The sequence below is a fragment of the Equus przewalskii genome, chromosome 6 (assembly GCF_037783145.1).
Source record: "Equus przewalskii isolate Varuska chromosome 6, EquPr2, whole genome shotgun sequence".
NCBI lineage: Eukaryota > Metazoa > Chordata > Mammalia > Perissodactyla > Equidae > Equus > Equus przewalskii.
The window spans coordinates 76,663,738-76,735,826 of NC_091836.1; the positions used below are offsets into that span (position 1 = coordinate 76,663,738).

The window sequence follows — 72,089 nt, forward strand, 5'->3', positions numbered from 1 at the left end:
GGTGACAACAGATAATTAACATATTACTGCTTATAAAAGTTGCATAGCATTTCACCTTGCGATGTTCCAAGATTTAACTGTTCCCATATTGATGGACATTAAGATTATTTCCAATTTTCTGGCTCTATCACAATACAGAAGTAAACAATTCTCTTAAATATATCATTGAACACTCACTTGTAATACTATTTCTAAAAGATAAATTTCCAGAAGTAAAATTGCCAGGTGTGTACATTTCAGTTTACTAAAAAACACTATAAAACTTCCCTTGAAAATATTTTTTTAAATGTTGTAAATATTTCCGCCACTAGAAAACTTAAAAGCAGGACACCTACATTCAAAATTAGTACGTATAATAAATCTATAGAGAAAAAAAGAGAATTATATAAAGAATAAATTAAGGTGACAAGTAAACCTATTAATAGAGAAAAGGATACTAAAACAGTTTTAAAATACAGAGGCATACTGTTTAGAAGAGATGCACCCCAAACTACTGAATTCTGAAAGATTAAAAATGAAAAGATAAGCTAAGCTATAACAGAAAAAATGTAGACAAAAAATAAACTACGTTTTACAATATTAATATTAGAAAAGGTCAAATCAAAGGCAGAAGTATTACACTAGACTAGCAGAGTAATTTTATGAGAAATGAAATAACAGCCCCTTGTGTACCACCAACCAGAACTGATTAAGCCTCTTATAGATGCTTCAAGATTTTGTATCATTAACAATTGAGCTTGGAAAATTTGAAACATTCACAAGAGTAAAGAGGAAGGGATAACGAGGTCCCATATAACCACTCAATAATATCCACATTTTGCCAATCTTGTTTCAATTCTCTACCTCTCCCGTTATTGTTTTTATTATTATTGGCTGTAGTATTTTAAAGCACATCTCAAGCACAAGGTCATTTCACATATAATTATTTCAGGAATATTTCAATATATGTCTTTCATTAACTGATAGAGACTTTAAAAAAACCTAATTGCCTAACAAAATTAATAATACTTATTTAAAATTATCTAAAACTCACTTCAAATTTAATTTTTCTGATTGATTTAAAAATATTTTTTACAACTGAATTGTCTGGATCAGGATCCAAAAAAGGCCCATAACTTATATTTGGTTAGTGTATGTTTCTTAAATCTCTCTTGATCTGTAACAGTCTCCCCCTCTTTTTTTTTTTAATTTATCATGCCACTGATTTGCTAAAGAAATCTGGACAATTATCCTGTAGAACATTGCTTCTTAAACTTCAATGAGCATCAAAATCACCTGGAATACTTGTTAAAACACAGTTTCCTGGACGCCAAACCCAGAGATTCTGATTCACTGGGCCCACAGTAGGACTCAAGATTCATGAATAAGAAGCCCCCATGTAATGCTGATGCTACTGGTCCACGCTTTGAATAGCACTTTTGTAGAACATCTCATATCAATGATTTGACTAATTGTTTCCTTGTGGTGTTTAACTTCTTCTTTATTCCCTTCTTGTTACTTGGTTCTTTTATTCCAGAGGACTGTGAAGACTAAGATTCATTTTTTTCTGACAAGAATACCGCTATCTACTTCCTGTTACAAACTTTAGGGTTGCTAAACTAAGCAGGGGGTTCAAGTGCTGTCAGCCCAGTCTTTCCATTCTAATGTTTCCCATAAACCTTTCACTAAAAGTTTTAGCAGTAAATGATGATCATTTCTCAGATCTGTTACTTCATCAGGCACTGCAAATTGGTTTTCTAATTCTACTATTCCTTGTGCGCACACAAGATATAATTCTTCCATAATAAAGAACTTCCCACCACAAATTTTCTGGTTATCCTGAAATGTAGTTCAAACAAAAAGGCAGGATGAATGCTCGATTATCTCCGAAACTGCCCCCTTTTAAAAATCAATTTTCAGAGTAATGACATAGGGCAAAGCATCTACCAACTATGACCAGTGAGATTTGTATTGTTTGACTTGTCAGTATTTTTCTGAAATGATTGATTTTTACATATTTTATGTCTTTCAATCAAATTTCAGTCATTTTTCTTTTAGATGTTCAAAATTCCCTTATCTTAGACTAGTGGGAGTCCTTTCAGGTTGGCTCTAGGTTCTTGTGACATGACCCTCTTTAGTTTTGAGAACATCCTACTTTCTGGAATAACAAATGTCCTAGGTTCATTCTTGTTGCATTTCTTGTACTGACCAGGATTCACCATTTCCCCAAAGAGTTTGATAATTTTCCACTTTTTTTCCTTTTGTATATAAATGAATGCCCCCAACAATATTATACAAACTTGATATCCCTTTTGTATTCCCATCCATAAACATAGTTATCTCTCCAACTATTAAAGTTTTCTTTAAGGTCCTTTTCAAGAAAGGTCTCTTAAAATCATTTTCTATGTATTTGGAATTTTGATTCCTTCTTATAATTTTGTCAGGTTTTGCTATGTATAATTTGAAACACATTCTTAGCTGCATATTACTTCACGATTAATGCATCTAACCTTTTTTGTGGCATTACTTCAGGTAGGCCTTTTGTAAACAGCACAGAACAAGACGTGGTTTTTTGTCTAATCTATATGTCTCAGTTTCTTAACAGGTAAGTGATATCCATGTTATTCATGTTCATTTATTGTGATTACTGATATATTTGAACTTATTTCTAAAATCTTACTTTTTATTTTTTAAATTCTTCCTTCATCCTTTCCTGTCTTATTTTAGATTGACACAGTTTTATATTTTAATTCCCTCCCATCTCCACTTTTTCCACTATGATTTTGATTTCACACATATAATTCCTATTCTTCTAATAGTTAACCTAAACACATTTTAAACATATACATTTACCTATTTTTCTAACAAATCAATTAAGAAGAGAAATAAATCCGGGAAAGGCCGCACGAGATATGATAAGGAAAAGTGGTCAAGTACCTTGGTAAAGTGTATTGTTATCATAAAACAAAACAAAAACAAACAAACAGAAAAACCTAGGAACAAAAAAAAAAGGAACAAGAGACATATTTATACCTATCTTGAACTATAATTCTTGAGAATATAAACATGAGGGGGAGACTGAGAAAAGGGACATGAGAGTGTGCTAAAATAGCTGTCTTTTTAGAGAAATAACCCAGATATTAATAAGTTTAGGAAGTCAACAGGGGTAAATAAAAGCCAACATGAGTTTCAAATTAAGGGCAACTACCATAAGAAGCAGACTAGAATCCATAAAAAACAAAACAATAAAAACAGAAGATAACCTGTTCCAAAAGAAAACAAAAACTGAAGGAAAAAAAGGACACAATAAGATGATAAAAATAATATAACAGGAATTATAATAAATGTAAATGGCTTAATCTCACAGATTAAAAGACACAGACTCTTAGATTAAAAAAATAAGATTCAACATGTGCTTTAGAAGAGATATACTAAAAAGAAAAATACATAGAAATAAAAGGATGGAAAAAGATATACCACACAAATATGAACCAAAAGAAAGCTGTAACAGCAAACTTAACCAGCTGAGATGAAATGTATGGCAAAAAGATCATAAAGGACAAAAAAGTATGATTTTTATATATTAGTAAGTGAATACTAAGACAAAAACATATCCATTTAATTAAATCTCACCCACAAATAAAATCTCAAAATGTATCAAGTAACAACTATCACAAGTGCAAGGAGAAATATATATACACATTCAATTGTAAATATAGATATTAATAAACCCCTCTCAGAAAATGACAGATCAAGCAAACCAAAAATCCCAACAATATAAAGACTAAACACTACAATAAATAATCTTGAGTTCTTTTATCTGTGTGGAAGTCTACACCCCAAAACACACAAAAACACATTTTTCATGAACACAAAATACTGTTACAAGATAGACCATGTATTAATCCATAAAAGAAAGATCAATAAATTCCAAAGGATCAATATAATACAGAATACATTCTCTAACTATTACTATTATTAAACTATTGATATGAAAGCACTTGCCAATGCATGTAGACAAAATTATCTGTAGAGGGTATGACTATATCTGGGAAACCCAAGCAAATCAACTGAAAATTATTAGCAATTATAAGGGAATTCAATGTCCCAGAAATTCCAATACTAGGTTTTTACCCTAGAGAAACTTACACATATATACCAAGTAAAATAACACTTCGATTACAATTGCTTTAACAGCAAAAATCTGGAAACAATCCAAAAGGCCCAAGAACCATAGGATGATAAATCAGTAGTTTTTCATACTGTGAAATAGGACACAGCAGTGAAAACGGACTAGAGCTATATGAATCAACATGGGTGCACAGTAAAAATCTAACAATATGCTAAAGAAACCACTCATAGAAGAACATATATAGCAATTCTATTTATATAATGTTCAAAAATAGGCAAAACTAAAGAATTTTGTTCAGAGATGCAGACATAGGTAGTTAAAACTACAAAAAGACCTAGAGGAATAATAAACACAACATTCAAGATAGAAGTTACCTCTCTAAGAGAGGGATGGATGAAATTGTGGGGTCATCAAGGGACTTTTAAAAATGTTTGCTGAGACTAACCCAAAGGTATATTAAAACTTTAGTAAGGCCCCTGTAATTATAGCACCATGAGGCTGACATGGGAATAGAGAATAACAATGGGGAAAAGACTAGAAATTCGGAAATGGACACAAATATAGCAGTGAATTATAAACATGATAAAGGTGACATCAAATGTGTGGGGAAAAGATGATTTATTTAGTTGATGCTGGGACAACTGACTAGCCATTTGGCAAAAAATTTTTAAGCTAGATTCCCTGCCTCAATTCTTATGTCTTAGTGACTAGAAAGAGTTACATCAGATATGCATTATATTTTAAATAATAACTAACATAATAGCAACCAATTATTAGTGAGTTCTATCCGTCAAGCACTGTGCTAAGTTTTTTACATGTATGATCTTATTTAACCTTCTTAACAACCCTATATAGCAGGTTCTATTTCCCCACTTCAGAGGAGATGAGAATCTGGTTAAGTAATTCAATCTAGTTCACATAACTAAGAAGTGGTAGAGGCATGAAACAAGCTTAGGCAGCGGGTCCAGAGCCTGCATTTTAACCAATATGCTATACTAATAAAAATACTGAAAGATTAATATTTTCAACATCTAAAACTTATAAGTAACTTTTACTTCTTTTTTTCCAAAATGGAAATCCTTATAATGTTATTCAGTGGAATATTCCCAATATATGAGCTATCGTCCTTTCTTTTCCTTATCTTCATTTAGTGAAAAAGAAAAGCTAACTTCCCTTTAATTGCCCATTAAATGCACCACATGTAAAGGAACAAAATTAAGTATACCTTGATACCAGTATAAGAACTGAGAAATGGGTCCATGAAACAAGACAGCTCCAAAAGTGATCAAAAGTGATCTGTGTGTACATTTGTATATGTGTGTACGTGTGTGTGTATGTGTGTAAAGAATTTAGTAATTTGGTGTATGGAAAGGTAGCACCACAACCAATGGAGAAAGTAAATGTTACTAGAAAAATAAAATAAGTGGGAAGAAAAAAGAATGTTTAAGTTCTCCTATCATTTCTTGCACCAAAATAAATACCAAATATGTTTCAGAGTGAAACTTTTAAAATTCTTGAAATGATGAAAAATAATTGAGGAAAATGAAAGTAACTATGTATTAGATTTAGAGATGAAGAAGAGCTTTCAAAGCACAAAACTATATAAATAAAAAGAAACAAGATTTTATGTTATGCAAATTTAAAACTTATGTAAACAAAGAAGTCCTTAAAAGTAAAAGGCAAATGATAAGTAGGAGAAATACAGCATCTAACAAATGGTTTATATCTTTTACATGCAAAGAGTACCATTTATCAAATTAAAAAAAATTCAGGTGCCGGCCCCATGGCCAAGTGGTTAAAGTTCCATGTGCTCCACTTTGGTGGCGTGGGGTTTGCAGGTTCGGATCCCAGGTGCAGACCCACTCCACTCATTAGCCATGCTGTGGAGGCATCCCACATACAAAGTGGAGGAAAACTGGCATGGATGTTAGCTCAGGGCTAATCTTTCTCAAGCAAAAAAAAAAAAAGAGAGAGAGAGGAGGATTGGCAATGGATGTTAGCTCAGGGCAAATCATCCTCAGACACACACACAAAATCAGTAGGGAAAAAGATAATGTATGTCAAGAGGCATAAATTATGTATGTCAAAGGAGGAATGCAAATGACCAATAAATATATGTAAAAAGTGGTCAACCTTACTAAGAACTAGATTAAAGGGATGCAACTTAAGGCAAAACTTTAAAGATAATACTCAATGCTGGTAAAGATTAGCAAGACAGGACCTTTTATCAGATGCTTGTAGAAGTTAGTTCATGTCATATTTCTAAAAAAGTTTTTTAAAAACCTAAATCACGTTTATATTCTTTGACTCTGTTATCCTATTTACAAAAGTATATCTTGAGGAAGTAAAGAGAGATACACTTAATAAATTATCCATAAGAATATTTATTAGAAGTTTATAATGGCAAAATATTGGGAATTACCTAGTTTTTCCCAATAAAAGAAAATTTAAATAAAGCAATATATATCTATAATGGAACATATATATCTGTGTACCTGGAATACAGCATATATGCCTGGAATGGAATGGTATATAACAGGAATGGAACACTATATAGTCATTAAAACTCATGCTACCAAGAAATACTTGGAAAAATGTTCATTATATGTTAAATGAAAAAATTATACATATAAAAGCCATTCATATATTCAACAAATATTCATTGAGTGCTTACTACATCCCAGGGAAGTTCTATATACTGGGAAGATTCCCTGCCCTCATGGAGCCTGTTTTGTCATGATTCAAATTTTTTTATATATACTATTCTCGCTACATACATGGATCTTAGATAAATCTATGTAGGTATATTTCTACATATGTGTATATATACATATGCATACGTATTAGTGTTTATATGGATTAGTGGGTATGTATGTATATTAAGTATTAGATAAAAAACTATAGGTAAATATATCCAAACGTTAATAATGGCTGCCTCTGTTGATGTGCAGGGGATTGAATGGTGTACAAGAAAAAGTAACCAAGTAAAGATGAACAGCCCTACACAATGTGGCCTCACCTTATACACTCATACTTATGCTCTATTGCAACTAGCCCAGTTTCCTTATTTGTCCCCTCAAATTCTGCCTGAGACGAAATGATGGTCTTCCTGTCTGGAATATCTTCCTATTCATAATGATCATTCAAACCTGAGTTCTTGTTCCTGTCTTTTAAATGCCCCTCATTCTGGCACTGTTCAACATGAGATAACTTGAGAAATTATTATTAACCTCATGGTTTATTCCCCCAACATTAAGAAAAGACATTCTTATATTTCTTTATCTCAGAGCTTCAAGAACAGTATGAATTATATAGTAGACTTGAATGACTGGCTGAATGAATGAGTAAACGCTGGGAAAAGACACTGGGAGGGAAGCAGGGTCATGCTGTAGAGGAGGCTTGGAAGCTTCTCCAGCAGGTTAGGAACATTTTTTATTCAATCTGGTCCATCTATCCGCATTGCCACTTCCACTACTCCCACTACTCCCACTACCCACGGAGAATTGAGGGGCATTTTATAAATGAGAAAAGACAATCCTACTCACCTGGGATCAGACTATGAGGAAAATAGTGAACATTCCTTCCTGCTTTGTGCTCCTCTTTTGGAGAAGGGTGGAGTGTTGAGGAGGTTGAGCTGAGTGAGAAGAAAGGAGGAATGAAAGGCTGGGCATCCCTTGAAATTCCCAACTCACTACAATCCTCACATACTAACTGGGTGGGACCTCCAAATCTCCTAGAAAGAGGTCAGAAAGAACGCAAGAACATTTCTGTTCCCTTTCAAGGACCAGATAGGGGAGTTATGAGGATTGGCACCCAGGAGCTTACTTTTCACTCTAGAAACTTCAAAGGTACAATTCTATATTGAGCATGAAAACAGAATTTGATCTCACAGTTTAGGCCCAGGAATGCAAGTGTTCTCTATGTAATTTAATGTTCTGAGCCTCAAGGCTTTCTTAGCTTATTAACAAGAACAATAATAATAAAAATAACAGCAGGACATTTAAATAGTTTCTTTCTGAAGTATTTTTCCTATTTTGTTCAATCAGTTAAGTAGAAAGATAATTCCATTGCCTTCCCTTACTTGTCACAAAAGAAATAATGGATTTACTATCAGGGTACCTAGAGTCTTAAAGGATCCTCGATCTAGGACTCCCAGGACCTGATCATCGTCTCAACTCTGTCACCAATCACTTGTAGAACTTTGAAAAAGATCAAACTTCTAGAGCTCCCAGGGCCGCACTTTCCTCACCTGTAAAATGGGGGCATGAGCCTTTGTCACCCTGGTCCTGCCTTGCTGATCACAGGTCCCTGGGGAAAATGATAAACAGTTAAGAACCCTCTTTCTCTAGAAAGAAAAGTGATTCACGGTGTCCCAAGAGCAGGACAGCTTTGGGCTCCTCCAACGCGCCACGGGCCGCCTGAGTGTCCGAATTTAGACAGACGAACGGCTCTCAGGAGCAGGATCTGCGCGTCTCAGGGCCACGGATCTGCGCGGCCTCGGCTTCTGCAGCCAAGACGCGCGCGGCCTCCTTGGTTCCGCGTCCAGACCCCCGACCCGAGCTCCGCCCCGGCACCTCCCACTCCGAGCACCCGGCCCCAGGGCCCAAGCTGCCTCTGCCCTGCTCTTTCTCCTCATTCAGCACTAACGCGGGGAGGGGAGGGCGGCCGTGAAGGACCCACCTAACTGATGTCTCCGGGACTTCTACGCCAGAGCTGCTTCTCGGCCCCTAACCCTCCCTTTGCTGCCACTCTTTCTTCGGCCACAGCTCGCCCGCCCTCGTCCGCTACGGGCTCGGTGCTCCCGAGAGTCCGTGGCACTTACAGAGCCTCTGAAGGAGGACAGAGACCGACCCAAACACTCCGTCTACACAAACAATAGCCTCAGCCCGTATAGGCGAAACGGAAGCCCCAGGCCTCGGAGTAGACACTCGTGCGTTTCCTTGGAGACGGGAGGGGCGGGGCGGGAAAGGAGAGCGCCGGAGAACGTGGCTCCTGATTGGCCAAAACGATGGGGGCGCAGCCCGGCGCTCAGCCGCCAGCGTTCCCGGGCGGAGGGTTGTGCGTTCCCGAACTCTGAGCCTAGGATGCGTCCGAACCACCCCCAGTACAAACGAAATAGGACTATTCTAGGTGCTTTTAGGGCCCCTGGGAAAGGGGCAGGGCTGGTGGTTTAGAGAAATGAGCCGCCGGCCTCGGAGAATTCGGGGACCCTCACGCCCCGCGAGCGCGGGAACCCCTCAACGGGAACCTGGGGAAACCCTTGCTGTCAGGTCGCCAATGCCGGCGAGGGGTGGCTGCGCCCGCTCTCCCGCGCCCTTGACGGAATGGGCACCCGGCTAGCTCTGGCTCTAGCATTGTCCCTAAACTCCAGGTTGGAGTCACGCAGCCGCGAAGAGGACCTTTCAAATTCCAGTTTATGGTTGCCAGGGACCCGCTTCGCTCCTGCCGACGCGCTGGTAGGCTCGGGCTTTCCTCCCTCCTCTCTTCCTGCCCAGTCCTGGGCTCCTCTGGAGACTCAGGCAGAGACGGGAAAGGCAAGACGGGACCAAGGTGGAGCCGGGGAAAGCAGCCCCCTCTCTGTGTCCTGGGAAGAGCAAAAAGAGATCCAAGCACCTGCTCCTACTATCTAGTTGAGTGTGTTATATTAGGAAAATATTTTCAATTCCTCAAGCACTCTCCCTCAACTTGGGCTGGTTCAGTAGTAGTCAACAATTTATTAGGCAAGGAACCTTCCTTAGGGTAGTCTTTAAAAGCAAGGCACTCCTTGGATTCTAATCTGACTATCCCACTTATCGGTGATGTGAACTTGGCGGAATGATTTAATCATTTTGTGTCAGTTTCCCCACCTTTAAAATAAGCATAATAACTATTTTACAGGCTTGTTATTAGAAGTAACTGAGTTAGTTTAGTCAAAATGCTTAAACCAGTTCTTGGCACATAGGAAGTACTCTATAAATATTAATTATGCATTTACAGTTTAATGTTTAGCAGGAGTGAGTGGTCCAGGGCCTACACCTGCGGCTCCCACCACGAAATAAGAATCTGAATTTCTTACGACTCTCAAGACGACATTTTGGAAGTCAGTGTGCGTGGACCCCTCCCTGGCTTAAACATTCAGAGACGATATGGCATAGCATTTAAGAGCTTGAGCTTTGCTGTCTCACAGAATTGACTTAAAAATCTGTCGTTACCCATTAGGTGATGTCAGGAAAGTTATTTAATCTCTCACCCTCAGTTTTCTCATCTGTAAGATGAAGATTTTAATATGGTTAAACTGTTATAGTTGATAGTCAAAATCCTGAATGCACAGACATTGACCAGTAAGAACGAGCACTGGGGGTGGGCTGCTCTCCCACACTGCTTCCAATAGAATAATATTCCGATAGCACATTAGTCCTGATTGTTAAGGAATAAGTGGGATAATCCATATAATTTGCTTTCAGCATTCTTGGGACACAAAAACATCAAATGTTAGCAGTTGATGCCATTATTTAACTTATAATCTCATTTTTAAAGTGTGCTTTGAGACTAAATTATTGTGTATCAGAGGATGTCAGAGGTCTAACTCAGTCTCCTGCATTTCAAGCTTTTTTTAAACTTATTTTGAGAGGGAAGTGGAACCTATGGTTTTGTTTCAAACTGATTGTTTGCTAATTAATTAATTAAGAACAATAATTCTTAAGGCCTTTCACCACAGACACACTGATAATAACATAGTTCTCCATGTCAAGGTTGGGGAATACTGGGAAAAATCAGGGTTTTTTCATTTTAAGGAAAGTGACTGGGTCTCCTATTTCATAAGGTCATTCACAGAAAAGGGCAGTAGCTCTTAGTAGTTAAAGTTAGACGTGGATCCTAGGGGAGACTCTCAGAAAGGGCTGTTTAATGAGCTCTTCTATTCCCTGCTCTAGCTGTCTGCTTCTCCTAAACCAGAGAACTGGGGCTTGTGGAGAGAAACCTTGAGCTTAGATCACTGGTTCAGAGACATGATGTTGGACCTCTCTAGAGCCATCCTCTTCCTTATGTGCTGGATAAGACTGTGGAGAACAGCATCAGAGCCTAGGTATGAGCACTTGAAAGTGGTGTTTCTTGACACGAGCCTGGACCTCAGGTTGGTGGACCCCTTAGGAGACCTGTATAAATTTACTGGGGCTCTTTGACTCCCAAGATGCCAAGAAGAAGCTGAACACGTACACTGACTGTCCCCTATGCTGAGTCTGAGAGATTATAAGGAGAGTAGTGAGCAAGAGGCTTTTATCCAGGTGCCTCAGTGGGAAAATGGCAGGCTTCATGCTTCTATTCAACAGCCAGCAGTGGTAAAGACCTCCTTGCCTCTTGGTCTTCTCCTATGTGTGGGACTGCTAACTTAAAATACTCTATTAACCAGATCTAAACCTCAATGAACTGACAAAAAAAAAAAATCCCCAAAACAAAAACTCAAGGGGATCCAGTTGCCAGACAGAGAATGATGAATAGAGACAAACTGAATGTGCATCTTGGGAAATATAACTGCTAGAACAGCAGATGACAATATGAATAACAAAAAAAGAGCATCAAGTACAGCATTAACACTTTCTGGAATTTAAAAAAGTATATATAATACTTTTAAAAATTAAATTAAAATTTAATAAAAGATATCTATATCTATCCCTATCTCTTTCTAATGAAGCAATTTAGCAATTGAATTGGAGATGGTCACTTTTGAGACCCAAGAAGTTGCCTAGATGATTTAAAGAAATACCCCAAAGCACAGAGGAAAAAAGATAGAGATGGAAATCATGAAGAAAAATAAGATAATACGCTTAAAGGATACATCTATGAGATCTAATATGCAGACAAAAAGTTCCAGAAGAAGAAAAAGGAGTAGACAGAAGGGCAGGAATAAATGAATAACAAAATCATAGAAAATTTCTCTGGGCCGAAAACTTTTTAAAAGGCCTGAATCTACAGAGCTAAAGAACTCACAACATTTCAGTGTGGATTAATGAGTAAAGACTCGCACTAGACATATACAGATATAATTTCTACAGGCTAAGGATAAAGAGAAAACTTTATAAGCTTTCAGGAAGAAAGGGCAAGTTATCTACAAAGAAAAATGACATTATTCTTATCATTTGTAATGTTGGAAGCTATAAAATGGTTAAATAGCAGCTATAGACTGGTAAAATAAAGGGGCTGCCATCCATGAGCCAAAATGTAGTCACCTGTCCTGACGAAATAAACATTTGAGGATTTGCAAGAATGCAGAGTCTGTATCACTCAGGTCTTTCCCATCTGAAGACATAATTTAAGAAAGGGCTCTAAACAAATAGCAAATACACTAAGAGGAAAGATAGAAAAAATATGGAAAAAGAAATAAAGCTATGATTTAAAATGAATACTAAACCTAAAGTAATATATAAAGAATGCAATAAATTATCAGTGCATGTGCTAAAAGTGAATGGACTGAATTTTCTCATTTAAAGGAAAAATATGGAAAAGAAATAAAGCTATGATTTAAAATGAATAATAAACCTAAAGTAATATATAAATAATGCAATAAATTATCAGTGCATGTGGTAAAAGTGAATGGACTGAATTTTCTCATTTAAAGGCAGAGACTGTCAGACTGGGTCAAGTAACAAAATCCGCCCATATGCTTTTTAAAAGAAACACCTGTGAGCTTGGTCAAAAAGCTACCAGCAAACAAAAAAGCAGAAATTTCAATCCTGCAGAAAGCTAACCGAAAGTTAAGAATCAAATAAAGAGAGAGACTTTATATATTGATAAAAAATGTCCAGAGAAAATTAACAAAAACTAAATATGAGCTTTGTCATCCTTATCCCCAGCTGATGAATATGCTTTTACTTGCCCTTATTAACTTCACACCTTATTAATTTCATGAAGAAGAATGGTGTCTCTCCTTCCAGCTGCAGGGGCATGAGGAGACATCTCAAAACCTTTTCTGAGATGCCTTTTTGTTAGTAGTTGTTAATTAAGAAGACTTTCATTTTCCATTTTATTGTTTAGAATTTTGAGAAAAAGGAGGCCTGAAAAATTAAATTTTAGCAAAAGTAATAGAAAAAAGACAAAACAGAATTTTTAAAATAATAACGCAGTAAGGGACAAGCAATGTCCTTCCTCAGAAGGACTTCTTTCCGTGGAAGAGCTAAATCAAAGGAGAAAGAAACAAGATTGCACTAAAATGTATGATATTATAAAACTTGTGTTTATGTAAAATTAAATATGATAGGTATATGTAAATTAAATGAAAATGAAAAAGTGGTCTAATTTATTTTTATTATGGTACACTTTGGGACCCTCAGCTTTTAAAACGTTGTTCCTTTAATAGTCTCCTCAGTTTTTTATTTTTCATGGAATAAATATGTTCTATTTCATGGTTTTAGAACCCAAACCTGTAACACTGATACTTCTCTTAAGATGTATGTACTTGTGAATATAATAGTCAGCACATTTCTTGAATGGCTATTACATAACCAATTAATATAGTAGACTGGAGCCAAACCAAGAGAGTTTACCTTGTTTTCTCTCACCTCTGTACTATGGGTTATACTTTTTAGTTTTTATGTGAATCTTTATAATCTAGGGCTCTAGTTTCTGACTGTGATTGAGGCTGTTGGATCCATCTGGCTAACTAGCATGACTGAGCCCTTCACATCAGTTGCCTACAGTGTAATTTGCTTAATACCAGCAAATACTGGCTCATGCTTTGCCAATAAGGTTTAAAGCTCTCCATGAAGATTCAGCTGGAGAAATGGTACTTTAAACAAGGTTATGGACAACTCTAGAATCTCCTAAATGTTGCTACTATGTCAATAGGAATGGGTCTTTAGAATGGGTAATCCTGAGAAAAAGGAAGCCATCGTAAAAGGACACACATTTGCCCATTTGATCCAGAGGCCTCTCATCTGAGAGACAATTCTAATTCCTGAAGCTGCTGGACCTATTAGGGTCTAAGCCAACTTTGAGATCCCTGTTTTCAGGGGCCAAGGCCATATATCCACACAAAGCAGTTCTAGTCATGTGGGATTTGGATGAAATTGCACTATCACATATCAACACAGAGTCATGGTGACCATGAGGCTTGATTTGACTCAACTCTTCCTCAAATATATCAAGCAGGCTCTTGTCTGAGGCCTCTGCGCTTGTTATTTCCTTCTCCTAGAATGCTCCGTCTCCCAGATATCTGCATAGCTCACACTCTCACTTTTTGCAAATGTCACCTTAGCAGTGTCTTCCCTTTCTACCCAGAGAGAAATAGGACCCACCCCCTAACCCTTACCTCCAGCACAAAGTCTGTTACCCCACTCTGTTTTTCTCCACGGCAATGATCACCATCTGATACACTACAGTTCAATGTCTGTGCCCCTTCAATACAATGAAAGCGCCAGAGAGGGAGGCGGGAGCAAGACTTCGGATGTTTTGTTCGCTGCTGGAGAGGGCCCGAAAAACTGGCAGGCACGAAGTAGGTGCTCAATAATTACATGGATTATTGGATGGAGGAATAAAGGGCTGCTGCTAATTGGGAGTCAGCCAGTATGCGAAAGGTCATCTGGAGCCAGGTTCCAACTCCCAGACCCCCGCTTCCCCCAGGTTGAGTTCTCAGGAAAGGAAGGAGGCTGTGTCCCCGAGGTGCGCCGCACGCAGAGGATCTTATATTGCACCAGGTTATCTTCTCCTAGGAGCAGCGCTCGGTAGAGCGGGTCTAAGGCTCAGGCACCCAGCGCCAGCGTGGGAGCAGCGCCCCTTGCCCTGCCAGCCAATGGGAAGAGAGACTCGCTGGGCCGGGCCGAGAGGGTCCAACCGCACCCGGCGGCCCACGCAGCTCTCTTCGCGCGCGTTTGCTGGGCTCGCAGCGGAGGAGGAAGATTAGTCGTGAAAGGAAAAAGGGTGAGTTCCCCTTTCACATCAAACAGCAGGTACCTGTTGAGCTGTTCCTTTCACCTTTTCCTTTCCCTCTTCGTTTCCTCGCTTTCGGCGCTGGGATTTAACCTTCGCAACCGACGTCCGCTGTGACTCAAGGTACGGAATGATCCTCCTCTTCTCTGGGGGTGTTTTGCCCCCGCTAAAATAGGATTAGATACCCTGAGAGACTTTCCAGCGCCCACATTCTTAGTGGAAGACAAAAAAGGGGATGCAGACCCCGGGCCGAGGCCCAAGAGGAGGAGCTGCCAGGACTCCCAGGGAGAAGAACTTGGTCCGCTAGCGGGCGCGGGCGAAGATCCGCGGGAGCGGTCACTCCCGGTGCGAGGCGAGTCCGCGGTCTCTTGGGGAGGCGGGGAGCCCAGGCTGCGGTGCGCACGTGGGTAAGTAGTCCACTTTCGGTGGAGACCTAGTGTGGCTTTTAGCTCGAGTGCAGTGCCTGCTTCCTAACTCGCTTGAGGTCAAGTGGTATGATTATCCCCACTTTCACCAATCCTAGGGAATTCCAGCACGCCTCTCTCCTCCCTGCCCGAGAGCAGGTGTTCGTCCTTCAGTCCGAGAATATTCCCTTCCTGTGCTCCATTTATTTAAGGAATGTGTTTTGATTAAAGAAAGTTGTCACAAATTGTCGTAAACCCAAAACACGACGAAGGTCAATATTTTGGTATATTTTCTTTGTCTTTTTTATGTAGAGGTTTTGTTTTAATTCTTTAGTACCAATCCTCATATTCTTACTCTACTTTTAACCCTGCACGTGTTGCATATTGCTGCGTGAAGAGGTCATTTTAAAGACTGTGCCATATTTTTATGCGTTTATTTCATTAACCATAATTGAGTTTTAGTTTGGCAATTATTTACTACTTGAAATAAACACCTGTGTGCACAAAACTTTCTTTTCTGTGCTTGGGATTCTTTCCATTGAGTAATTTCCCAGAGAGAGGTTACTGGTTGAAAAGTCATGCATGGTTTTCAAGTTCTTCATAGTTGTGGACATGCAGCTTTCCAAGAGTGTAGCAATTAACATTTATACTAACAATAGCTACTCCATTATGTGCTCATCGTCATGTGATATTGTTTTTTAAAGCTTATTTTTGCCATTTTGATAATTGTGAAGTGATATCACCTGGTTTGTGTTAGTTTATCTATATGCTTAAGTTTGAACATTTTCTGAAATACTTGTTAGCCGTTTACCTTTTTTTCCCTCTATGGATAGATTATTAGCAATAATTTGCTTTTAGTGCTTTTCTAATTTGTATTATGTCTTTCTGGTGATATGAACCTTTTAAAAACTATATTTTAGTGTGAACTATAATTCATATAGAAGAGTGCATTAAACATAACTGTGCAGCTTAGTGAATGATAACCAAGTGATCGTCCATGTAAACCATCACCAGGTCAAGGAATAGAACATTACCAGTGCCCAAGAGCCCCAGGGGCACCTCCCTGATCATAAATCCTCCCTGCCTGCAGAGGTAACACGAACTCACTTTTATGGTAGTTACTTCCTTACCCCTACCCCATTTTTTATACATGCATCCATAAACAATATATGGTTTATTTTTTTATTTTTGATCTTTTTATGAATGGAATTATACGATACATAATCTTTTGAGGTTTGGCTTCTTTCACTGATTATGTTTGTGAGATTCACCCTAGTAGCGTATAGTTGCAGATCATGTATTTTCATTACTGTATAGGATTTCATTGTATGAATTTACCACAATTTATTTGTTGGTTCTACTGTAGGTGGACTCTTGGATCTTTTCCAGTGCTTAGGAATTACAAGATTGCTGCTGTGGCTATTCTTGTGTGTCTCTTGGTATACCTGCACACACATCCCTGTTGGGTTGATTCTGAAGAATATGATTGTTAGGCCGTAGGGTATGCATATCTCCAATTAAAAAATAACTATTTTATTTTAGAATAGTTTTAGATTTACAGAAAAAGAATTGTCTTATACCCCTTACCCAATTTCCTCTATTTTTAACGTCTTGAGTTACCTTAGTATACTTGTCACGACTAAGGCAATTAAGACTGTTAATTAAGTGACACTTAGCTTAGGTTTCAGTAGTTTTTTCCTAGTTCTTTTCTATTCTTGGACCCTTTTCAGAATACCGTATTACACTTAGTCATCTTGACTCCTTAGTCTCCTCTGGTCTGTGAAAGTTTCTCAGTCTTTCTTTGTTTTTGATGACTTTGACAGTTTTGAGAAGTACTGGTCAGGTATTTTGTAGCCTATCATTTTGGGTTTGTCTGATGTTTTCCTCTTGGTTAAACTGGAATTATGGGTGTTGGGGAGGAATATCACGGTGGTCATATGCCACTCTCATCACATGATATCAAAGGTACATCCTATCAACAATGACATGACTGATGATGATAACCTTGAACACCAGGCTGAGGCAGTGTTTGTCAGGTTCTCCACTTAACAGATCACTAAGCCCCAATCACTAACAAATGGGTGGGGGTGGGTTGGGGCTAAGACCCACCTCCTGGAGAAGGGAATATCTACGTAAAGTATTTGGAGTTATTCTACGATAAAGATTTGTCTCTTTCCCCTCATTTATTAATTTATTCATTCATTTATCTATATCAGTATAGACTCATGGATATTTGCTTTATACTTTGGGTTGTAATCCAATACTGCATTATTTATTTTGGCCATTTGGGAGCTCTTTCAGGTTGGCTTTTGTGTCTTTTTGAGGTACTCTTTCCTTTTCTTTTCCTTACTTTCTAGCACTACAAGAAGCTTAGGCTCATCTTGTATATTCCCAGCCCTAGTCCTAGAATCAGCCACTTCACCATAGAGCCCTGACTCCTCTTATGGGAGAATGGTATTAGAAACCAAATGTGGATCTGGGTGCGTATCTCCAATTTTAGTAGTTAAGGCCGACAGTTCTAAAGTGATTTTACTAATTTACACTTCAACTATTTATTTGTCAAGTTTCCTATAAACATTTTTGCTGTTTTTGGTTTCGTTTTGTGTTTGAATTCTTATGGAGAAGAGGTTTTAATTTCAACATAGTTAACAATATATCTCCTAATATTCATCCTGATTTTTGGTCATTTCCCTTAATGTGCCCAAACTGGTAAGTCCCTCCTCTCCTAAAGTGTGATAAATAGTCTCTGCTGTTTCTCCCCTCTGGTTTGAAGTATTAACGATTTACTGATTTACTGTATCTGAGATTTATTCTGTGAGAATACTAATTACTTTTTGTCTGAATGGTTTACAAGTTGTCCTAATACTCTGCACTGAGTGCTTCCCTTCCCAATTACAGTATTTCTTCTATTATATATTTGAATCTCATGGGAATGTCTTTCTCTGAGTTATGTAGTCTGTTTCTTTGATTTCTTCGTTATGGTCATATCATAGAGAAGGACTGATGAGTTGTACACTCAGCAGTAGAGGGTATGGCTTTGGAAGTGGTTTCAACTGCAGGCAATTTGCTGCCCTGGGACATTTGACAAAGTCTGGAGACATTTTGTTTGTCACAACTGTGGGAGATGGAGGAGGGTTCCAATGGCATCTAGTGGGTAGAGGCCAGGAAAGCTACTAAACATCATACACTGCCCATACAATGTGCCCCAAATAAAGAATTATCTGGCAAATAACTGCTATAGGAGGTTCCATTAGACCCATCAAGAAAGGAAATCAGGCAGGAGTATCGGAAAAGGGTGGGAATATCTTGTTTCCTAGATACAATGTCACTTCCCCAAGACTTTCTCATCTCTACCCTCTATAGAAAAGAATCCCTCCTTCCTTTGTGTTCTCCTAGAACTGCCATAGCTCAGAAGATTGCCATTATATATTTAGAGGTCTTCCTCTTCCCATAGCCCAGTGTTCAGCACAGGATCAGGTATCGTGGAACGTGGCCACACAGGTTTCATTTAACTGTGACTCGAAAAATGGAGTGAAATTGAAAGGCAGTGGTACCTAGTAGGAAGAGAATCAGCTTTGTAGTCTGATAGGCTACTTATCAACTGTGTAACCCCGGCAAGTTTCTTAATTTCCAAGTCCTCATATCTATAAAATGTGGATAAGACTAAACTTTCAGGAGTATTTTTAAGACTAGAGAAAATTTTCATAAAGAACTTATACACCGTAGATCCTCAACAAATATGGCTATTATTAACATGTGCTGAATGAAAAATTTATTTTGAACACGTGTGCTCTAATTATTATAGGTGGCAAAAGTTCACATAAATAAATTTGAAAATTGAAATGAATCTTCTCCAACCACAGGTTCCCATTTTAGTTTAGAACATTTTGGAATTTATGAATGCCTTCACGTAAGAGGAGCAACAACAGACGTCTGTTTTTTCCTTCCCAAAAATGTGAACAAAGGAAGACCACAAAACAAAGAACAGTTTCTTCAAAGAACAGCATAAAACTTTTGGGAAGGATACCAGAGTCTTTCTGTCAGAACTATAGCCCTCATGTAGTAGAGACCCAATATGATTGAGAACCATATAGGTCTTGGCTCAAAGGGACACCCAGAAAGGCAAGAGGAAAATGAAGAAAGTATAGGATTATGAGAGCCAAGAAGAGAGAGAATATCAAGAATTAAGTTATTGTTACAATAGCAATTATACATATGGCACTCTGTAAGTTAGGTGCATGCATTAGCTTCTGATCTTCGCAGAGGTAGATACTGTTATTTTCCTGCTTACTGATAGAAAATTGAATCCAAAAATACCTATTGGGTTTTGCAACAGGGTGGTAATTGGTATGAGTTATCTCAGCAGAAGTGTGGTGGCAAAAGTTAGATTGCAGAGGATTGAGGAGGTATAGCATGTAAAGGAGAGAAGACTCTGAAGAGGTTTGACTGTGAAGATGAAGGGGACGTGGAGTTAAGGGAACATTTGTAAAAGACTATAGTAGATTTGGGTGTGTTTAAGTGTTAAAGAGGGACTTAGAGAACAGGGAGGGGTTGAAGATAGAGAAGAGAGATCACTAATGGATTAAGTCCTTTAACAACTGGGTACTCATGTGATTCAGATCACAGGTGGAGGGATGAACAATAGAGAAGGGGAGAGAGCCCCCTTTCTTTGTTACAGGAAAGAGGAGAAAAAAGATTGGCCCCCACAGAGTGATATCTGTACATTTCTAGGTGAAAAGTTGAGGGTGTTGTGTCCTACACCTCATTTTCCCTCACCTACCATAGTCTGGATGTCCTGGGGAAATTTCACTGTTCCTTTGAAGTTTCCTCAAATTTACTCCTTTTTGCTTCTTTTTAAAAAATTACTATGGAATCTGTTTTGGTCACATTCTAATCTGTAGTCTAGAATAATTCTGCAGTGCAGTTAAAACAAAAAACCCTAAAACAGCTGATAGCTCACCAATTGCTGTAGGATAAAAAGTCCTGATTTACTATGTAATTTTGAGATAATTCACTTTCTGTTTGAGAAGTGAAATCTCCCTTTGGTACATTTTTATTTCCCCCATCTATCTTTTCCAATCCCATTGGCAGGAATGGGGGGAGGCATTATGGGAGATTAGAAGGGGGAGGGTTTAGAGAAAGATCTAGGTCGAGTTTCAGCTGTACCACTTACTAGCTCTGTCTCTTGAAGCAAATCACTGAAGAGGAAATGAGGAACTTGAAGAAACGGTTTAAGTGATTAACTGGAGTACCCATGCTGAATAATAAATTAAATAAGGCTGTTAAGATGGCTGATAAATAAGAGGAAAACACAAGGCTCAAAGACTGGGATTTGATAAAACTTGAAGAACTGTCACAAAGGGATTGAGGGCACGAAACTGCTCAATTAGCTGGAAGGTATTAGTAGAGAATGGGTTATGGGACTTTGCAGTTTAAGAGTTTGGGTAGTCGTTGCTGATGAAGTCTGGATTGAGGACATCAGAGTGAAACATGGGAGTGAAATAAGGTCATGGGAGTTAAGGTCAAAGATGTGAGAGAATGCTGTTTTGGATGGGCTTTAATTTTAAACTCATCTAGAATAATGTGTGTTGGGGAGTGGATGCGAAAGGAGCTTGTGAGTTAGGAATGCAGACTTTCAGTGACTGCATATGGATTTGTGACAGAGATGACATGACAAGAAGAGGTAAATGGAGGCATATGCCAATTGCATGTGCTTCAAGAGTAATGGTTATTGGTGAGGGTACAATAATAACATTTTATAGGCTGAGATATATGTTGAGTGTTGGTGGGAGAGAGAAGGGATGAGGAAAGTTGCCAACACTTAGTAGGAACCTGTTCTGTCCCAGGTGATCTATGAACTCTACCTCATTCAATCCTTACCACCGTCCTCGGAGGTTGGTTCTGATATCTTCACTTTGCAGAAGAGCAAACTGAGGTTCAGAAAGATGAATTGCCTTTCTTTATTTCTTACAGCTCATAAGTGGTGGGACTAGGAGTAACTCTTGGGAGGGTGGAAGAAATACACAGTGGTCTTTATTAGAGGAATGCTTTTATGATAGAAAAAGATAGAAAAGATAGATTACAGAGGACACTAGGTCAGTACTGAGCCTAATAAATTGGGCTTCAACACACGTTTGTTGAATTAATCTATATTTTTTATAGCTATTTCATTTTCTAATCTTACTTTTCCATAGGTCCCATTTATTCAACATTCTTTTGATTATTTTCCCCCACTGAAGCCTGACTATTGATCTGTGGACAAGATGACAGATTCATTGTCTTCTTCCTTCTTTCCTGATTTTGGCCTGCTATTGTATTTGGAGGAGCTAAACAAAGAGGAATTAAATAAATTCAAGTTACTCCTGAGGAATGCGACCATGGAACCCGAGCACTGCCAGATACCCTGGGCTGAAGTGAAGAAGGCCAAGCGGGAGGATCTGGCTAACTTGATGAACAGATATTATCCAGGAGAGCAGGCCTGGGATGTGGCTCTCAAAATCTTTGGCAAGATGAACCTGAAGGATCTGTGTGAGAGAGCAAAAGCAGAGATCAACTGTGAGTGATGCTAGGGACCTATCTGGGGATAGGGAGAAGAAGGTGCTTCCTGGAGCCCATTGGAATGATTCTAAGAAAGGGATTTGGGGATTAAACCATTCTGTGGGACACAAGCTCCGTGGTGGTCAAGTACATTGGGAGCTTGTTGGATCATTTGAGGAACAGTGAAGAGGTAGGAGGGTTCTGAGTACTATTACTCAGCCTCGCTCCTTAATTGGGGGTAATTCACCCATCTTGTACTAATTAGAATGATAAAAGGAATTGAGCGATACAAATTGTCCCATCTAGTGTTCCTTTGCCTAAACTACAAACAAAGTCATAGGCCAGGCTAAATTTTAAGGACTCTCCAATATCATTTAAAATCTTTGCTGAAATATGAGGAATGGACAAAAAATTATTAAGGGATATAAGCCAGCATTTTTAGTCATTCCCAGTTATGGAATATTTATTATAGGCATCTTAAGTTCCTTATTCATATACAAGGCTTTACAGCTACTAAGTGTATATCCATTATTTCCTTTCAGCCTCACCATATCCCCATTAGGTCAGTACAGACAAGGAAACTTAGGCTTAGACTAGACCCCTTGCCCAAGAGTTACAGGGTTGGGGGCATGGCCAGAGGCCTCCTACTTCAGTGTTGTTCACACCACATCACTTCTTCCTCAGCTAAGTTGGTGGATTCTGAGGCTCTGTTGGCTCTTTTCTTAAACCGAGATGGTCATAGAATTGGACCTCTGAGAATAGTTCTGGCCATCACCAAAGCTCTCCTTGTTTTTGGTAAATCTCATGATCCTGTGGGAACCTCTTGCAGGGACCACCCAGAGTATGGGGCCAGAAGATGCCAGGGCCGGAGAGGCACAAGGTGATCAGGAGGCAGTGTTGGGTGAGTAGATGGACTTTTTGTCAGATTTGGGAAGAGTTTGAGCTTTTGAAGCATGATGGAGTTTTATCTCCCAGGGGACCTTTGTTCAATTCTTGATAACTTCTTCTAATATCCTACCTATTCCCTGTCTTTCATTCAAAAAGAATCAACAACACTGGCTCTCTGGCCAAAGTCAGAATCAAGGCCATGTTAATTCAGGGCCTCAAGAGAGCAATCTTTGGAAATGCCCAGTCAAAAGTTGACAGTCTAATGAACAAAGGTATATTCATGTCTGTGTTTTATGGACTAAAGAGTCCTTGACTTGGCAGGGACTATTTGGTTTCTCACATCCATTCCCATCCTTTAGAAACGATGCTGTAATTGAGTTCTAGGGGTAGTGACCAGCTAGTTCGTATAAAATGTAATTTCCAGAACCAGGGCTTTCAGTCTTAGTTCAATACCATTTCTATTCCCTTATTTTCTTTCAAATTCAACGTACTTGAATTCCAGTTTATATAAATGGAATTACGGTAGAAAGAAAACTGGACCAGGTGAGAAACCTTTATTCCTAACTCAGCTATGCTGCTTTCTAAGATGTTACATTATTTCATTCAAGAAATAATTGAGAACCCACTTCATTCCAAGCACTAATAAATAAATATTGTTTATTGTATGAAATGATCTGAAGCTAACTTCCCACTTTGACCTTAATTTCTGATTCAATATAAGGGAGTTTATTCTTGTGGTATAATGGGCCATAAATTTAGGAGACCAGGGTTCTACATCCATAGAAATTTACTGTTAGAAAATTTGGAAGATAGACAAAAGTATAATGAAGAAAGTAGAAATCATCCTTATAATCTCAATTTTCTTTTAAGTGCTGCCCTGTGCTATATATTATACCATAAAGAGAAAGAGTACCTGCCTTTAATACCATACCGTCTCCTGGGGGAGAACTAAGCTTAAGTTAGTGGGATATGAACTATGTTAGATGTTTGTACTGAATGCCCTAGTAGAACAAAGAAAAGAATTATTTGCTTTAAAAATTAAAGTAATTACAACTTGTGATACGTGTTGTGAATGAAAAATATACTGTTTTGAGAATATTTGGGAGAACTATTCTAGTGTTGGGGTTCAGAGAAGGCTTCTCTCAGATAAGGATGTTTAAATTGAGATCTAAAGAAGAAATCAGACTGAACTAGGTAAAGATGAAACTGTATTTTCATTATACTTGGACATGGGAATTTTTTTCTTTAAAATAGTCTTCAGGCTATGCTTCAATGTTCATTTCTATTAATGTTTTACCTGTATAAAGTGGATTAATTTGATCTGTAGATTCAGATCTGTCTTCAGATCTTCTCTGGCTCTTATTATTAATTGTTACCTGTGTTCTTTTTGTTTTTATCTAAATGATGACTCTATTCTCCACATATATCATCTTTTTTCTCTGTAGAGAAAAAGTACACAGAAGAGAAAATATTTCTAGAACAAATCAAATTTTTATTTTATAAATTCATTTTTCTGCATTGTCAGTTCTGTTTTTCCACAGTTTCTAATGTAGGTTTTAAATCTACAGGAATATTTTTGCTTTATTTACATTCTTTTCTTACCCCTAAACCAACTGCACTTTGATTTTGGCCTGTATCACTTATTGTTCCTAACTCCAAGTCCAGTATTCTTAACATTGCAAATCATAGAATTTGTTTTGATCATGTGTCTCTTTGTGTTTTTCCTGCTCCATTCCAACTGACTTAGGTGATGGAACAGAATACAGAAGTCGAATAAAGGAAAAATTCTGCATCATGTGGGATAAGGAGTGTTTGCTTGGAGAACCTAAAGATTTCTGTCATGAAATTGCTCAGAAAGGTCAAGAACTGTTGGAACATTTGTTTGATGTGGATGTCAAAACCGGGGAGCAGCCACAGACGGTGGTGCTTCAGGGGGCTGCTGGCGTTGGGAAAACAACCTTGGTGAGAAAGGCAATGTTAGATTGGGCACAGGGCAACCTCTATCAGCAGAGATTTGCCTATGTTTTTTATCTCAATGCCAGAGAAATTAACCAGTTGAGAGAGAGAAGCTTTGTTCAAATGATATCAAAGGACTGGCCCAGCACAGAAGGCCCCATTGAAAGAATTATGTCCCAGCCCAGTAGTCTCCTTTTTATCATTGATAGTTTTGATGAACTGAACTTCGCCTTTGAGGAACCTGAGTTTGCGTTGTGTGAAGACTGGACCCAGGTACACCCAGTGTCCTTCCTCATGAGTAGTTTGCTGAGGAAAGTGATGCTCCCTGAGTCATCCTTACTGGTGACAACGAGACTCACAGCATATAAGAAACTAGAGCCTTTGTTGAAGAGTCATCGTTCTGTAGAGCTACTGGGTATGTCTGAGGATGCAAGAGAGGAGTATATTTACCAGTTTTTTGAAGACAAGAAGTGGGCTTTGCAAGTATTTGGTTCACTAAGAAATAGTGAGATGCTTTTTAGCCTGTGCAAAGTCCCCCTAGTGTGCCGAGTCATTTGTACTTGTCTGGAGCAGCAAATGGAGAAGGGTGTCACATTGACCTGCAAAACCACCACGGCTCTGTTTACCTGCTATATCTCTAGCTTGTTCACACCAGCAGATGGAAGCTGTCCTAGTCTACCCAACCAAACCCAACTGAGGAGCCTGTGCCACTTAGCTGCCAAAGGAGTATGGACTATGACATATGTGTTTTACAGGGAAAATCTCAGAAAGCATGGATTAACTAAATGTGATGTCACAATTTTCCTGGACGTGAATATTCTTCAAAAGGACACAGAGTATGAAAACTGCTATGTGTTCACCCACCTACATATTCAGGAGTTTTTTGCAGCTATGTTCTATATATTGAAAGACAGTATGGAAACCGGGAACCTTTTTTTTCAGTCTTTTGAAGATGTGAAGCTGTTATTTGAAAGCAACAGTTATAAAGACCCCCATCTGATGCAGATGAAATGCTTTTTGTTTGGCCTTTTGAATGAAGGTCTAGTAAAACAACTCGAGGACACTTTTAACTGTAAAATGTCACTGGGGGTAAAATGGAAGATACTTCAGTGGATGGAAATATTAGGAAACAGTGACTGTTTTCCATCACAGCTAGGATTTCTGGAGTTGTTTCACTATCTGTATGAGACTCAAGATGAAGGATTTATAAGCCAGGCAATGAGATATTTCCGAAAGGTTGTCATTAATATTCATGGGAAAATCCATTTGCTTGTGTCTTCATTCTGCCTCAAGCATTGCCAAAGTTTACAGACCATTAAACTGTCTGTGACTGTGGAATCTGAGAGGAAGATGTTAAACTCAAGCCACTCAGCTGAAACTTGGTAAGTGTGCTAGGTCATTCCCTGAAAGTGCCCTGTGAAGGAGTGAAGGAAGCAGATTTTCTCAGAGGGAGGGAAGATGTTGTTTAGGTGAGGTCCTAGAGCCAGGATTACCTTTCAGAGTTGTCCCACCCTGATTCAAGGAGGCCAGGCACAGAAACATCTTACTGACCAGTCACGGCTACTGGTGAGGAATGGGCAAAAACTTGCCTGAAGTGGCTCTCTTAGCCTGAGGGCAATCCCAAGAGAGGGACTTGGCTGAAAGCTCTCAGCTGTCAACTCTTCCAACAACTAGGGATGAGTGTTTCAGTCTTCAAGGAGGGATGTGGCATGGCACAAACTTACATCCGCTATAGTACGTATATTTAACTTTTAAAAGGCCCTCCGGGAGATTAGGGACCAGAAATTTCTTGCTGAATTTAGGTACATAGGTCATCTCTCTGGACTCTGTTCCACTGTACTCTGTTGACCTAGCTCAGCTTCTCTGTTGCCTAGACACAGGTCAGCATTTGCCTAAAAGTTCTCAGCCCTTTAACACCTAGCTAGAGAGAGTCAGATGTGAGTAAGAAATAGTAGGTGCTGAATGAATGTTTTGAAAGAATAAATGGACCTTCAGTATTTTATGCATATTATTTTTACCCTCTCCCCTTCCTCAAGTTGCCTTTTCTGAATACCCATCTAAGTCTGGGGGAAGAAATGAACTATGGAATTAGTTCCAGATTTAACTAAAATTGAGGGCTTACTATGTGGGATACAGCTGTATAGTACATGGGATATTTAACATGTTATCCAGTTTAACGCTCGTCAAAACCATATCTCAATTTATTTTTAAGATTAACAAAACTAAGATTCAGAGAAGTCCTCTTAGAAAGTAAGTTTACAATTATTGATTCAAGCACACGTCAAATAATAGCTAATATTTGCTTGACATACACCTGACAGTCTTCTAAGTCCCAACTCATGTAGTCTCCCAAGAATCCTAGGTGGATGCTATTATTTTCATTTTACTTATAAAAAAACTGAGATACCAGGAAAGTATATAACTTGGCTGAGGTCACACATCTGATTATATAAGTCCTTGGTTTTCCAACTTTACCCAAGCTGTCTCATTGCTATTACATAAACTGTAGAAGCATTCCTCTTAAGAACATATATTTCATTTCTCTCTGAACTGTGGGAATAGGAATTGTAGGCTGGGGTGCCATGACCTTTACTCACAAATCCCCAAGGACAGTAATCTCCTTCAGTCAGTGTTCTTAACTCTGACTCCATAGTTCTATTTATAGAAGACATGATTGAAATAGGGCATTAGAATGTATTTTTTTATTTTTATTTTTTTGAGGAAGATTAGCCCTGAACTAACATCTGCTGCAAATCCTCCTTTTTTTTATTCCTGAGAAAGATTGGCCCTGCGCTACCATCCATGCCCATCTTCCTCTACTTTATATGTGGGACACCTGCCACAGCATGGCTTGATAAGCAGTACATAGGTCTGCACCTGGGATCTGAACCGGCGAACCCCAGGCCACCAAAGTGTAACATATGAACTTAACTGCTTTGCCACCAGGCTGACCCCAGCATTAGAATGTATTTTATGCCTAATGGTAAATGTGAGGAAGGCATTCTAGGTACTACATTGCCAGTCTTCATGCTACCTTCCCCTTACTTTTAGTGTTATCTAACAGTAAAGTTGGCATTGTTGCTAAAATAAAAAAAGAATCTGAGGGGCCAGCCCCATGGCCAAGTGGTTAAGTTCGTGTGCTCCGCTTTGGTGGCCCAGGGCTTCTCCGGTTCAGATCCTGGGCATGGACATGGCACCGCTCATCAAGCCATGTTGAGGCAGCGTCCCACATGCCACAACTAGAAGGACCCACAACTAAAAGTATACAACTATCTACTGGGGGCATTTGGGGAGAAAAAAGAAAAAGAAAGATTGGCAAGTTGTTAGTTCAGGTGCCAATCTTTAAAACAAAATAAAAAGGATCTGAGAACCCAGTATTTTAAGAGAGACAGTATAGGTGATCTCAGTCTCTTCTACAACATAACTATACATTGTAAACTTTACAAGTGCAGGATCTCTATCTGTCTTGTTCACTTTTTTTTTGGTGAGGAAGATTGGCCCTGAGCTAAAATCTATTGCCAATCTTCCTCTATTTTGTAGATGGTACACTGCCACAGCATGGCTTGATGAGTGGTGTGTAGATCTGCACCCAGGATCCAAACTCGCAAATCCTGGGCTGCTGAAGCAGAGCATGGGAACTCAACCACTACATCACTGGGCCAGCCCCTTGTTCTCTGTCTTATCAATTGTATTTGTATATAGTAAGTGCTTGAATGTTTGAATGATTTATGATCTAGCTTTCTCAAATTTAAGACCACAAGTGATGTAGACCATCACTCTGCAATGTTACTAATTCCAATTTAAGTGTAAGGTATGGGGAAACTAATATTTGAGTAGTGAAGGGGATCAGGATATGCCACTCCAAAATATGCAGCTTTTATATAAAAACTACTTTTAGCTGAAGGCATTTGAGTTCCTGAAACCTCTTATCTGCCTGAAAGCAGAGTCTCCCAAAAGAACTCAACTCTCATAAATCCCCTCCCTGGGAGCAACTCTAATCTTCTCTTCTTGGAGACAGAAATTAGCACCACACCCAGACAGACATTGTCACAAACTCTCATATCTCTCATCTGTTCTTGTAGGGGCCCATTTATCTTTCCAAAAAGTCACTTGTTTTTCCCTAAGTGCCCTTTCTTCTCTTGCCTTTCCCCTACTAATTTAGGTATATAGACCCCAAATTCTAACCACTCCTTTGAGTTACTCATAACTGAGTTTCTCCCATATGTAGCCATCATGCACATGCTAATAAAATTTGTATCCTTTTCTCTTGTTAATCTGCCTTTTGTCAGTCTAATTTATAGGGTCACAGCCAGAGAAACTAGGAGAGCAGACAGAAAAAGATATTTTTTTCTCACCTATAGTAGCTATTATGTATAAGGCAACAAGCTAGACTTTTATATATTTTAATATAGATAATATCAGCTACCAATTGCTAGGAGCATTTACAATGTGAAACATTTGCTGAGCATTTTCTATAGATTGTCCTACTGAATCTTCATAGTAATCCTAAGAAATAGTTACTCATATCTCAATTTTTTAAGATGAAGAAGCTGAGACTCACATAGGTTAGTAACAGTGCCAGAATCACCCAGTTTAGCGAATGGCAGAGTTGGGACTCAGGACTGTTCCATTCTAGAATTTATGCTAATAATCACTAGGCTAACCTCTGTTTCATTCATTATTACCTTTTATTTGTTTATAATGAGTCCATTGATAATATGCCTGATAATTAAAATATACAGCATTTTAAAATTTACAAAGTGCTTTTGTATACCCACCAAAATTGACTATTAAATCCTCCCAACCCTGTGAAGGGAGACAGCGTTTCCACTTTATACATAAAGAAAACATGGCGCATGGAACTGATGTGACTTGCTTAAAGTAACATAGCTGGTAAGTGATAGACCTGGGGCTCAGGGCCTATGGTTCTCAATCTACACCACAGTTCCCTAATGTCTACCCACTATTCCTAATCTTACTCCTTGTGGTCATATATTATTTTTCTTCTTGATATTGGCTCTTCAGTTATTTGAAGACTCGTCTCTTGTCCTTCCTGAGTCTCTTCCTCCAAAGTGAATTCTTTCTAGCTTTTATTGTTTTTGTGTGATTTATTTTGTGTGTATTGAGGGGGCGGGGGAGCTACAGGGCAAATGAAACCTCTGGAGTGCCAAGAGAAAGGCTTCCCGGTGGACTGTGCCCAGCCAAGCCAGAGCTGCACTGGATGTTCTCGCCATTTCCAAAGTACACTTATTTTCAGCCTGTACCATCTTCTGAGAGTTGCCTGAGCTGAAATACATTGACTGGTCTTTTCTTTTTCCAATTATTTAGGCAAAGGGATTTTGGTCACATTACTCATTATTGGCAAGATCTCTGTTCTGTGCTTCATACAAATGAACAGTTGAGAGAATTGGACCTGTGTCATAGCAACCTTGATAAGTTAGCAATGAAGACTTTTTATCAAGAACTAAGGCACCCAAACTGTAAACTACAAAAACTACGGTAAGTCTGGCATAAGAAAATTTAATGGAGTTATTCCGATTTCTTTCCTGATCCCACCTCCTACTCCTACTTATTGGGGGTAACCAATAGTAAACAAATACTTAAAATCCACTGTGTGAAATACTCTAAGAACATGCACTGTGGAAACCTGGGGATGTGGGAGGATAGCTAACTTGTTCTGGGAGAGGTTGCACAGAGCATAGAAGCTGTTGACATGGGTTTTTGAGGCTTGATTAGGAATTTTCCAAATGAAGAACACAGAACTAAGGCATTCTAGGAAGGTCAGCAAAGCATTTTCAAAGACATGTTTTGGAACATACTGTTTTTTCTTCTCCTTGAGGAATAATTTACATTAAGTAAAATGCACACATACTAATATTCAGTTTGTTGAGTTTTGACAATTGCCAATACCCAAAACAAGATAGAAAATAACTCCATCACCTCAGAAAGTTTCCTCGTACCCCTTTATATTCAGTCCTCTCACCCCATCCACTCCCAAGGCCAGTCACTTTCTAACCTCTCTCACTGTAGATTAGCTTTGTCTTTTCTTGGAAACCATTTATATTGATTCATACAGTATGTATTTTTTGTGTCCATCTTCTTTTGCTCAACAAATGTTTTTAAAAATTTACCCATGTTGCATGTTTCAATACTTTCTTTTTACTGCTGATTAGCATTCCACTGTATGATATCCTACAATTTGTTTGTTCATTCTCTTATTAATAGACCTCTGGGTTGGTTCCAATTTGAGGGTATTATTAATAAGGCTGCTGTGAATATTCTTGTACAAATCTTTTTTGTGACATATGTCTTCATGTCTTGGGCTAATACCTAGGAATGGAATAGCTAGTTCATAGATATATGTTTAACTTTTAAAGAAACTGCCAACCAGTTCTTCGGAGTGGTTGTACCATTTTATAGTCCGACCAGCAATATATGAAAGTTCCAGCTGCTCATCATCCTTGCCAACATTTGCTATTTTTTTTTGTTTTTTTTTATTATTTTATTATTTCTTAATTTGATTCCAGGTACCCTATCACTTTTACATTTGCCTTTTTACATGTCTCTCTCCCTCTTGTGTATTGGCCCTACTAGGAGCTGGGACTAATCCTATTTTCTTCTGTATTCAGGGCTCATCAGTGTGCCCAAGGCCTAATTGGTGCTCAGTAATATGTACTGAATACTGAACAAATGATAGGTACTTTTTTGCATTAACACTGAAGATTAATGTTCTTTTTTGGGGGGAGAAGGCTTCCCTCTAAATATTTCCTGTAGAATCTCAGTGTTTTTAGTGAGATCTGGCCTTAGATTTCAAGTAAGTAGATAGGCTCTTGCATATAGATGTGGTAAGCAATTGCATTTGTTATGATTAAGGGTTCCTGGAAGTCCTTTTTGCTCACCCCCAAACATCTCCCCCACATTGTCCCTCCACTGAATGTCACCAGTCCAAATCCTAACAATAGTTAATGCCTTCTTTTGAGTTAAATGGCTTCCTCTTTTAGAATGCAAGGGTCCCTTGGAGGGATGACACCATGAAGATAGCTCTCAGTCTTTCCCACCTTAGCGTGGTCTTACTCAGGTCCCTTTTCCCTAACAAGTGAGATCGTACTTTCAATTTATATTTACTGAGAGCATTAGGCACTTTTACTAGATGATGATGGTTAGCATTCTAAATGGGTAAAAGTTTAATTTTCTTGAATGTGCTTGGCTGGAAGTGGGGTGAGGGTGAAGGGTGGGTGGTGGCAAAAGGGAGGAGAGGTAATATTACAGAGGGAGGTTTTGAACAGTTCGTGAGCAGTGTGAACATAGGGCATTTGGGACTAGCAGAGGCACTACAGAAGAATCAGATATAGCTAACAGTGACTGAGTTAGGAGATGGAAAATAGGAAGAAAAATGGGCATATTTAACTTCATATTTTGCTTTGGGTGGTCTCCGTACACCTAACAAAGTCCATGAGATGACAGGGCGTAGTTTGCAATAATGAGTTTTGCTAATGATGCACATCAAATAGTTGATATTAACTATGAATTCACCTTGGGTTATTTAAAGGACTAAATCTTGTGAATTGATGGTGTAATTGCAGTATTTGGAACAGCCCCAATAATTTTTGGTAGTCATTCCTGGGATTAAGAGTTCACAAACTCTCTTCTGCTTTTCCTGATGTTATTCTTTTCCTTCAAGGTCAAAAAAAGTTGAGAGTATCAGTTATCAGGATATAAGGGACATCTAAGTTGTAACCCAGTTGTTTTCCTAAGCCACATCTTGAAACTTGAATTTATGACCTGACCTGGAATATGAGATACCCAGAGTAAGAGAAGAGATGGCAGGAGTATTTAGATAATATCTAAGAGTTGGTTTTGAAAAGAAAGGGATGCAGTAACCAGGGACAGAGATGATTTTGTAACTTCTCCTGCATATTTTTCTTGTGAAGGTTGAGGTTTCTTTCTTTCCCTGATGGTTGTCAAGATATCTCTCGTTCTTTGACTCACAATCAGAATCTGATGCAACTGAACCTGAAAGGGAGTGATATAGGGGATAATGGAGTAAAGTCATTGTGTGAAGCCTTGAAACGCCCAGAGTGTAAACTACAGAATCTGACGTAAGTCATGAGTTTTTTATTATAATTGGGACTTTCATTTGCCTAAGTATTCCCTTACAGCGTCGACTTGCTGTTCATCGGGCCAGCTCTATTTTCATGGTATGGAACAGCAGGGATCAGAAGATTCAGGCTTATTTCCTGCTGACAGGACTTCTAACTCTTCCCCTTCCCCCACTGAAGACACCTCATTGTACTGTTCTATGTGTCTCCATCTCCTAAATCTGAAAAAAAAAAAAAGAGCAGACCCACAATTTATAAATATTTAAAAATTTTCATTTTTCAATGCAGGACTATGTATATTCATTGTATCTTTGAACTCATAGAAAAGAAGGCACTAATAGTAACTGGGGGCAGTGCGGAGGCAAGCTCACTTTTACTTAATTTTTGATAGTGAATCCCCCTCAGCCTATAATAGCAACTCAGTGACCAGTACAGAAAGTTGAAGAACAGTGTAGCAACTGTCGACTGTCAGGGTGCTCGCTCGCTGTCCCGCACTGTTGACCCGAGTGGTGGGCCCGATTCTCTTTCCCTGCAAAAGTGACAGGATCAGCAGTCATACTTCTTCTCCACATTGTGTGATGGGTTTTAAGAAAGATCTTATTTTTCCAATGAAAGATATTTAATTCAGTTTCTGACAAAATCAAACAAAAATCAAACAAAAGCAAAACAAAAAAATTACTGTAGTAAGTTGTGCCTTAGAAGTTTTTGTTATCCTTGAACTCAATTGGCAGTGGGGTGGGGGTGGGCAAGACTGAACCTTGATGCATGAAAGGTCAAGGTGGGTCTGTATTTGTGGGAACCAAATTATAATCTGTATGTAGAAAAAACAAAATCTGAAACAAGACCACCTTTTCTACAATAGGCAGGTCAGTTTTGTTATCATTGGGATTTTTTTCTCTCACTTGCTTTTTTTTTTTTTTTTTAAAGATTTTATTTTTTCCTTTTTCTCCCCAAAGCCCCCCGGTACATAGTTGTGTATTCTTCGTTGTGGGTTCCTCTAGTTGTGGCATGTGGGACGCTGCCTCAGCGTGGTCTGACGAGCAGTGCCATGTCCGCGCCCAGGATTCGAACCGACGAAACACTGGGCCGCCTGCAGCGGAGCGCGCGAACGTAACCACTCGGCCACGGGGCCAGCCCCTCTCTCACTTGCTTTTATACGATAAAATTCACTTACGGTACATCTTGAAAGTCGTTGGATAATTCTTGAACGTGTGTTGAGTTCAGTGGTTAGCAGGCGAGTTTGAAGTATTGGTTTTACCAGTTTATGAAGTAGTTTTAGGATATTTTGAGAAATTTTCTGTAACCTGCAGCCTCTCTCTGGTCTGGAACCCAGGTGAGAAATAGGTCATTGGTTTCTCTATCTAATAATAAAAAGTATTAGTAGCAAAAAGCTGTTAAATGGAGGGAAAGATGCTTACAGTGGGAGCCGTGAATCCAAGACAAAGTGCCTTACCACTTGACAGGTCAGCAGGACTTGATAAGATCCCTTTCACGAGTTGAGGTTTGAACAATGTCTTCCACTGACGAACTTTGATGTAGCTCCAAGTTACTAGGCTTTCAAATAGAAAATCATCTTTCTGGGTCAACTAGTAGGGCTCCTTGCACCAGTAAATAGAATGTTTTGATGGCAGAAGTCATCAGATCTTTATAATAATCTAAGACTACATTATGCAGGACTGGATGTTCTCCCAAGGTGGGTAGCCACTGGGGAGTAATCAATAGTCTTGTAGGCCTCTTATTAATCTTTCATGTAGAAAGTTCCAGGTTTATGTTTGCTTTAGACCTCATGTTATAAGAGCTATGAACAGCTGACTGCCCATGTTAGTCTGGTGTGTGCTTAGATCATGCTGAGCTTAACACTGTTGAATTGCATTTTGATGTCTTACTCTCCCTACTGATTCTAGACGATGTGGGCAATGAAAGTGTTGATAAATTAGTAGGTCTTTGCCCATCTCTCTTGCAAAATATGATCCCCAGGTAGTGTAGGAACTTTGCAAGTTTAGAAATAAAATATCTTTTTTAAGAAACCTTTAAATTGCTGAGAAACTCCCATCAGCCTTTGCACATGAGCATACTGGAAAGGTATACACAATCACTAATTTTCATGTGAATATTTCACTATAATATTTACTAAAGGCTCCCTCAAGAAGGAAAAAAGATCTACTCTCCTTGTCTTGATAACTTTTTCCACATTGTCAGCCTGTTAATAAGGTAGCTCTTGAAATATGTTGAGCAAATGGGGGGGAAAACAAAACAAAAACCTTGGGCATACTAGGAATGCCTCATTATACCCAGAATCTTTTCTTAGTTTGCCTGTTGTCATCGGGGATTACAGGCAAGGTGAGGGAACAATCGTTGGTTCCACCAAACAGCCACCTGAAGAGTGCCAAAATGGTGTAAATGCAAAACACTCCCTACAGCATCAAAGATTTTGAGTTAGATGACTAATATCCCAGAAGGGAGCATCTAAAATAGTTGCCAGAAGAAACTGATTAGTTGTAAAGATAAGAAGAAGGTACCTGAGAATGACAGATATCCTCAGCCTTGGCTGTATTATTAACAATAATAAAAAAGTATACAACAGATAGCATACGGACCAGTAGAAATTTTTGCTCTTCCAGGAGTGAGGAACCCTTGTGGTTTATTACAATTGTTTACAATCATGAAGGGCTCAAAAGCATAAGAAGTCATCAAAATATGAATAACTTTGGAAAAGTGTGGGTACACACTCTGAAATCAGAAGTTCTGCCACCTGCAGAGATTACTCACAGGCAGAGAGTTGTTAAAATGGAAATATCAGTCCTCTCTTCTCTATTACAAAACTGTCTCTTTTATTCATTAATGTTAATAAACTTTGATATGTATCTATCCACAATTCATTTAAACCAAATAAGGTTTAAATGAAATATCATTTAAAGGTTGCCCTAAGTTTTTAAACATAAATAATATGAAATATAAGACAATATATTGATTTTGCCATCTTAATTTAAATAGTATGAATAACAAATGGTAATAAATTGTGTGGGAAGAATGTGATTTATTTTCTCTCTCTTTGAAGTTTAACTTCTTTAGAAATCTTTAAATACAAATTACTAATTTTTAAAATATTACTACAAGGTTCCAAAATCAGTAAGTTTGGAAACTATTTTAAGTTAACATTATGGATAGTATAACCACTCTTAATAACTAAGAATATAGAAAAACAGTAAGAAACCTCAAAACTTCACCCAGATAGTATAATATTTGCAATATTGTCTGATTCCAACATTTACAAGATTCCAATTTATAAGGATGTTGATCATTTATTTAACTCATTTTAATTATATGCCCAGTATTATATGCTTTTCAATATTCATAGAAATAATAATCATTTGACCTGCAAGGGAACTGTAAGAGATTTAGGAAATTCTTTAATTTAGACTTCTTATTAAAGAAATACAAAGCCTTATGTGAGCTAAAAAACCATGTTTGCATTTTGATTTCTCATTGTAGTAAAATCAGGAACAAGTCCCCTAGCCATCTTTTAAGCCTCAAGTTGCAGAACAAATTAAATTATCTAATGATTTACCTTGATTTAGGCCCATGAAGCCTGTCCCATTAATCCAAAGGCTCTTGTGAGTGCCATTCATCTGTCACCTGTGGTACCTTCGTTAGACTATGCAAAGAACAGACAACTTCTGCAACATTATTGCTCTAGCAAGAACTCTCTTGCCATTTCTCAATTTCTAATTCATATCAGAAAAACAATCTCACACTCAAATAACAACAACAAAAAATTACAAAATTCTTGGGCCACCTGGAAATTACACAGCAGACATTTTCAGAAAAGCAAAATACATTCACAGCTGTTCTGAGCTCTTGCAGAGCTCCTCCTCCGGGGCAGCAGTTCCTCCCGACTGAGGAGTGGCAGCTTTCTCAGGGGGTGGCTTTTGAGCAGCAGTTTTCTGATCCTCGCCTGCTAGCAGCACAGGAAAGCTTACTCCACTGGGCCTCGACTCATAAAGAAAGCTCTGGCATCTTGCATCAGATGGAGTTCTACCCTGACCAACTCTCAAACCAAGAGATGCTTATTCTAGGAACGTGGATTGCTTCCTCTGAGTCAACTGCATCGAGGACCGCCTTATATACCCAATGACAGCTGGTCAGAGCCACAGATAGCAATTAATAAGAACAACAACAAAATTATAATTTGCTTACTTTTAAGAGGCTTTGGAAATTTTCAGTCAAGGGCCTCATTTTACTGACACGGTTAAGAGATAGTTGGGCCAGTTCCTCAGCAGGACCCAAATGTAAGTTAGTCTGTCTCCTCCATTTTGCTGGCTTATATTTCTAGGGGTCAGTTTGAAGCCACAAACCTCAGCGCTCAGCTTCCCTTTTGAGTGAATCACCAGTGATTGATGTTATACATTAATATAAACAAGACAAAACCTTCGGACTCTAGAAACACAAGAAACAGAGTTATGTTTTTTATTACTTTATGCATGTGAGAGGAGAGGAGAGTGCTAATGATCCTTTTTCAGATTTGACAAAATATTTTCAATATTTGTAACATTTAAGAATTCAGAAATATCCATTTGACTATTACAAGAGTGACACATTATTAAATAAGACATTTGATCAAAATTACAGACTTAATAGTACTTAAGGATTGTTTTCACAAGACATGGTGATAATTTCTAAAGTCCAGGTATCTTATAAGATCCCCTTGTTATGATAAAACAAAAGTAAAACAAAGCAAAACTATTCTTATAAAATATTTTCTGATTTGTAATATCATCTGCTTTTCTTTGCAGCTGCAAGGAAAAGCGGAAATATTTTATGAGGCTGAGATTTCATTCATCAAGAATTAGGAGGTCCATAGCTGAAATTCTATTAATTAGCACTAAAAAAAAAAAAGAGGAAAGCCTGAGAAACTCAAATTTATAATATGGAGAGGATAAGAGCAAAACAGATTGTGAACAAAAGGACTTTAGGGCATGTAATATTTATATCTCCAGTTAAAAACATGTTTTAAATATTTTCAGTAACATTTCTCTTTTTTGCTTCACAAATGAGCTACATTTTGTTTCATTTTTGTTTTATGTACACATATATCTAGAAATTTTCAAGTTATATTGCCTGTTTTTAATTTAATTGGTGATTATTAGTTTTACTCTTCAGGTTTTTTTCACTCAAATATACGCTTAATCAAATTCAAAAGGATTAAAACATTTAAAGTACCCTTATGTAAATCAACATATTTAGTATATTTCTATCATATGATGTCCAGTATGTTAATTTAATCTAGGATTACAGGGACCAGATATTTTACACTTCAAACTCTTTCAAAACTTTTCTGACTTTTTATCATGGCAAGGAATACGAATACAATTATTTAGACTTAATTCTATATAGTTAATATTTATCAATATATAGTGCTAGCTTTTGTTTTCTTAAACTCGCTTTTCCCACTTACAAAATCTTAATTCTGATTCATTGCATTATCGGTTGGTACAATTTTAAACTAACGTTTTCATGAAATGTATGTGAATGCTATGTTTTATAACTTCCTTTATATCCTTCAATTGCATTCATAGATGAATGACAACTATCTGGGTCTTAGGCCCCCACTTTGTTCTTAGCTCTTCGACTTTGCTGTATTACTTTTTAACTTGTAGTGTTCTAAAGAGAAGTCTGAGGACAACCTGACACTTCAGCCCCTTAACTCCCGCTCACCTTCTCAGTTTGTGGGTCCCTTTTTCTCATTAGTGTTGTCAGGATTTTTTTTTTATTACTTTTGCATTGTATTATTTTTTATCTGCTGGCAATCTTTTTTTCTTTTCTGCTCAGAAATCATTTCTTTAAATTGGATTTTTAAAATGGTTTCAGGGCTCACTCTCTCGCTTTTTCTCTCTCTCTTTTTCAAGAGCATCTAATAGTCATTGGTTGTAGCTGTTTTCCTACATAACACTTATTTTTTGTCATTTTAATCTTTTTTCCCCCTTACTTCTTGGGGAGTTTCTTAAATTTATTCTCATTGGTTTTGCTCTTTATTCCTTCAAATGCAGATTTCAGTTTTCTACTGTTTTTAATTTCATTGCACTCTTTTATCTTAAACCTGCTCCCTTTCTCAATCTGATCTCCACTTATGACATGCTATTTTTGTTTCATAGTCTGCACCTTTCTATATGTACTTTTAAAATGTAAAGCAAGCTTCCTAAACATTTTCTTTTGTTTCCTAGTTTTCCTTTTTTATACATGTGCTTATTTTCTGTCCCTTGGTGTAATGTTCTCTTTCTCGTAAACTTTAATATTTTATCCACAGGTCTTTTAATATTGGAATCTTTTTTTGTTTAGAAGACCTCTATCCAAACACAATATATAAGATTTTCCTTGTTTCCCTAACTGTCAGGGCTGCCATAACAAAATATCACAGATTGGGTAGCTTAAAACAACAGAAGTTGGGGCCGGCTCCGTGGCCGAGTGGTTAAGGACGTGCACTCCGCTGCGGTGGCCCAGGGTTCGGATCCTGGGCTCAGACATGGCACCGCTCATCAGGCCACGTTGAGGCGGCATCCCACATCCCACAACTAGAAGGACCTACAACTAAGATATACAACTGTGTACGGGGTGGGTTGGGGAGATAAAGCAGAAAAAAAAAACAAAACAGAAGTTTATTTTTCACAGTTCTGGAAACTGGCAGTTCAAGATCAGGGTGCTGGCCGAGTTGGTTTTTGGTGAGGCTTTTCTCCTTGGCTTGTGGACGGCCACCTTGTCACTGTGTCCTCACATGACCTCTATTGTGTGTGCATGTATTCCTCATGTCTCTTCCTCTTCTTACAAGGATACCAGTCCTGTTGCATTAGGGGTCTGCTCTTGACTTCATTTAATCTTACTTACCTCCTTAAAGGCCCTGTCTCCAAATACAGTCACATTGGGAGTTAGGGCTTCAACATATGAATTTTAGGGAACACAGTTCAGTCCATAACACCTTTTCAGGGCAAGTTGATGTTTTCAGCCATAGGCTATATTCTAGGTCATCCACTTAGGTCTAATTCTGGACTAAGGAGGAAGCTTCTCCTGTTCCTACCTCTATATACCCTGATTTTGACGAAGAGAGCCAATTTCTAAGGAACTTGAGTTGCTAAGTCCTTGATTAAAAGGAATAACTAAAACAACTCCAGGTTCTAGGAATGTGGCTGCTCTATGACTTGTCTTACACAGCTGGCATCAGGCTCAGCCATGTCCAAAGCACAAGTTGTCTCTAAATATGAGTCTCTAAAAATATGGGCGCTAAATGCACTTCTTTTCTTCTGCTGCTTCCCTTCCTCTTTTACTTTACTTTTAGAAACCATTTTATTTATGATTTACTTCCTGTTTTCACTCTTAAGGACTGGGTTCCTCAGAAAACATGCGTTGACTCTTATGAATAAATGAGCTCTTGGCAAGACAGTTGTGGGAGTCACAGGTGTTGCCCCTGATTTCCTGCCATCTGTTTCAGAAGTCAGAGCAAGGATATAGGCATCCTTCAATCCACCTTCTTCCATGTTGTAGTTAAAGGAAATTCTTCCCAGATTAAAAAAAGGTTATTATTTAAAAATATTTTTGAATGTTTTCATACACATTTTCTTAGGGAACTGGGGATGTGGGGATGGAAGAGACAAGCTCCCCACCTTCCCCTTCCTAACTCTCTATCAGAGCCTGTGCTTTAGTTAAATAACTCACATTCTATGTAGAGAAGGTGGATTTTCAGAACAGGTCCCAAAGAATGGGAGACCACATCCTCTGGCCACCTGAGCGTTGGTTATAATTGTTCTCTGAGGAGTGGTCATTTTTATTTTTCTGTATTTTCCAGCTTGGAATCCTGTGATCTAACTACAGTTTGTTGTCTGGATATCTCTAAGGCTCTCGTCAGAAGCCAGAGCCTGATATTTCTGAATCTGTCGACCAATAATCTTTTGGATGATGGAGTAAAGCTGTTGTGCGAAGCCTTAAGACATCCAAAGTGTTACCTAGAGAGACTGTCGTGAGTCTTTGTTTTGTCTTCCATAGAGTCATTTTGTTCAGTCTTATGTAGGTTAATTATTATCTGAATGGAGAAACTGCTTGGGTTTTGACCCCAACTGGTTCATTTGTCAATCCTAGGTGAGCTCCTCCTTTTCTTCCTCTACTGCCCTTCCTCTTTTCTTGACTTTTAGACACTTCCTTTCTTCACGACTGGCTTCTTTTCATTCTTCTCACAGCTCCTCTCCCCTTCTATGTTTTGTTTCATCATACCCTGTACATAGCTGCAGTGGAATTTATAATTTAAGTAGGTTTTGGTGAGGTTGATTCTATAGTAGAAATGTAGGAGTTGTAAGTACCAGCCAACTTTCCTGGGAAGGAGAAGAGAAGCATGAACTTTGGGATTTGACTGAGCCTTCCCATCTGTTCGTCCTTCAGCTTAGAAAGCTGTGGCCTCACAGTAGCTGGCTGTGAGGATCTTTCTTCAGCTCTCATCAGCAATAAAAGGCTGACACATCTGTGCTTGGCAGACAACAACTTAGGAGATGGTGGAGTAAAGCTTATGAGTGATGCCTTGAAACATCCACAGTGCACTCTACAGAGCCTTGTGTAAGTGTCTCCTTGTTTTCAGCCTTCTAATATAATATACATTTTGAAATATATTTAAAATGGAAAAATATTATGAACATAGTCTGTCCCTTTCTTTTTCCCTGCTGTTATCCTTACTGATAGTAAAGATGATGAAGATGATGGTATTGATAATTGCCATTTATTGTGTCTTTACTCTGTACTGGGCCCTGTGCTAAATTTATTTAATCTGCACAAAAGTACCTGTTGGTGTCAAATTGGCCACCTGTGTTCTAAGTGCCTCATTGTACAGGTCAGGAATGTGAGATTTAGAAAGATTATGCAACTCGCCTGGTGTTCACAAAATAATGATGGATTCAGGACTAAATTCTGCCTATCCAATTCCATATTCTGAGTTCAGAACAGGTAAATACATATGAATATCATTAAACGGAAATACAGAATTCCATAGTATGGCTGGATCACAGTGTGATTATTCTGTTCATTGCTGTTAGATAATTTCCTAAATGTGGAATTGATGAGCCAAAATTTTTATTTTGTTGGATATGGTTAAGTTTCCTCCAAATAGATTGTTTATATTCCCTCAGCAGTCTAGAGGCCTGCATTTTAATACCCTCACTGAATATAATCGTTTTGATCAATATTAATTAGGTAGTTGAAAATAACTTTAAAAATGATTTGATGTTGAGCATGTTTTCAAATGTTTTCGGCCTTTAATATTCCAAGAATTGCCTCTTCACAGGCTCAGCTTTCCTCTGAATGTTTTCTATTATATATGTTATATATTATGGTTACTAATATTACATATATATTATTACTATTATTTTTATATATTGTAAATAATTTACCTAGCATGTTTCTGTATTTCTTTCTTTATGCTCATTTTTAGAATATAGAAGTTTAAAATTTTTGTGAAATCAAATTATCTTCCCCTTCATGACTTCTAGAAGTTTTGTCATAATTGGAAATACTTTTCTTTTAAAAAAATCCACTTATGTCATCTTTTTCATACTCTCTATGGTTTAATTTTTAACATTTAAATGTTAAATTATTCCAAATTAATTTTGTTATAAGGCTTAAACTTATTTTCCCCATATGTCAGGTCTGTTGTCCCAGAATCATTTATGGCATGTCTTTTCCCTACTGATCAGAAATGCCACTTTTATTATGTACAAAAAGTACTTACTTGATTATGATTACTACCATTCTACTCCATCTGCGTGCTCCTCTGCTCCATGTAGCTACTTCTGCAATAGAGTAATATATCTATGTACAATGTAAAGAGGTTAGCATTTTATTTATAAATGCCTGCCTAACAACAGGGATACATTCTGAGAAATGAGTTGCTAGGCAATTTTCTTGTTGTGCAAACATTGTAGAGTGTACTTACACAAACCTAAATGGTATATCCAACTACACACCTAGGCTATATGGTACTAATCTATGGAATCACCATTGTATATGCAGTCCATCATTGACTGAAATATTGTTATGTAGAGCATGACTGTAGTAAGTAAAATTCTGATGAACAAGTATCCAGTTTGTAGCCCAATTTAGTACAAACCTAAGTATCCCAGATGAGAGAGCCAAAGAGGCAAGGAGGGAAGTGGGTGTTTCACCTGAGATGGAGAGTTGGCAAGTAGACGGGATCATAACATGAAACCTTTTTAAAGATGTAAATCTCTGGCAGTAGAGCAATGATTCCATCTTTCCTTTCATTGTCCTTCCTATAGGCTGAGGCGTTGCCATTTCACTGCACTTAGCAGTGAACATCTGTCATCTTCTCTCCTACACAACAAGAGCTTGACGCATCTGGATCTGGGCTCAAACCAACTACAAGATGATGGAGTAAAGCTTCTATGTGATGTCTTTCGACATCCAAGCTGTAATCTTCAGGACCTGGAGTAGGTTTTCTGTGACCCTATTTTTCTGTACTTTTAACTACTTTGAGGGCAAGGAGATATGGAAAGAAAGGCTGAGAGCTGAGTATCTGTCAGAAAAAATATGCGGCTGATTTCCTCTCTCTCATTCTGCCTGAGACAAGCTAGGGAAGTCTGCTCATCAGATTTTTCTTAAACAATTACTACAGTAACTACAGTCAACTTCCCTCATGGAAGGAGGACCAGAGACATCTGACTGAACAGTAGCCATTTTGTTTTTCCTTGATTGTGCCCCCCTGAGGCTACTGTGTGTCCTCCACCTTACATCCATGAAGTTGAAATTGTGCTCTACTAGTTTTTTTTTCTTAAATTCGGGCTCACAATTTGGTCAACTTTAAAGAAACTAAGAAGGGAATTTTTAAAAACATCCTACAATCCAGTCATTCTTAAACAGCAACCGTTTTTATTCCTATTATGTTCTCTCTTACTCTATGTGTGGGTGGGTATACATACGCAGGCATGATATGTGATATATAATTGTGATTACTGTATAGACATGACTTTGAGGTTTCCTTTTCACACAACAGTATTTCAGAAACACATTCAAATACTTACATATAATCATCTTATTGATTATTTTAATGGCTGCATGATAGTTAACAGTTCATCATATAAATATTTGGGCTAGAATGAAGCAAGATAGAGGTGTCACTTTGCAATCTCATCTCACTTTCCCACGAGGGCCTCCCATGGGACTAGTAGGCGGGGTGAGTCATTAAGGTTTAATGCCAGCATTGTTTTTTTATAACTATAAACTCAAGATCATTGGTCTACCCAGAAGTGTTTGGCTTGAGTGGACTGACTCATAATAACCAAATTTCCAAATGAGTTTAATAGTTGATTGTCACATCTGTAAAAACTAAGGTGATTGAACTTTTGAATCCAATAAGCACCTGTACTTCCTTTAAGAAAACATGGGTTACAATGTGATTCTCTAAAGTTTCCTTGATTGTTAAATTGCAGAAGACAAAATTTTACTTAATGGAAATTATCATCAAATCCAATGCCTTCATTTCAGCGACAGAGATATAATTTCTAAGCAACCTACACACACACAAGATGTTTGCTTATCCCACTTTCTCTGCTTAGCATTGCTGTAAACATGTAGACACATTTGTGCTGTCTTAGCTACCTCATTGCCTCTATGCAGGCCATGCCAGTTCTCTCAACCAGAATCACAACAAATATGAGCTAGATTGCTGGATGCTGAGGAGCTAGATGCTGAGGAGACTAAAGGTTATGACTAAGGTGACACCCTTGTCCTAGGTAACTCACAAGGCAGGGAAATAAACAGAAAGCCAACTATAATATATTCCATATGTTGTTATAAGGATATGACAGAAGGCCCAAGGAGGAAGGAGTGGGACAAAGGAGACTGAGTTACTTTGGGTTTGAAAGATGAAGAGGACTTTGTTATGTACAGATACCCTAGGCAGAAGGAAAGAAGAGAGAAAAGAAGGGGAATGAGGATAGATGTGGTATATTTGGGGAAAAATGGATCTGTGTAGTTGGAGAATAGGGTGAGGACAAAGTATGGAAAGAAAGCCCTTGAAGCTAGATTGTGAATGCTCTTGAATTCCCTTTAAGGGACCTGTAAAAATTCTCATTTTATATGTAGCTGGTTTCTTTCTTCTTTCGAGATAATGCTTTAAGATAGATTCCTGGAAAACATTTTTATTTCAAAATATATTAGAAACAGAAAACATAGAGATCTGTGGGTTCCTTGGGAAAACTTAGACCTGTTTTTTCAGTATTGGTAGAAATAAGTGTTCATGCTCTTGATTTGGGAAGCTTGGTAGATACCAACCTGTTTATGGGAGAAAGCAGTTTCACCCTTTGGTTTTTTTGGCTCATTAAGAAACCCCATCTGTTTCTACTGGTGATGTTAGACTTTCCCGTGTGCATCCTGGATTGTAGACAAGAAGAGGTCAGAAAAAAGGCTCAAATATCTGGGCATCTGTCCTAGGAAGAAACTAAGCTTCGCAACTGAAGGCCTCGCTTCTCATTTGTATTTCTTCCAGATTGATGGGCTGTGTTCTCACTAGTGCATGTTGTCTGGATCTGTCTTCTGCTATTTTGAACAACCCAAATTTAAGAAGCCTCTACCTTGGGAATAATGATTTGCAGGATGATGGAGTAAAAATTCTGTTTGAAGCTTTGAGACATCCAAACTGTAACATACAGAGGCTTAGGTGAGTTCAGTTTCCATTAGGAAAATGATACCTATTTGATGACTAGTATAGCTAGAAGAAATTTAGTATATGGAGAGAGGATGAAAAATAAATGGGGCTAAAAGGTGAGTTACTCTCAGAATTAAGAATCTGAATCTCGAATATATGGGTCAATGTATTGCATGTTATTAATATAGAAGCCATATTTCACATTTCTTTGTGTCCTTCTTAGTGCCTTGGACAGGGTATGTATTAAGTAAATGGTACTTGATTTAGTTCTTCCATGTTCTCTCCTTCAGATATTCCCTCTATCCTTGAATGATTTTTTCTTATTAAATCAAATATTTTACTAATAATCCTCTATATGGAAAAATGATATTTATGCCCTCAAGGAGTTTGTAATCTAATGAAATCTTATCCTATATTCTGAGTACTTTTTATGTTGAATAATCTATTGTTTAGATTTCTATTTTCTTTTTAAATCTTGACCTGATATTGGCTAGGACATTTTTACTTATATAGTATGTATTATCGACCTCTGGGTCAAAAATTTTGCCCTACATGTGGGAATCCCAGACACTATGATATGTCTCATCCTTTAGAAATTTAACAGTCTCCAAGACTCTTCCAAGAAGGTGCTGCTTTTCCTATGTTTCCATCGACTGTTTATTATTTTTATCACAACAATGATGATGTTGTAACTGTTGGATCTGAAATTTCATTTTATCCTGCTTATAACCTAGTAAGTTAGCCTATTACTGTTTCACGGATGCTGACAGGAGACACAGAGTCCTATCAGGACAGAGGACTTTATTATTCATAGCATAGCAGCATAAGCATTAGCATGTTTGTGTCAGTTTCCCTTGTCCCCCAAATCCCACAGGGTCAGTGTGAAGGGCCCAGATGGATGTCTACACATACAGTGAGTTGCATCCCAGGAGAGGAACATTGAGCTTGAGGGACACACCATTTTATAACTAGCAGTGAACAAGCCTGCACTTTGTCCTGGAGGGAGACCACCTCATCCCTCAAGGTTGCTCACTGCATACACACCCTAGGAAATGCCCCAGGTAAAGAGTTGTCAGGACCTTGCATTTTTGTCAGCAAAACATATCGAAGAGCAAAAGACCCATGGAAGGATGTCTCCCAACAATATCCACCCCTTTTTGCTACACCCTACACTTATGTCTTCTGGTGAATTTTCACATCTATATGCCACTCCGATCAATCTGACCAGCAGAGGCTGGGACCAAATCTTCTCAGTTTTTCTCATACATCATTTAATTAAGGCCACCATCAACAAGACTGTAAGCACAGGATGAGGTCAGAATGCAGTACTGATTTCAACTATGCCCCAGGGTCCTGGGCTCAAGTCAACTGAGAAAGACTCAGGGACCAATAGGTCATGTTATCCGTTACAACTCATGAAAGGGAATTTAGAATGACCTGCTGATCTTGGTGTCACTGATAATAAATACAGGGGGTAAAAAATCAGCCGAACTAACCCCTTCCCCAATAAAGAGACATTCAATGGTCCACACTTGCCCACATACAAACATATAACCCAAAGGAGCACAGATCACTCCAGTGTGGGATTTGTTGTTATGTTTCATTTGGGTCACCATTACAGCAGTTTTGTTAAGTGGGGTGGGAAGTGTCACTGAGTAGTTACAGCTGCCTTGTTTGCCACATATGGCATAACCCAAGGCTGTTCCAGCATCAAGAGAAGCTTATGAATTTGTATCAGTCAGACTGAAACAAGGTTGTACCAGTTGTTATGTTTGTATACATGTGAGGGGGTCAACTTTTGGGGGCTGCCATTGATGGCCTCAGGCACAGCGGAATAGTTCCGAGCCTGCCCTGTCCACATGAGATTTTCTGTTTTCATAGCATTTGGAGAGGTAACAACTGGGCTGAGAGTCAGATTGCCAGCTGCAGCTGCTGCTTGACTCAAGAAGAACACATCATTATTTTGTCAGGCAGCAGTGTTGGATTAGGGGTAAAAAAGAGAGGCTTAATTGTTCTCCCCACTCCATGTACCTCCCAGGTTCTGAAGTGTTCTTTTCCCAAGTATTGGTGTTGCTACTCTCCACCCCCATTACCCAGGAGGTGGCCAAAACCAGATGAACCATTTCAGGGGATAGCCACATTTAGTGATCAAATTGCCCTACTAAAAGTATGTAGACCAGGAGCTGGTGAAGAAGAGAGTCAGAAATCCTTTTGATTTAATTTTGAGGAGCCACTCCAGAGCTCAGCAATACCAGATGCCTGTGGATGCTAGGAACTGTGGAATGTTCATTGAATACTTTGACTTTCATTGTTTCTTCAAAATGGAAGACATGGGTGCTATACTATTCCTTGATGTTTTGCGTATCTGCAAATGTCCTAGTTTTCTAAGAATGTGAATGACAGGTTGGCTGTGTTCATAATATTTTGGTCATTCTTCCTCTGAGAGTTCGACAGAGAGAGTCCATTGCCTGCTAGCATTGAATCTAGTAGAAAAGTCTGAAACCAGCTGATTCTTCCCCCTTAATGTCCTTATTGGTTAAAAATTCCTTTCATTTTTGCGGGGCGGGGGTGGGGGCGGTGCTGGATGTCCATACACTTGGTCCTGAGGCCCAAGAATTTGTCCTGTGTTGAATTTTCTTTATTAATATTTTTCTGGAGAAATGGTGTGCCATTTAATCTGTAATTGTTCTCTTTTTTGGTAAGGTTTCTTTTCTTTAATTTCTGCTCATCTATTTGTTGAATTTTTTTTCAGGGTCACTAATTTTGTTTAGGTTGGATCTCTTTTGTCTGTCTTTCTTATCTGTAATTTTCGTTAATCTTTTAAGACTTATTCTTTTTCTTGATTTTTTTCCTAACCCATCCTACCTATTCCTGAGTGTATTTTCAGCAGCTATGATCTCCTTTTTGCTTCTTCTAATGTGACCTTCATTTTATAATTTTTATTTTTCTCTTCTGTTATTTTTAAGCTCTGCCAAATCATATTTTAAACAGTTTCATTATGAAATATAAAATATATACAGAAAAGTGAATATTTTAAAAACCAAACATGTCTGTAACCACACCTGGGTCAGGAAATCGCATTTCCCCATAAACTAAATTACCCTCAAACATCTCTTCCAAATCAAAATTTCTTTATTCCTCCCCAAGAAATAACCATTATCCTGATCTTTATGGCAGTTATTTATTTGTTTTCTGGTACAGTGAATCATGAGTGTATGTAATCCTAAACAATATAGTTGAATTTTGCCTGACTTTGAACTTTATATACAGGGAATCATACCTTATGTATTCTTCTGTTATGACTTTTTTGCTTAATGTTATGATTGTAACAATCACCCAGTTGTTTCATGTGGCTGTAGTTAATTCATTTTTATTGCTGTGAAAAGTTTCAACAAATGACCATGCCACAAACTATATAACCATTCTATTGTAGGTGGACTTTTGCGTTGTTTTCGTTTCTTTTCTTTTATGTCTAGTGCTGCTATGAATATTTTAATACATGAATTCTGAGGCACATCTATATACATTTATCTAGGCTAAATAATTACGAGTGAAATTGTTATATCATGGGGAATATGTCTTCAAATTTACCAGACATTGTCAAAAAGGATTGTACCAATTTATTCTACCACTGGCAGCGTGTAAGAGTTCCTAGTGCTCTCTATTCTTGCCAATTTTGTCAGACTTAATTTTTAAAATTTTAGCCAATCATGCGTGTGTTTTGGCATATGATTGTGTAAGATTGGAATTATTTCTCCCTTGAACTTCATAGAAATTTCTGGTGAAGCTATATGATCTGGAGTTTCCTTTGTGTAAGACTTTTGACTTCTTATTCAATTTTTAAAATAATTATGCATTTATGTAGGTTTCTCTTATTGAATAATTTTTGGTAAGTAAGATTATTCCTATGATTTTATCCATTTCATCTAAATTTTAAAACTTATTGGCAGGTGTCTAATATTTTATTATCTGCTTAATTTCTAAATCATCTCTAGTGATTTAGATATCTAGTGATTTTTCAGTAATTATTGTTTTTATCTTATTTCTTTTCTTCTACTTTCATTGAGTTTACCATTCTTTTTCTAAGTTCTTGAGTTGGATGCTTAGCTCATAAATATTGCCTTTCTTCTTTTCCAACACAGACTTAAGGTTGATTTTCCTTCAAATCACTGCATTAACTTCATCCTACAAGTTTTGATATTATATGCTGTGTTCTTGTTATTTTTCAGTCTAAAATATTTTACTTCCCTTATGATTTTTTTCTTCAACTCATGGGTTATTTTAAAGTGTACTCCTTAATTTTCAAACATAAGAGGAATTTCTTATCTTTTTATATTTAATCTGTAGCATTGTGGTCTGAGAACATACTGTACATGATTTTAATTCTTTGAAATTTGTTGACATTTGCTTCATGGTCCAGTATAAGGTCAGTTTTGATGTGTGTTCCATATTGCACTTGAAAAGAGTATCAAGTGTTGTTGGTTGTAGTATAACAGTTAAGATTGTTAATTCTGTTGTTCAAATCCTCTATATTTTTATAGTTTTTTTCCCAGATAATTCAGTCAACTAGTGTGAAAAATACATTAAAATCTCCATTATAATTGGATTTTTGTCTTTCACTGTATAGTTCTGTTTTTGTTTTCTATATTCTGAGGCTGCAATTAGTGACTGCAAATTTAGAAAGATTATGTTTCCTGATGAATTCTTGATAACCTTTTATGTCTTATAATTCTTTTTACCCTAAGGTTTATTTTGTGTGATATTTGTTTACCTTGTGTCATATTAGTGGGATTATTGCTCCATCACAACATGTGAGTTCCATGTGGGCAGCAGCTTAAAAACGTTTTGTATACTCAGCACCTGTGTAGGCACTCAATTGTTGAATGACTAGGTAAACATAAGGTGAAACTTAAGTTAAAATTAGTTGATTGGGGGGTCATCTGGTGTAGAAGGTTGAGTGTAATATACTTCCTCAGCTCATGGTATTATATTATCATTGGTTTATGCAAGGGCCCTTGATTGACTCTTGGTTGGTTGGTTAGTTGGTTAATTTATCTCCATTAGCTATTCTCCTTCCCACTTATGGGCAACTGACCTAATGTGTTTGAAATATGCCATAGAATTGTGAGTGTTCTTGTAAAAGATGTAATGTTTTTTTGGTATATGAATTTTTATTTGCATAAATGGCATGAGTTAGAGACCTCATTATATACCTTGCTTTTTAAACACTCAATGCCATATTTCTAAAGTCTACATATTGTTGCTATATTTTTAATGCTGTTTAAGTATTCAGCTGTTTTCATAGTTTTCCTTAATGTGCTTTCTTATTTTATTTATTCCATGAAATATAATTATGAATTTGTAATACATAATATAGGAAGGGGTATATTAGCCTAGAAATATCTAGTAATGAATATTATAAGTACTTATATTCCTTGAATTTACCCTAATTGTGCTCATTTTTTTAAGCTTCTGGAGTTATCCTGTACTCCTAGCTCACAGATCTCTTGTGTGCTTGCTCTCTGTCATGGGATAGAGTTAATTTTATCTTGAGTCTCTCCTCCTTGCAGGTTGGAATACTGTGGTCTGACTTCTCTCTGTTGCCAGGATCTTTCCTCTACTCTGAGAAGCAACCAAAGACTGATAAAAATAAACTTGACACAGAATACCTTAGGGTGTGAAGGAATTATGAAGTTATGTGAAGTCTTGAAGTCTCCTGAATGTAAACTACAGGTTCTAGGGTAAGTCTTCATCGTCTTCTCAGGGTAAAGCTCCCTGTAATGAGGGACTTGGGGAGCACTCATTTATTGCAGGCCTTAGGATCAACCTGACTGTGGATTCTTGGGTATTTTCAAGGCCCTTATTTGATTTTTCTCCCAGAGAACACTGAATTTTGGGAGACATAATGTAACATAGTGGTTAAGAGCTGAGAACCCTAGAGCCAGACTAGCTAAGTTTGAAGTCTGGCCCTGCCACTTACTGGATATTTGAACTTGCACTAGTCCCCAGGCTGTGTTTCAGCTTCCTTATTTGTAAAATGGGTGAAATGATAATATCTACCCATAGTCTTATTGTGAGGATCGATCACCTGAGTTAATATAGGCAGTATTTAGAACAGTGCCTAGAATATAATAAACAATGTATGTGTTAGCTATTTTCATCATCATCATCATTAGCAGTACTATTTTGCTTGAATAGATAAAGGCTCTTAGAGGATCCCTTTTAAATTCTAATCCATTTCTCTCTTTCTCTTCTATATTCCATTTTCCTTCAACTGCTATATCTCCCTCAGTGTATCCCCCATACTTTGCTTTCCCACTCCCCAGCCATGTTAATAACATTGTCTCTCTACTTTAACAGAACAGAAATAAATTCTCTGGATAAAGTATTAGGGCTGTGGGAAAATTGAGTGCAAGCAGAGATGTTCCTTTGTTTCCTCAGGTTATGCAAAGAGGCACTTGATGAGGAAGCCCAGAAGCTGCTGGAAGCTGTGGGAGTTAGCAATCCACACCTAGTCATTAAGCACGATTGTAACGATCATAATGAAGAAGATGATTCCTGGTGGCGGTGTTTCTGATTTGAAGAACCTCTGATAGTCTTTAAAAAAGTAAAATAAAAGACTTCAGAGTGACAAGGCCTGGGGCTCTTAGCTTTAGATATTCTGTGCCCACACTTGTTTCATTCGATGTCTGTTAGATATAGGTTAGTCACTTCTCTTTAAAATGTCTCTTCTATTTCACAAGGGAGTTTAGAGGCTAAAATAAAATGAAAAACATAAAGCTCTCTGAATAGTGTAAGATGATATTTTTTAATTGAATGCAGAGCTTAAGAATTCTGATGTGAGAAGCCTAGAAACGAGACGAGGGGATGGGGCTAGGGAAGATTATGTAAAGCACCTTGTTTTCCTCTCTCTCCACTCCCACTGCCATGGCGTGGTTCACAGCCTCGCCATCTCTGGTATGTTTTATTGAATGCTTCTTTGTGTCTGCTCTTGGGACCACTAGTGTAGAAATTATTGGGTATTTCTTAAAATGAAGATTCCTGGGACCAGCCTGGTGGCACAGCGGTTAACTTTGCATGTTCTGCTTCAGCGGCCCGGGGTTCGCGGGTTCGAATCCCGGGTACAGACCTACGCACCGCTTGGCAAGCCATGCTGTGACAGGCGTCCCACATATAAAGTAGAGGAAGATGGGCATGGATGTTAGCTCAGGGCAAGTCTTCCTCAGCAAAAAGAGGAGGATTGGCAGCCGAGGTTAGCTCAGGGCTAATCTTCCCCCCCAAAAAAAAACAAGATTCCTGAGCCGCATATCAGACTTACTGAATCAGAATATCTGGGTGAGGGTACTAGGAACTGGTATTTTTAATAATTTCCCAGGCAATTCTTAGGTATATTAATATTTGAGAATCCCTAGTCTCAACAGAAATGGGAGTCCACTTCTGCAGTGAACATTTTCTGTAGCTTATTATGAAGAAATGAAATATAAGATTATTGAGATTAGAACTGAAAAAAGCTTCCTCCATTTGACGGACACATGACACGGACACATGACACAACATTTTCTGTGAGATTGTTTTATTTATTGCTATATAACAAACCATCCCAAAATTTAGTGGCTTAAAACAACAACCACTTTGTTATGTCTTATGACTTGGTAGATTACAATTCAGAAAAGGCTCAGCTAAGCATTTCTTATGCCCTACATGACATCACTTGGAGTCCCTTGATGGTATTCAGCTGGCAGCCAAGTTGCTCTGGAGGCTCCAAATGATTTTACTCACATGCCTGGTGCCTTGGCAAGGAAGGCTGGAAGGCTGGGTTGAGCTGGGCCCCTCCTCCCTCTAGTCTTAGGGCCTCTCCACGTGCTCTCTCCAGCTGGGAAGATGGAGTTCTTCAGTGGGGGTTTAGGACTTGAGGAGGCTAAATGGAAGTTGCCATTTCTCTTAAAAGCTGGCCCAGAACTGGCATAAAATCACTTCTGTCATCCTCCATTGGTCAAAACAGTCCAGGTCAGCCCAGATTCAAGATCAGTCACTTCTTGATGGGAGCAGTGTCAAAGAATTTGTGGCCTTGCTTAGTCCACCATAAACTCTATCAATACTAGAAGCAATGCCATTTAAATTTTGAAAACATGCCTGCTATCACTACTATCAGATAATCCATGGGCCAGAATTAAGGTGCGGCCAGTGAGGTACTTATTCCAGGGGTTGTGCTAGTGTAGGGTTGGATGCTAATTTTTTGATTTTTGGTTATCATGGATATTTTTGCATTAATTTTGATTTTTAAAAATATTCCTCTAAAATATTACTCATCTTGACTACTGAGTTTTTTGGCATCTCCTTAAATTTTATGCATCAGGCAAATCACCAACCTCACCCTAAACCCAGCCTTGGGTTGGGAAGGGATTGCAATTTCAAATAGTGTAGTTAAGTCAAACAGGATAGTCAAAGACTCAAATAGGGTGGTATTTCTGTTATTCATTTCTAATTCTTACATTCAGCTCCACCTCTTGACCCCAAAACACCGTGTAAACCATTGACAATTAACATTACTTTCAAACAGAATAACACTGTCTTCAGCTTGACATTTTGTCCATTTTCCTTTGAACATATTGTTCTGTCTGTAATGTTTTTTTCTTCCTTCTTTAGTCTTCATTCCTTTATTTTTTAGATTATCATAGACCCTCTCCCAGCAAATAAGTAAACTTTTTTAAGACTAGAGAAAAGGGTGAAAACTAGCAGGTTCCTTTATAGCAACAGGAGGAAGGAGAAAGACTATGCACTCACACATTGTTAGAATTTTTGTCTCTTTCAGATGTAATTGTTTATTTATAAAACAGCCCCCTTTCCTGTTTTCACCTTATAATCTCCAACATTTACTATAGTGCCTCCCATGTAATAGATGCTCAATAAATATTTGTTGAGTGAATGAAAGAGTAAGTGAAAATTCTCCTTATTCAGAAGGCTGCATAATTTGGTTCCCCTTTACAATACGTCATTCTCCCCTATCACTAAACAACACAATGATTTCTTCTCAATTCCTTGAGTGCTCCAGGTTTTTCGCCACAGATGCGTTGCGTAGGTGATCCTCTCTGTCCACTTTGCTCTTCCAGTCTTCACAGAGCTGGCTCTGGACCATCCTTTAGACTGCAGCCTAAATGTCACCTCCTTCCAGAGGTTGAGCGCTCTGTCTTAAGTACTACCCTCCCCCTTTTCCTAACAAAGCATCCTTTTTCTTTCTTTTATCACAAAGATTTACTTATTTTATTTCCTAATCGTCTATCTCCCTCACCACAGTGTAAGCACAGTGAGAACAGGGACCATGGCTCTTTCCTTCATTGTTCTATTTCCAGCTCACAGCACAGCGTATTGCATGTTGTGGTTTCTCAATGAATAAATGAATGAAAGCAAAAATATCCTACTCTTCCTAGGAACCTCTGTATTACTTTCCATCTTCCTAACAACTCCATGAAGTAGGTGTCTTGTTATCATGGGAAAACCTGGTGACTCTCACAGCTTGGGAACACACTGCGCTGGGAACGCCCAGCTCTCGGAGGCTTCTGAAATCGCAGCCTCCGCATACAGCGGCAGCCCCTGGATTCTATTCTTGGGGCAAGCGCGCGTGCTGCATTTCTAGTTGGCTTGTGAAAATTATTACTTTAAGTGTGGCGAATCTGGCCTCAGGTCCTTGGATGAAGCCTGAAGGGAGGCGGGTGTCGGGAGAGTCGGGGCGTCTGCAGTTCTGCCATGGTAGGAGGGGAGAAAACGAGCTCAACGGCCTCCGCAAGTGTGCCCGGTGCGCGGCGCCGCTTGCGAGCCTGACCTTTGACTGGCGGGGAGCAGGGGCCGGTATTCTGTGTCCTTAAGCCAGGCGCCCTCAGAACTCGGCATGAGGCCCCTGGTAGGGGCGTCGACATGCCTGGAAAGGACGCGCCCCCACCCCTGGCCTCCATAACTACAGAAATCAGGACCCTGGACAGCGCTTAGAGGCAGCAACCCCTTGCATTACCCCAGAACTTTTCCAGCTTTGCAGTTTCGCCACTCATAAGGGAGCCGAGGTCCTAATCTGTGAAACCACTTTCCTAAATACAGGCAGAAACCAATTCCCCAAAAGTGGACTTCACTAAAATTCACTGAATTAATATAAACTCACTGAAGTGATATAAATATGTGTGAATAAGAGGAACGTTAACAGACAAAAGTCTTTTGGTTCATAATATTGTTTGAATAAATGCCGGGGTACAGGTAATCAGATTCATAGACACAGAACGTATAATGGTGGTTGCAAGGGGTTGGAGGGAATGGAGAGGTGTTTAATGGGTATAGTTTCAGTTTTGCAAGATGAAAAGACTTCTTGAGATTGCTTCACAACAATGTGAATGTATTTAAAACTACCTGTAAAGAAATGTAATGTAAATGTTTTCATTGAAACAAAATTCTGACATAAAGGTTTAAAATATAGTTTCTTGCTTAGGAATCATCCCTGCTTCTGGGATTTGTAGTTGTAACCCCGGTCCTGTGACCATTAGGTAAGAAAAAGAAAGTTGATGTGGGGAAGACAGAAAAAATTATACTCATCAGACATCTTCCCCATGGCAAGAATTGCATAGACAAAGTAGCATCCTCCTCCACCCCTTTTCCCCAGATCTACCAGAAATAAATTTAGTTAGGACATGCCCTTAGCCCCCCTCATGCTGAGTGTGAGCACGCAGTCATGAAAGTATGTAAGCCAGCCCTTCATGGCTATATCTCTCCCTGTTTTAGACAGCCAATGTTTTTTGGGGTTTTTTTGGCAAGGAAGATTGGCCCTGAGCTAACATCTGTTGCCAATCTTCCTCTTTTTGCTTGAGGAAGATTGTCCCTGAGCTAACATCCATGCCGGTCTTCCTCTATTTTGTATGTGGGATGCCACCACAGCATGGCTTGATGAGAAGTGTGTAGGTCTCAGCCCAGGATCTGAACTGGCGAGCCCAGGGCCACTGAAGTGGAGTGCAGGAACTTAACCACTATGCTACTGGGCTGGCTCCGACAACCAATGTTTTAATTGCCCATTCCAATTCTCTATCAAATTACTACCCTGAGGAGGCTATCTCTCTGCCCATTGTTGGACATTATGAGCCATAAAGTATGTTCCTCGGTCTGAAGAAATGTGACTTGGTGATCCTAATTGGTGCAATATCTTCTGTTATGGTTCTTTTATAGTGCTCTGAGCATTCGTATTTATCACTAGGTAAGCAAAGTTTACTCCAGATTCAGTATCTATTCTTATGAAGACCAACTGGCTATCCACTTCAGTCTCACTTGCCAGCTATGTTCAGGGTCTTTCCCTCGGAGAATGTACCACATAGATATCTGCAGTCTCTCTCCTTTCTTGGCAGACAGACAGTTCTTAGTGGCATTCTGTGCTACAGAGGTACAAAAGGAGTATGTCTAGATTCAGTCCATTTCTGTGTTGCTGTTGTCCTCCAATCTACACTCATTTTATGCACCCAGGGGACCTCCTCAAACGAGTGCACCAGAGTATCCACTGGTCAATTCCAATCACCTGTGAACCTCCAAGTTGCTTTTTCTTTATGAACATCATGTGTTACTATAATGCATCCCTGAAATTCTCATAGTGATTTCAATAGGGCCATGCCTCATGTGGGCATCCCTTTAATAGGCCAGTTTTCCATTGCCCTTCTGCCCAACCATATGGCCAGGCTATTGGACACCACCCATAAGTCAGTAAAAGCTCAAAAATAGGGGCTTTTATCATTGTTCAATTCTTCAATCGCTGCTAGGAAAATAGCATGTAATTCAGCCCACCAAGGTGATTTATTTTTACCTTCTTCAAATAACAGTGGCAGCCTTCCAAACAGGATGCTGACCATTCACCTTGGAACCGCCATTCATAAACCAAGCAGTTTTTTGTTGGTCACCTGAGAGACTGTTTATAGGCACTGTCTGTAGAATACAATCTAGTACTCCTCACGCAGTTCCAAAGTCATTCCTAGGGGAAGAGAGCCTACCTACTTGTGAATCCACTGAATAACTCTCTGCATCCCTCTGATAGCGTATTCCTATGGAACCCATTTCCATTTTAGTATGGAATTCTTCTGGGCACTGCTCTCCCCATTGGCGTGTTTCTCTGACCTCATCCAAGATGTTACAGGTATTTCAGGTTTTAAGATGTACTATTTTTTTTAAATGTAATTGTGCTCAAATACACATAACCTGAAGTTTATCATCTGAGCCATTTTTAAGTGTAAATTTCAGTAGTGTTAGATACATTTATACTATTGTGCAGCCAATCCCTGGGGCTTTTTCATCTTGCAGAACTGAAACTATACCAATTAAACAACAGCTCTTCATTTCTCCCTCCCTCTAGCCCCTGGCAACCACTACTCTATTTTTTGTTTCTATGAACTTGATGATTCTAGATACCTCATATAACTGGAACCATCATACAATGTTTGTCTTTTTTGTGACTAGCTTATTTCACTTAGCATAATGTCTTCAAAGTTCATCCATGTTGTAGCATATGTCAGAATTTCCTTTCTTTTTAAGGTGGAATAATGTTCCATTGTACAATGTAATACATTTTGTTTATTGATGTCAGTGAACACTTGAGTTGCTTCCACCTCTTGGCAGTTGTGCACAATGCTGCTAGGAACATGAGTGTATAAATATCTGAGACTCTGCCTTCAGTTCTTTTGGATATATACCCAGAAGTGGATTGCTGGATGTTAAAAGATGAACTGAGGCATATTAAAAATTTTAAGAGTTTGAGCAAAAATCAATCTGATTCAGGCAGCACCAAACCTGAAGTGGTTGGGAGTGCTCCACCTACAGAAGCTAGAGGAAAGTCTTTTATTTTTTATTTTTTTGAGGAAGATTAGCCCTGAGCTAACAGCTGCTGCCAATCTTCCTCTTTTTGCTGAGGAAGATCGGCCCTGAGCTAAAATCCATGCCCATCTTCCCCTACTTTATATGTGGGACACCTACCACAGCATGGCTTGATAAGCAGTGCATAGGTCCACACTGAGGACGGAACCAGTGAACCCTGGGCTGCCAAAGTGGAACATGAAAACTTAACCACTGAGCCACTGGGCTGGCCTCGAGGAAAGACTTTTATACACTGAAGCAAAGTAAGGAACTTATTTGACTGGCTATAGCTTAAGCATTTGCCTTATTTGGGAAAACCTATTTGGCTGTTTGTGATTGGTTGTCCTTAGGTTTTTGTTTTTTCCCCCCCAGTTTTATTGACATATAATTGACATATGACATTGTATTAGTTCTAGCTGTACATCATAATGATTTGATACATGTATATAATTGTGAAGTGATTACTACAATAGGTTAACATTCATCACCTCACATAGTTCAACAATTTTCTTTCTTGCAATAAGAACTTTTAAGATCTACTCTCTTAGCAACTTTCAAATATACAATACAGTATTAACTATAGTCACTATAGTGTACATTTCATCCCAAGGACTTGACTTATAACTGGAAGTTTGTACCTTTTGACTACTTCACCCATTTCGCCGGCCTAAGGCAGTCTTTGGGTCTTGATCTTTTAACCATGAGGTATTTACAAGCTTAGGTTTTGGTTTGCTTACACAGGCCGCCCAGGCATTAGAGCCATCCCAGTCTAATGGCCTTCTTGTTTAATTAACTTAACATGGGTCTTATGGTAATTCTATTTTTAATTTTTTGAAGAACCACTGTATTATTTTTCCTAGTGGCTGTACCATTTTACATTCCTACCAATAGTGCAGTGTTCTGATTGCTCCACATCCTTGCCAATGTTTGTTATTTTCTGTTTTGTTTTCTTTTGTTTTTTAATAGAAACCATCCTGATGGGTGTGAGGTGATAAGATTATTTTATGTCCTTCCATCATAGGGGCAGTTTCAATTAATGTCCTATAGCAAGCTAGCAATTGCTCTTCAAACGGAAATTCTGTAGTTCAAAGTCCCAGTAGTTATTACTGGGAGGTGTTCACGGGTTTTTGCCATAAGCCCCAGTTTATGCTTCACCTAGGTCTGCGGTACAGAGAATTCACCCATACCAGCACTCCAGGTTTTATTCTGTACTGTGTAGGCTCAGGCAATCTCATTTGTTCCCATTTAGCATGTACAATTAATATTATTTGAAGGGTGGATTTACATGCCTTGTGTTTCACAATACAGAAGGTCCCTGACTTACGATGTTTTGATTTAGGATGTTTTGACTTTATGATGGTGTGAGAGCAATACACTTTCAATAGAAACCAAACTTTGAGTTTTGAATTTTTATCTTTTCCTGGGCTAGCAATATACGGTATGATACTCTCTTGTGACGCTACGGAGCTGCAGCAAGTGCGACTCCCAGTCAGCCACGTGATCATGAGGGTAAAGGACCCATACACTTAGAACCATTCTGTACCCATCCAACCATCTGTTTTTCACTTTCAGTATAGTATTCAATAAAATACATGAGATAGTCAACATTTTATTATAAAATAGGATTTGTGTTAGATGATTTTGCCCAACTGTAGGCTATTATAAGTGTCCTGAGCACCATTAAGGTAGGCTAGACTAAGCTATGATGTTTAGTAGGTTAGGTGTATTAAATGCATTTTTGACTTATGATATTTTCAATTTACGATGGGTTTATCAGGACATAACCCCATTGTAAGTTGAGGAAGATTTGTACTAGGCAGAGGAAACATTTCCCAGTCAGACACAATGTCCATCCACATAATACATTCAGGTAAATGAGACAAAGAGACACAATCATTTCACGTAGAGCCTGTTTAAACATTCCATTTGTCATCCTAACCTCCATTCTAATCCCATCAACCCTTATACTTCTATATTCTCTCAGTCTAATTGCCGCTCCCTTTAGGGCCTCACCAGTGGGTTTTGATGCCCACAGTGTATGAGGGTCACTTGTCAAGGAGTCCCAGAAACTTCTCTTTTCCACTCCCTGGCCATTCTGCCCACTCATTCCATGCATAACACCTTGTGTCCTCAGCTGGTGTCCAGCCAAGAGACCTAGGCCCTTTTGTCAGTCTTCATCTTGATTAATCTGACTATTGCCTCAGGGGATCCCAGGTCAGGTGTTTCATTGTAATCTCTGCCTTTGGGCTTTTAAAATCCTTCCAAACTGGGGTAAATAGAGTAGACTTGTTTGAAACTCTTTAATATGGAGAGACTAGCAGGGGGTTCCTTTGGTCCACCCAACCTTTGATAGTGCTGTATTAAGACCTTTGTTACAACTCCATCTAATTTATTCATCCCATTTCTTAATAACCATCTAAAGATTTCTACCTTGCTGGGACAATGACCTTGACTCCCCCTCTACTTTTCCTCATTTTATTATTCATTGATTTAATATTTGTATTAGCACCTGTAAGACCCCTGGGGAGAAGCTGAGACAACAAATTCTATAAGGCTATTCAGACTGTTGCTCAATTTTGTAGCATGGGATCCCACACAAAAGGGCCCCCTTAACCACAGCATTTACAACGAGCTCTCGGGTAACAGGCATACCTTGTGGGTGATAATAATCTTGATTATCATAAAGCCAGTCCCACATAGCTTGCATACGAAGCATATCAGCTGCTTCATGTGGAATGTTCCACTTGGCATTTATGGGGGAGTTGGACTGTCCCCCTGTGGGTAAACAAACTTTACAGTGTTATCCAATCCAGCAGGCTGGCCGTTTCCTCAAGGATAACCTGCTGTTTGTCTGGATCATGAACATCTGTGATTGTTCAGTAGTAAGCTGTGGGTCCTGTACCAACCCAAACTGCTCTTCCACTCTACAACATTCAAAACCAAAGATACCACCCTAATTTAGTCACTCTGTGAACTGTGAACTTCCATGTGACACAAGGGACTTTCCTGAACACTGTGCTAAGAGACTTGACCAAACTTTAACCTGGTTTCCACCTGCACTAGGCCGTGTCCCTAAAGGTGACCCCAGCCCCTGTGCTGACTCTTTTGTACAAGAACATGCAATGCTGCCAAACTGAAAAATGTATTTTGTCCTAACACTGTTCCCAAACCATTTTCAGTAATTTTCCACTTAACCTCCTTCTGTAATTTTTCTGTTTCCCTATACCTCCTTGGTCCCTTAATTTGTTCCCATTTTTTTACTTCCTCATTACCCCTTTTTGTTCCCTCTCTGTTCTCCCTTTAAAAATCTGTCATCTTTGTCTTAGCTGGAGTTGAGCTCAGTTTACACACTGTAAGTTTAGACTTAAGTCTATCTTGTGACCTTGAACAAGTATCCAGTGCTGTTTCCCTCTGACAGTTCTATGGTGCCCCTACTCAGATCTCGATCAGAACCACTATCAGACCCTGCGACAACTGGACTCAGAAAGCATAGAGAACTTTTGTCTCCAGTCTGTGCTTGTTTGGGTAACCGGTGGTGAGTCCGACTCCGGATCCAGTGCTCCAGAAGCACAGTGAAGGCCGATTTTGATGATTAAGATGCTGAGTATATTCTGGAGGATGGGATAAAGTCCCAGGCCTCTTTGTTTATAAGGTACCATTAGTTAAGGATATGGGAGCTTCTCAGTTGACTGAACACGATCACTCTCCAACCCTTGCAGACTATATGCTTTGCAACTATCCTAATACAGAGTCCCCCATTATCCATGATTTTGCTTTCTATACTTTCAGTTACTCATGATCAACTGTGGTCTAAAAATATTAAATGGAAAACTCCAGAAATAAACAATTCATAAGTTTCAAATTGCACTCTTTTCTGAATAGCATAATGAAATCTCGAGCCATCCCACTTGCTCAGGACGTGAATCATCCCTTTATCCAGCGTATCCATGCTGTATAAGCTACTTGTACTTTAGTCACTTAGTAGCCATCTTGCTTATCAGATTGACTGTCATGGTATAGCACTGCTTGTATTCAAGTAACCCTTATTTTACTTAATTATGGCCCCAAAGCACAAGAGTAGTGATGCTGGCAATTCACATATGCCAAAGAGAAGCCATAAAGTGCTTCCTTTAAGTTAAAATGTGAAAGTTCTTGGCATAGTAAGAAAAAGAATCGTATACTGAGGTTGCTAAGATCAACTGTAAGAATGAATCTTCCACCCATGAAATTATGAAGGAAAAAGAAGTCTGTGCTTGTTTTGCTGTTGCACCTCAAATATGTATGTATAGGAAAAAGCATAGTATATATAGGGCTCGGTACTATCCTCAGTTTTAGGCATCCACTGAGGGTCTTGGAATATATCCCTCAAGGATGAGAGGGGACTACTGTACTATTCGCTTTCTTCCTTGCTGGCAAAACTTTACTAAAGAATCTATTTTATTGGCCTCTTTGGGGTTCCTGGGACATTCCCAAACTAGTTTACCTGAGAGGAACCCTGGAACAAAAGGGAGCAAAAATTTCAGACACACAGTAGTCCCCTTACTTTGCCTGGAAAGAGGAAGCCCAGAAATGACTCAATCTCCAGCCTCTCTTCCCTCCTGGGACGTGTGTGTGTGTGTTTGTGTTCGTGTAGGCAGGAGAGCTGAAAGTTTTAACCCTCTAATCACAGGGTTGTTCTTCAGGCTACCAGTCCCCATCCTGAAACTATCTAGGAGCCCCACTAGGCGTCGTCTCAGCATAAATTCAGGTGTGGTCCATCACAGGAAAATGGAAATAATAAATTGTGGTAGAGGTCTATTCATCCAAAGAATAGAAACAGAAGGCATAACTTCTTCCATACTTTTAGAGGAAAAAGAAAGGAATAAAGACAAATCGTGTGATACAAGAGAAGGGAGAAAGATGGAAAAAAAGAGGTGAGAAAGGCACGGTTAACAGCACGCAATCAGATGGCAGAAAGAAACCTGAAAAATATAGAGCTATATGAGTATCACACAAAACAGATTAAGGTAAAAAATGTTATTATGAATAATAAGGATCATTGTATAGTAAAGACATTCACCAGAAATACATAATAATTCTCAATTTTTATATATCTAACAATTTAATCTTAAATTACACGAACCAAAATGAGATGTAAAAATACAGAGAAATTGACAAATCCATGATTATGAGAAATTTTCTTTTCTTCTCCCCAAAGCCCCCGAGTACATAGTTGTGTATTCTAGTTGTAGGTCCTTCTAGTTCTGCTATATGGGATGCCACCTCAGCATGGCCTGATGAGATGGTGCTAGGTCCGCACCCAGGATCCAAACCAGTAGAACCCTGGGTCGCCGAAGCTGGAGTGCGAATTTAACCACTCGGCCATGGGGCTGGCCCAAACACAATTATAGGAAATTTTAAAACAGTTCTCAGTGATTGACAATTCTATCAAATAAAAGCTAAGTTAGGATAAGGAAGATCTGACCATCACAATATAAGGAAAATTCTACCTCAATATTTAGAGAATACACTTTCTCCTCAAGCATATATAGAACATTAGAGACACACACACACAGACACACATTAGGTCACAAAGCAAATCTCAACAAAACCCAAAGAATGGCTATCATACAGAGCATGTTAAAAAATAACTGAAAATATCCATATGTTCGAAAATTTAAAAACATACTTTATAATTCATGAGTCAAGAAAGAAAAAATGAAAATGAGAAAATGTTAGGAATTGAACAACAGCTCAGGACATGCTGTTAACTAGTACACAGAGAATAAGTTAGATACAACAATTAGAAGAAATGTTTTTTAAAACTCTTAATGCACTAAGTGTCTTACCTAAAAATTTAGAACAAAAATAATACAAACTGTAAATCAAAGAATGTGGAAAGAAGGAAAGAAAGACAATAATAGGAAATTAAATCAAAACAGGATCAGCAAAGAAAAAGGCTGGTTCTCTGAAAAGATTTAAAAAAACCTCTGGCAAGAGAAAGGGAAACAGGACACAGCTATCAATAAAATAAAATTTCAAATTAAACAAATATGAGTAAGTCTTAGAAAAGTATATCCTACAAAAACGAAGTCAAGAAGAAATTTTTAAAAATCCAAATAGACTTAAAACTAAAAGAAATTTAGGCAAAAATCTCCCCAGCTCAGTATGGGCAAGAAAATTGTAGGCCAATACCCTTTATGCTCAGAAATGTAAAATTTCTAAGTACAAGTGAACAAAAGTCCTCAGTATTTTTAAAAAGGAGTACATCTCAAACGGGTAGGTTTACCTTAGAAATAGAATAATGACTTAACAAAAATATGCTACTGCAATTCATCACATAAACTGACGTGATGCATTTAACTTCCATTCATGTATGCTAAAAAATCTTAAAACCTTAAAAAATCCACATTAGTCAGAAACATCATAAAAATGCCTGTTTTCACTACCTCCTTCAACATTATATTAGCTATCGCAATAAACCAATGTAACACATATGTGTACATATATATGTACAGACACACATAGAAACTTCTCATGACCATTCAGTTAACTTTTCATCATAGCAGCCTTTGAAAAATTTCTACCACTCTTTGAAAAACACTATAGTTAAAAAGAAAAGTGGTTTTAGACATTACAGTCTCAAGCAAAGATACATTCACCAATTTACTCTTCACACATTTCCATTCAGAGAATATCATGAGGAGCAAATCTGAATTGTATAACTTGAACGAATGAACCCAAAATGTTTTGTTTTTCTGAGGCGTGTCCTTGTCGAGAGGAAGAGGCGAAGGCTTCCGTGTGTTATGCTCGCTCAGGTTCAACTTTAACAAGCGTCCAAGGGCTCTCACGTTTTGCCTTTATTTTGTCCTAAAGGTGACTTTCTGTGCAATATCTTTATTTTAAAGGGAAGCTACAATACCACATAACTATGAGCCCTCCGAAGGTTGAGAAATTGAAGAAAATGGTGCATCCAAATAATGACTCCCTCCTTCTTCCTGTTCTACCAACGAGCCTCCACTTATCAAGTCTTCTCTTCCCCTTTGGCAATGCAAAAAATCTTATTCTTAATACATTTTCCGTACAAACTGTATTTTTAAACTATTATTACTTATGTCATTTTTCAATTAACTTTTTTCTGTTTGAAAATGGTTTGGGTATCTTGGATGGGAATGCATTATAATTCTTCTCCTTAGGAGCAATGGGGAACTTTTTTTTTTTTTTTAACCTAACGGCATTTCCTTTCAGGGCAGGGCTTTCAGGAGTGAAGTAAAGAACGTAAGGCAGGGACAGGTGAGTAAGTCGAGGTTTAAAGACTGGAAAGAAAGTCACAAAACCGCCGACCTTCCCCGACGGCGGGACTGCCCTCCCGGGAAAACCAACCAATCACAGCTAGACGAGCCCGGGGGCTGCGGGAACCAGACTCCAGAGGCACAAACCCGAGCGTTCCGCCTGCGCAGCGCGGGCGGTGACTGCGGTTCGGGGACTCGGCGACGACGCGCCGCCCGACCGGTAGAAGCCGCCCTCGGCGAGTGCGCTCGAAGGCCGCGACCGCCGCCGCCCCTTCGCCCCCACCGCCTCAGACCACTCAACCGACGAAATGGTGGAAGCGGATCGCCCCGGGAAGCTCTTCATTGGCGGGCTCAACCCCGAAACCGACGAGAAAGCCCTCGAGGCAGAGTTTGGCAAGTATGGCCGCATCATCGAGGTGCTCTTGATGAAAGATCGAGAAACCAGCAAGTCCAGGGGCTTCGCGTTCGTCACCTTCGAAAGCCCCGCAGACGCCAAGGCCGCCGCCAGAGACATGAACGGCAAGTCCCTGGATGGTAAGGCCATCAAGGTGGCCCAGGCCACCAAGCCGGCGTTTGAGAGCGGCCGGCGGGGCCCGCCGCTGTCCCGCAGCCGCGGTCGCCCGCGGGGCCTGCGCGGGACCCGCGGGGGCGGCGGCGGCCCGCGGCGACCCCCGTCCCGGGGCGGGCCGGCCGACGACGGCGGCTACCCCGGGGATTTCGACCCGCGGCCCTCCAGGGCCCCTATGCCCCTGAAGCGCGGGCCGCCGCCGCCGCGCAGGGCCGGGCCGCCCCCCAAGAGGGCCGCGCCGTCGGGCCCGCCCCGCAGCGGCGCCGGTGGAATGCGCGGGCGGGCCGCGGCCGCGCGCGGGCGAGACGGCTATGTGGGCCCGCTGCGCCGGGAGCCGCCGCCCCCGCGCCGGGACCCCTACCTGGGTCCCCGGGAGGAGGGCTACTCGCCGAGGGACGGCTACTCGAGCCGAGACTACCCGAGCGCCCGCGACCCGCGCGAGTTTGCCCCCTCGCCCAGAGAGTACACCTACCGCGACTACGGCCACTCCGGCGCCCGGGACGACTGTCCATCGAGAGGCTACGGCGACCGCGACGGCTACGGGGTTCGCGACCGCGACTACGCGGATCATCCGAGCGGAGGCTCCTACCGAGACCCCTTCGAGAGCTACGGGGACCCGCGCAGCGCCGGCCCCGCGCGGGGGCCCCCGCCATCTTACGGCGGCGGCGGAGGCCGCTACGACGAGTACCGGGGCTGCTCCCCCGACGCCTACGGCGGCGGCCGCGACGGTTACGGCGGTGGCCGGAGCGACCACTACTCGAGGGGCCGCGACCGGGTAGGCAGAGTGGATCGCGGGCTGCCCTCGTCCATGGAGAGGGGGTGCCCCCCGCCGCGCGATTCTTACTGCCGGTCGGGCCGCAGGGCCCCCCGGGGCGGAGGCCGCCTAGGAAGCCGCTCGGAGAGAGGGGGAGGCCGGAGCAGATACTAAACGAACAGACTTGGGACCCAAATCCGTTTTCAAAGAAACCAACGGAAAGTAGAACCTGTTCTCTGCAAGCTACCCAAGGACTGGTACAAGGAAGAGTTGTTTTGACCTTTTAAGAATTTCCTGTTTACTTCCTCTCCGTAATTTTTGTGCTTTTGGGAGGAAGAAAGTTAAAAACTCGTTTAATTTCGTTTTAGAATTGTTAACGTTTCTTTCAACAAGCTCATGTTAAAAGTATGAGTCTGCGTACTAGTCTTCTTATATTTCCAAGTAGAAAATTTTCCTAAAGGCTTCCTCCCTTCTAAATTTTCCTGATAAATGAGGCAAACAGTTCTAAGATTTTACAAATAATCTGCTCACCTAAAATGGAGAAATGGATCATTCTCTCCATTCAAACCAACCAGATTTTTGGGGAGAGAGTGGGAGGGACTGGTGTATGCTATTCTCAAGATTTCAGGGGTTTCTTCAAACTGAATCTCACTGTACCCACTATTAAGAAACAAACGACCAGCAACAACAACCAAAACCACTTAGATGAGATGTTTATGTAAAGAAAGTTCTATTCACTCTCTAAATCTAAAAAAGCAGATGGATAATGCTGGCCATTTTTTGCCTTTTTGCTTTTAGCCTGGGCATGTACAGAATCTCCTGTCCCCTTGCTCCCCAAAATACCGTTGAACAACGATGGAATACTAAATTAAAGATTTGGCCAACCAACCACAAAGCTGCAAAAAACATCAATTAATAGTCTTTATTTTCACCACCACCAAGTTATTAAGAAACAAGTAGGGAAAAAGAAAAAAAGAAACAAGTAGAAAATATACCAATGGTGGATTTGGGGATCATAATGGCTTCCATTCCTAACTCCAGGCTACTTGCCCTTGGCTCCAGAGGCAACTCCTGGCTCCTGTGGAGAGAACTGGGCTTCTTCCCCTAGGGGTAGAGAATCAAATGTGAGCAGCATCAAAGCTCGGAAGCTCAGAAAATCCCTGAGAGAGCTTGGCATTTAAGCATCTGAGGATCTCTACCTGGTATGAGGGACCTGAGTCTTCTGTCCACATAAGGCAAGGGGATGGGTTGAGTGTTCCATACTCTTAAAGTGGGAGGAAGGGCTTGAGCTGATAAAGATCAGAGAGGCTTCCTCCAGGGTGCCTCAGGAGGGATATAACAGTCTCCTCTTTTCACCCCAAACTCAGGGCGAGAAACACTTTTTCTATTCAGCACCTTCGGAATTCTATTTATTTAAGAGAAGTTACTTAGACAGTCAAGGGACTCTAGCAACCAGAAAAAAAGAGGATCAGGTTAAAATATTAGGACCCATGTTCAGTGTAATAATTGCTGGAGGAAAGAGATGAATACCTGAACAACAAAAATGTGCTTAAAGCGATCTGAATGTAATGCACTCATATACACAACTCTAAAAACATGATTTTTCAAAAAAATAATAAAGTAGGTGAATTACAGGAGAGGCTGCATTAGTGGCCCAGAAGAACAAATGCAAGAATACCTCAAAAAAAAAAACAAAAAAAAAACCAGGAATTAATCTAGCAAAAATGTGTAAGACCTTTATGGAAAAATTGTTAATCTTTATTAAAAAGAAGACTGAATAAATGGAGATTCATAGCATGTCATGGTTAGGAAGACTTTTTATCAAGCTATTCTCAACCTCACCAAATTAATTTGGAAAATCAGTAGACTTCAAATGAAGTTACATGATTTTTTTTCCACATAGCTCCCCTCCCCTCTTTCCCAATAACGCCATTTATTTGTATTTATCAGCGATGGAATACTAAATAAAAGATTTGGCCAGCCAACCACAAAACTGAAAAAAATCAATAGCTTCACTTCAGTACCAACAAATTATTAAGAAACAGGTGTTAAAAAGACACTAATGGGAGATTTAGCTAATCCTAAAACTTGTATGGTGGAGTAAAGAGCAAGAAGAGCCAAAGCAATTCTGAAAAGCAATAATTAGAAAGGACTCACCTTAGCAGGTATCAAGACTTATTACAAAGTCCTAGTAATTTAAGCTGTCTTATCAGCAGACAAGGATAGACAGACCAGTAGACCAAAATGGTGAGCCTTGAAACAGGCCCATTTGTGTATGAAAACAGGATATATGACAGAGATAGCTTTAAAAGTCATTGCTGAAAGGATGGACTTTTTTTTTTTAATGGCTATCTCTTTGCGAAAAGACAAAATGAGTTTCCCTAACTCACAGCATACACAAAAATACGCTCTAGATGGCTTGAAGATATAAATGTGAAGAGGAAAATTTTTAAACACTTAGAAGAAAATAAGGAAGAAATGTGTCACACTGGGGTAGAGAATTCCTTTTTAAGACATAAAAAGCACAAACCTAGAAGGAAATTTTGATGTAATTTTGCACATTATTATTGTTACTTTTTATGATAAAAGACACTGTTAAAGCGAAATATCAGAACATAGATTGGAAGAATTTATTTGCATTGAAATAACTTCCAAAAGAATGCTTAGCAATCAATAAGAAAGAAAAAACAAGAAAAAATGAGCAAAAGAACTCATACTTTTCTGATAGATGTATAAATTGGCACAATCACTTTGGAAATAATTTTGGCAATGCCTAGTAAAGTTGGAGGGTGATACCTTATGACTCAGAAATTGCACTTCAAGGAGAGGACCTAGAAAAACTTGCACATGTACACAGAGAGCTATGCACAAGATTGGGCCTTACAGCACTCTTTGAATGTTTAAAAAGTAGAAACATCCTACCTGGAGCGGATCAACTGAGGTTTATTCTTATAATGAAGTTCAATGTGGAAGCTGATGGGAATCAACCACATCCACATGTATCAACACAGGTAAGTATCAAAACATTTGTTTGGTGAAAAAGGCAAATTGCATCAATATAGGTATAATTAAAAAAGAACAAAATAGGATTGGAGTGATACACATAAACTCAGGATATTTAGTGTGAGGAGAAAGGGAGATATGAAGAGTGGGCTTTGGCTGAATTTGTAATGTTTTGTTTTATTTCTTAAAAAAGATGGATGTTAAGCAAAAATGACCGTGTTAACGCCTTAAATTTCTATGGTCTGTGCCTTGCCATCGCTTACTCTATGATTTCAAAATATTTCATGATACAAATTTTAATTTGAAAAGTAGAGCTTACTGCAGCACCAGCATATAATGGCTACTCAAAAAATGTTAACTATTGTTCTGAAACTGTCTTTCAGTTGCAACGCTCGTATCTTAACAATGATTCTCTCTCCTGGCTTTGTTCTGTCATCAACATGGGCGATGCCTTCTTCTATTTGACTCAGTTTATAGGACCTTCCTTCCTATCCTAGGCTGTGCTCATGGCTAGCTCACGGTAACCTCAGGAGTAGAACTTGCATATCTGAGAACCAAATCTTAGAGCAAAATGCAGTTTTCCACTTTGACATTCTTTTTGAAGCATAATCGCCGTGAAGGACTTTTTCCAGTTAACAGACTAGCTATTCGTGAAAGGTAATCTCCTGAATATTGAAATTATTTAAGACTTTAAAAAAAGTGAGGTGTAAACATTTGGAAAATCCCGAGCTTAAATGAGTTCAAGAGATCATAGTGAACAAAAGCTGTAGATTTCCCATGTACATATATAGCAGCCCCTGTATTTCTTTACTCGAAATAATGGTTTAAAGCTATCTGTGTAGGAAAATACGCAAGAGAACTAGTTAGTTAAGAAATCTTGTTTGTAATCGCTTTTATAATGATTAGGGGAGAGCATGTCCGGTGTTTTGCAGAACTTATCTACTGGGTATAATTTAAGGACTCTACATCTCATAACCAAAACCTTAATGTTCTCTGTCTTGAGCTTGTCTCAGCCTGTTTCTGAGAACTCATCTCCACATTCCTTTTGTCCAAAACAGTATTCCAAGTGTATACAAACTGTCCATGTAGCAACTGACAGCATTACTGAATATTTCCCCGTTAGATGTGGCCTGAGCATCTTCCATTTCTGATTGCAACCTGAATCCTGCTGTGGGTCCTGGGGCTCACTTAGTATGCTGGAGGTAGACTTCTTTCCTCCTTTTCCCTTAGCTTCCCTTTTCCTTTGCTTTAGGCCAGGTAAGATGGGGAAGACTTTTCTGCCGGTCTAAAGTTTCTTAGACTTTACGTGAGGTGCATGTGCCTCCCTTTTAGCCTTTACCTTAAAGGTGATGTGGTTTTCTGTCTGTTCCTCCACAGAAATTTCCTTTTTGGGGACAGTTATTGTATTCTCTTATGGGCATATTCAAGAACTCAGCAAGCAGGACCGGACTGGGTTGCTTTTGCTGTGCACACATGGAATCCAGTGGTGGTGGGAATTCGTTTCAGAATCTGTATGTTCTGTTTGTAGTGGACATTCTTTCTGAAGCTAATTTCTCTTACAGTGTGGCACATCGAAGAACTCTTTAAAAATGATTCTAAGTCTAAATATTTTGTGAGTGACATTGAACATGGGTATGAAGTGCAAAAAATAAACAACTCCAGAGGAGCTACAGAGCAGTAATGACCCTATGGAATGTATTCCACTATCGTATTTATTAAAATGCTCAAAGAGAATGAAAAATCCGAGGATCTATTAGGAAATTTTTGAGGAAAAAGTAGTGATACTTCCCCATAATGTTTGGAGGCTGCATGTTATAGTAGAAAGGTAATCTTTTGGTCATATGTATGAGTCCTCTTTCAGTTATTTATGTGGCATGGGCAATTTCTTAAAAATTTTGACCTTCAGTTGTTTTCATGTGCAAACGGTGATGATATCTCATAAAATTTTTGCAAGTTTAAAACAAGATAATGCATATAAAACACGCAGCACAGTGCCTGAAATGCAATGGAGTTCATTAAATGGTAGTCGCATAGCATTCTACAT

At 39.1% G+C, this 72,089-nt stretch overlaps 3 protein-coding genes across 9 annotated transcripts in view; 2 read left to right on the forward strand and 1 right to left on the reverse strand.

Annotated features, from left to right (window-relative positions):
- The window catches only part of ZNF214 (zinc finger protein 214), a 20,668-nt gene extending 11,589 nt beyond the window's left edge, over positions 1-9,079 (reverse strand). Inside the window, exons 1-3 of one of the 4 annotated variants that reach the window (XM_008514567.2) lie at positions 8,792-9,079; positions 8,361-8,419; positions 7,657-7,745 (exon numbers count right to left, since the gene is read on the reverse strand). In XM_008514567.2, coding sequence (XP_008512789.2) covers positions 7,657-7,745; positions 8,361-8,377 — 106 coding nt within the window. In that variant the 5' untranslated portion in view covers positions 8,378-8,419; positions 8,792-9,079. The remainder of the gene's footprint in view (positions 1-7,656; positions 7,746-8,360; positions 8,420-8,791) is intronic. The other 3 variants (XM_008514574.2, XM_008514583.2, XM_008514593.2) reach the window with 3 other exon arrangements.
- Positions 9,080-14,918: 5,839 nt separating this feature from the next.
- On the forward strand, positions 14,919-52,374 carry NLRP14 (NLR family pyrin domain containing 14). Of its 4 annotated transcripts, none has more exons than XM_070626152.1 (12): positions 14,919-15,001; positions 21,609-21,969; positions 22,781-22,852; positions 24,587-26,177; positions 30,124-30,294; positions 32,727-32,894; positions 40,729-40,899; positions 41,316-41,486; positions 43,199-43,369; positions 45,427-45,597; positions 51,156-51,326; positions 52,027-52,374. In XM_070626152.1, exons 2-12 carry the CDS (start codon positions 21,678-21,680, stop codon positions 52,160-52,162), a joined length of 3,285 nt encoding a protein of 1,094 aa, XP_070482253.1. In that variant the 5' UTR covers positions 14,919-15,001; positions 21,609-21,677; the 3' UTR covers positions 52,163-52,374. The 4 variants fall into 4 exon arrangements, with proteins under 4 accessions (XP_070482253.1, XP_070482256.1, XP_070482254.1 ...); XM_070626153.1 differs by having other exon boundaries at positions 14,989-15,417; XM_070626155.1 differs by lacking the exon at positions 32,727-32,894 and having other exon boundaries at positions 14,923-15,133.
- A 13,350-nt stretch (positions 52,375-65,724) lies between these two features.
- On the forward strand, positions 65,725-67,450 carry RBMXL2 (RBMX like 2). The gene has a single exon (XM_070626172.1). The coding sequence runs from the start codon at positions 66,029-66,031 to the stop codon at positions 67,214-67,216; it is 1,188 nt and encodes a 395-aa protein (XP_070482273.1). The 5' UTR covers positions 65,725-66,028; the 3' UTR covers positions 67,217-67,450.
- The last annotated feature ends 4,639 nt before the right edge of the window (positions 67,451-72,089 follow it).

What these genes read in the sequence shown, in the direction of transcription:
- NLRP14 (XM_070626152.1), top strand. Translation starts at nt 21,678, where the DNA reads ATGACAGATTCATTGTCTTCTTCCTTCTTTCCTGATTTTGGCCTGCTA. An exon ending in TGTAATCTTCAGGACCTGGA is followed by an intron (nt 43,370 to 45,426) that starts GTAGGTTTTCTG and finishes TATTTCTTCCAG; the next exon opens with ATTGATGGGCTGTGTTCTCA. An exon ending in TGTAACATACAGAGGCTTAG is followed by an intron (nt 45,598 to 51,155) that starts GTGAGTTCAGTT and finishes TCCTCCTTGCAG; the next exon opens with GTTGGAATACTGTGGTCTGA.
- RBMXL2 (XM_070626172.1), top strand. Translation starts at nt 66,029, where the DNA reads ATGGTGGAAGCGGATCGCCCCGGGAAGCTCTTCATTGGCGGGCTCAAC.